We start from the raw sequence: 61563 nt of genomic DNA on the forward strand, positions 1-61563 counted from the left end.
TGTCCTTTAGATACTTGGAGCTCCATCATCCAGGCTTGTTACGATGGCTGCAAATTCTTGTAGTTTGATTCCCAACCCATCTGAAATTCACAAATGTAGGAAAAGTCATGTGCAGCTAAATCCCACCCATATACATATACATATACATATACGGTACAAATAAAATACGAACACCAGGAGAGTATAAATATAAAAATATACTTTACTAAAAGCTGCCAAGCTTTCGTTTGGAAACTCCAAACATCATCAGGGCTAAGGAGCCAGTAAACAATGATGACTTAAATGGGTTTTGCTGGCATCTGCACCCGGCTCATGGACCGTCACCGGTCCCGGCCGGTTAATTAGTGTTCCAGATGACGCGGTCCATGAGCCGGGTGCAGATGCCGGCAAAACCCATTTAAGTCATCATTGTTTACTGGCTCCTTAGCCCTGATGATGTTTGGAGTTTCCAAACGAAAGCTTGGCAGCTTTTAGTAAAGTATATTTTTATATTTATACTCTCCTGGTGTTCGTATTTTATTTGTATCATAGACATGCCCAGGAGTCGTATTTTTATGCAAATTTTCCAGCATATACATATGCATATATAGCTTCAAGCCTGAATCAGCTACTTGTACTAAAGCTAACAAACCAACAAATAAATAGCTACCGTTTGGAAGCGGTCCCTGTCCTAATTGGCTAGTGGGATTTCAGCAAAAAGCAAAGATTTTCTCTTTTTTCCCTTTCAAGTTATTCCTACCGCATGGGTGCCCCCCAGAGTCCCCCCACTGTGTGTGCAGAGGCAGGTTTTGCTGTGGATGACTGTGGATGAATAAGATTTGTCAGTTTATTTGCACAGCTGTTGTATAATTGACAATAAGCTGGTTGCATGACAAGGGACAAGTATGTGTTCCTTATCAGTCAGGGCACAGATTTCCAAGGAACGGACAGACTCATTTGCAGAATTGCTGATTTAATCCTCCTGAACCTTTGAGGAAGGAAAGAAATTTTTAAGCCTAAGAGATTTGACACTCAGGGTAGCTGTTGCAAATGGCTCAGTTCTTCCCCTTGTCCAAGCTGTGTGTCATGGATGGTCTCTTGCTCCTTCCTCCCATCACAGAGCACTTGTCCCCATAGGTCATCTCTCCATGGGGCAAGAATTGGGTCACGTTCCAAGAAGAAAATTCTCCCTTCTTTCTTTTCCTGTCCTGGTCTTCCTCTTCCTTCTGCAGATTGCCATTGGATTGGTTTGGCTTCCATCTTCTACTTTCCACCATCTTGCTTTTCAGACTTGAGTAAACAGTCTGCAAATCAACTATGGAAGGTGTGGAACTATGGATGACCACTGCCTTGCTGAAAAAGATCAGCTTTTCCTCCCTCCCTCCCTCCCTCCCTTCCTTCCTTCCTTCCTTCCTTCCTTCCTTCCTTCCTTCCTTCCTTCTATATGGCCGCCCTCTTGACATGAGACTCCAAGTGTCCATACAACTGTTGGGAAATCGTTATTCGACAACTGAGCTAATGCCATTTCAGAAAGGAAGTTAGTGTTTCACTCTTTAAAAGGAGCAAAAGGGACACGTAGACAGCTAAGGAAGGGAAGAGAAGAAATTGTTAAGCCTCTAACAACATAGATTAGATGTGGCAATTAGAAAGTGAGAAATCAGGCTGTTTCTTATTGGGAAGGTAAATCTTGGGTATTCCAGAATTAGGCCTGTGCCAACTGGTGGTTTATACCTGATTATAAAAGAGTGTTGCACCCCTTATGGGGGAGGGCTGGCTACATTCAGATACATTTTTTGAACTGCTGCACAATGAGCAAGGAATGACCCAGAGGAATTAATTTCTTCCAACAATATTAAAAGGAAAAAATACCAACCAGGATTGAAAAGAGTGTTCCAACAAGCTAGGTTTAAGCATTCAGTGATCGGCCCTTCCTGTTCCACTGTCCTTCCATCAGAGTAATCATCCCCTTGGAAAATGAACAGATTTCTTTGGTGTCCTCTTAAACAAGAGACCTGGACTTCTTTCCCGGGTCAAGATTTTTGCATTGTTGTCATCAAAGACACCTTCTTTCTCTCTGTTGGAGGTTAAAAATCCAGTCTTGGTCAAAGGCACCATTCTGCTGCTATGTGGCTTTAGATAAGCCTTCACCACTAACCAGAACTTCATCTACAATAGGGGAGCAATGTTGATGGTCCACCTTGTGATCCTGCCAGCGTGCTCGTGTTTGCTCTGTGAAGATCACTCAGGAAGACCATCCCATAAACACCTCGTGCAAATTGATCTGAAGAAAGAGCGCAAAGTAATAAACTTAAAATAGTGATGCTGTCAATACTTTCCATGACTGATATGAAATTTTTGGCCTTCCTTGTTGATGAACTGGACCAAACAGCATCTAATATGTTGATGTCCTCCTTTATTCACTCATTCATTCATTCCTTCATTCATTTTCAGCACCGCTGCTTCGGCCACTGGAAACAAGCTCAATTAATTGCTTTAACACCTCCGTGCAATGAGGGCCAGTATATTTCTGGGCCTAGGCTGGTTGCTAAGCAACCTGGAGGGCTTTCATGGACTCTGGGGCCTGCATGTTGAAGCTGCTGCCCATCATCCCTCGCCTATTCATTATTTAAGTTGTAGTAAAAAAGGGAAAAGAGAAAAATGGATTGGCCTTTTCCTTCCATCCCTCTCTTTTCTGCTTTCCTTTTGACTCTTTTTTCCACCTATTCTGGTACCTGGTACCACTTCCCCCAGGGACGGTTTTCTCTGTCACTGTCCAATGGCATCACCAAAGGAGCTTACTTAATGAAGCAGCCATGACAGCCGAGCCCAGTATTTAATGCAATAGCCCTGACCCCATTAGCACAATAGGACAGGACGTCTTCTGCTGGTCTTCACATAAACAAGCTGGCTTGTCTTCTCCAGCCAATTCCAAGAAGTTTCCCTGGCGAACGTTCTTACTAGTCTTCTCTAATTAGCAGGGAAGTCTCACTCAAGTCTCAAGACTTTTCCTTGAGGTTCCTCAGCCTAATTGAGGACCACTTCCTCTTGTAATGCTCATCTCAATATTCATCCCCTCAGCTTTAGAATCTGCTAAAGAAGTGAGAAAGGACTATTTAAAAAATAAAGCCATTGTATTCCAACCCGAACTTCCAGCACTGAAGCCTCCAACAAATGAACGACATGCCCAATTGATATCCACCCTAAATGTAGTTGTTACCGGGTCATCTGAAGTAGAACACATCGGCAAAACCTGCTATAGACATTATTGAACCCATTGAAGCAAGCACCTGACTCAGAGCTGGATTCACACAACATGCCTTCCCTAAGCCTGGATGATGATGATTTTGGGGGCTTCAAGTCAGGTCAAACTGCCTTGAGAAGAGCCTGCAGGAGTTTTGGGGGCAAAATGTCAGGTGGTTTGCCCTTACTTCCTTCTTAGGACAGAGAAAGAGTGACTGACCCTGGTAGAACTAGAATTCAGTTTCACCCAGTTTCCAGCCTGGTGCTTCGACTATTATACCAAACCAAGTTCCAATGAAGAAGACACAATTGTTGTGTTCTCAGAGCCTAAAACAACGGAGCACATTACAGCATCTCAAAGCTATGCTTCACATCTAGAGACCTCCAATCTTCTCAAGCGCTATTGTTCCATCCCACCCCAGGCTGGTTAGAGCGCTTCCTTCCTTCATTGTAACCCTGCAGAATCTGGACAGAATCCTAAAGTTTCATTCTCGGCTTTTACATGAGACATAAAGCATTTGCGTCTGTATGACGCATGCCTAATGCACCATTACCCAACTGCCACTTGATATAATTTAGTATGGCATTTATTCCACTGACATAAGTTATTTCTCCCATGCAATCCACAGAATGGAGCCGGGCAGACAGCCTTTGCACTCTGACAATTGGAGGATGGATGGTTATTACCCAAATGGTTATCAACCTAAATTGTATAACAAATATTACAACTGACTCTGTTTGGGCTGAGATGCCACAGATTTATTTTTTCCCAATTATTTCAAAAAGAGACTTTTGCAACCGGGAAGGGAAAAAACTGGGGCACCATTAGCAGAACATGTTGCAGTTCAGAAGGTTAAAAACAGAGACAATCTAATTTTAGGGCTTTACAGCCTTCAGATATTGGACGGAATTGAATTTGCCCAATGAACTGCAAAGATTCATAGCGCTTTGCTTCAAGTTACCTTTTTAAATCCACCCGACAACTGATTGCTTAATCAAATAACTTAATGCACTCATGGTTTTTCAGCAGGCTTTTCCAATGTGCACTGCCAGTTTGGTTGCACCGTAGCATTCCACATCACCCACTCCATTCCTTCTTTGCAAATTTTATGTTTTTCCCGACAATCAAGCATTATGTGGACCTTCATGAACCCAGGGCAGTAAATTCTCAAATTTGCTTCCAGGAAAATCCTGGATGGAGTTGCTTTTAGTCCAAAAAGGACATCAGTGGTTCCATCTTCCAGCGACATTGGAAGACCTTGTCTTTTATTGTTTTCTTTCTAAAGTGGGCATTTCCTTACATAAAACGGGATTTTGGAAACTTTGCTTGTAATCACCCTCAAAAGTGACATCCACACATAATGCATCTTTGTTGCCAGCCTAGGAAAAATATGTTTGAGGAAAGAAGGCAGAAGCAAAGGACGGCTTTCTTTCGAAGGACAGTTCCTGGTTTTCTGGTGGGCAGTGAATTCACAGCCTTCCAAAAACCGAGGGTCCCATGGAATCAGTAGCAAAGGTCTGAAAAGGCTAAGAGAGAGAGAGAGAGAGAGAGAGAGAGAGAGAGAGAGAGAGAGAGAGAGAGAGAGAGAGAGAGAGAGAGAGAGAAAACTGGAGAAGCTGCAATTTCTGAAGACTAACAGCCGAATGTGCAACCGTCAGAGCTAATCAGGTGATATCATAGGTGGCTTAGTCGCCCAAAAGCCCTGGGCTATTCTGATTATCCAGTGATTGACATGAACAAGCCGATTCCCGGAACACTGCAGTTGGAGATAGTATGGACTTATATGTTTAGACTTCTAATCTGCCACTGCCCCGCTGCCAGGCCATCAGCAACGATCAAAACACTGAGTACACCAGCAATAGAGCACACAGCATCACCCTTGAAAGAAGGCCTGGATAAAAACGGACCTTCCTGACGATGGCACCAATATTTGCCATAAAACCTGCACTCAGAAAACACAGTAAGGAGAGGAAAAAATAATGCCAAGAGCAGCCAACACTGATTTTAAGCACTGCAGGAGCCAAGATTTTTAACTCACCAGCCTTAATGATGTCTTATTTTATTACGAGCAGCTTCCTTTCCCCAATGAAATGACCGTGTTTTCCTTTGCCTTTGAGCTGAAGGGTTGCAAATGACGAGATGGTTTTGATCATAGACCAAGGCAGCTTAAATAAGCCCAGTAATGATTCTGGTTCCCTTCCTCTTACACTTCATCTTTGCAACTGCCCTGGATCCACATAAGAGAGCTATTCTGCATGACACCCCCCCATTCCCCCTCCCCCAGCAACTCTGAATAACCAATAAAAGAGAATATTTGTAGCTCAGGGATGAACTGTGGGGTCCTTGGTGCTCTCTGAGCTAAACAAAATGAAACAAAAGACCAAAAGATCTCCTCCTCAGCAATCAACACCTAGATACACAGAGATTAACACCAAGACTAATGCTGGATCAACAAACTAAGATCTAAACAAAACCCCAATCAAGGATCTACCAACTCAGACAAGCAATGAAACAGTAAACAGCAACCTAATCAAGGAACACCCCCTCCCAAAAAAAAAAAAAAAACCAGGCAACAGGCAACACTGACAGAACAAGCCACTAGTATATAAACAAACAATAAACTCCACTCCTTTCTAGCACGGAGGTTGTTGTTGCCTAGTTGGGTCATGGGACGTCTGTAAGACAATAACCAAGCTCAGAGAGCATCAAGGACCCCACCTCTGAATTAAGCAGGGTGACTGCATTGTTCTGAAGCTTCTCTACTCCTAGGCATAAAATGGCAGGCAAAACAGAATAAGCTGGACAGACTTGGACAAAGCACCAGAATCACCATGGACCTGGACTAGCAAGAGACATGGTGGGCCCTGAATAAACTAAAGAAGGCTCCTGAGTCATTTCTGTATCAAACAATGAGTTGTGGAGACATCTCTTGGGAGGGAGACAACAAAGTAAGATGATGGTCTTAACTTGCATGCAATCAAAGCCTTCTTTTGGTTTACCTTCATCACATGTAAAAAGAGAAAAACAAACCTGGGCCTTGAATAGTCACAGTGATTATCTTGGTTTTTTGGACTCTTCTGCAGCCCCCTTCAGACCAAAGCATTGAATCCTTATAAATCTTGAATTATCAGGGTCATAAATTACTTTAAATCAGTCAAAAGTCCCTGGCAATTATTTGAAGCTGCTGCAGATCACCTAGACACCAGGTGCACTGTCCTCAGGTAAAGACAATTTTGCAATGTTCTCATCATTTTCCAGAAAGGTTTTAATAAAATCTGACCCCATATTTTATCCTGATGATTAGAAATGCATGCAGCTTCCAGGGGTTTGAAGCATGGTTACTCAAGGTTGCAAATTATTATCAGTTTGATCAATTAACACAGCCAGAGCAAGGAGTAAAGCAATGTGGTGCTGCCACCTGGTGGCAGGTGTGAAGTGGCAGCAGAATGCACTTAAGGAGCAGAATGGTGTGAGAGGTATACAGTTTTAACCAAGAAGTCTTGAGTTTGAATCCTACCAGGAGCAAAACTGGCTCTGCAAACACACAAATACGAAAGACAAAGTAAAAGTTGGGGAAGTGAAACATTTCAATAAGTCTAATAAATATTTGCATGGCATTATATCAAAATAAGAACACAGTAAAAATTCAACCTCTGTAATCTGTGGTTAAGATATTATATCCGTAAGCAAGTAATGCATTTATAAGCAAATGTGATCAATATTAATGCAGAATTTAACTATTCTCTTGGTCCATTCCTAAGATAAACCTTTAAAACTTCAAGCTTCAAAGAAGAATATGATGTGTTTGTGTGTAATTAATTAATTTTAAATGAAATTAACCCAAATTGAATTTAACTTAATTCTAATTAGATTAGTGAGAACATGCTGAATGCAAATATGTGTAATTCAACAAATTATGCTTTAATTTTAATTTTAATTAACCATTTTAATTAAATCTAACCAATGCATCCCCTTAAATGAATGCAGTTCTAATTTGATTTGGTTTATGAATTAAAATTATTATGATTTATTAAGGTCATGCTAATAGGAAGCCCTGTCTGCACCAGGTAGTATAAGGCACAGTGACCACCTGGGAATCCAAAGAATATTAATTGGAATTGCAGCTCTCTGGGATTCTCTGGATTTCATTCCAGGAACTATGCATAACAGCAATATCCTATTTTCCTTGCACCTTTAAGAGCTATGATTTCATGGAAAAAAGAAAAATGAGATTAAAGTCTTTCTCAAACAAGTAAATGCAATGTGTATTAAATTACACTAGGGTTAGAAGGCTGCTATTTTGTCCCTTCTTCAGGCTAGGTATATCCAATACCACTATTCTTCATAGGATTAAGCCCCCAACATCTCACTCTGTTTGTCACAACAGAATAACAGTGTTGAAAGGGTCCTTGGAGGTCTTCTAGTCCAGTGATGGCGAACCTTTTAGAGACCAAGTGCCCCAAAACTGCCTCCACCCCATCCCGCCCGCTCTGCCCCACCCCCTCCCGCCCCCACCCCACCCACAGGGCCACTCACTGCCTCCACGGCCCACCGCAGATCACCATGGCAGCCACGCCCTCCACCCGCTCCACGCAGCATCAACTGCATACGGTGGGGCATGAGGGCGGAGTCTTGACCCCGCTGCCCAGCTGCCATGTCCTTGGCTGTACTGCTTTGCGCGGGCCGTGCTCGAGGGTGACTCTCCTCCAGGGGGGCTACTGATGAGGAGGGGGCCTCGGGGGGAGGTGGGGCTGGGGCAATGGCGTGCGTGCCTACAAAGAGGGCTCTGAGTGTGGTCTCTGGCACACGTGCCATAGGTTCGCCATCACTGTTCTAGTCCAACTCCTGCTCAAGCAGAAGACCCTGTGCCATTTCAGACAAGTGGTTGTCCAGTCTCTTCTTTAAAAACTCCAGTGATGGAGCACCCACGACTTCTGAAAGCAAGCCATTCCACTTATCAATTGTTCTGCCAGGAAATTTCTCCTTAGTTCCAGGTTGCTTCTCTCTTTGATTAGTTTCCATCCGTTGCTTCTTGTTCTGCCTTCAAGGGCTTTGGAGAACAGGTTGGCCCTCTCACTCTTCTCTGTGGCAATCCCTTAGATATTGGAACACCGCTATTCTTCTCAACACTCTTCCCTGCCCTTGGTATACTTCTTGTATTGTGGTAATCGGAACTGGACACCCTATTCTGGGTGTGGTCTGACCTAGACAGCAATATTTTTAAGAGAATGTTCATAACTCAGGGTAGAGCAAAGCTTTTGTAGCCATAGAGGCTCTTTTCAAGCCAATGAGGTGAGTTCACATCTCACCCAAAAGACTTTGGGGTAACTCATCAGGGCATGAGCAAAACACCAATAAAGGAGAATATTTATAGCTCAGAGTTGAGATGAGGGATCCTTGGTGCTCTCTGAGCTTGGTGGTTTTCTTGCAGACGTTTCATTACCCAAACTAGGTAACATCCTGACTGTGTGGCTGATGATGTTACTAGTTTGGTTAATGAAACGTCTGTAAGAAAACCACCAAGCTCAGAGAGCACCAAGGACCCCTCATGAGCAAAACACAACTTGCTTAGCTTCACTCAACCACAATGATCTCCTGATGTTCTACAGCCTCTCACAAACATCCGATTAAAGTTAATAAGACCCTCCAAACCACACTAAAACCATTAAACCTTACCTGTAAAATCCATCTCTCCTAGCTCCTGTTGGTAGTCATCCAGACTGGCCGTTCCCATCAGATAGCTATTCAATCTGTTCTTAACATTTAACAGTGATTTCCTCCATTCAGAAAACCCTGTGGGCCTTTCTATTTAGACAGATTCTTCAGCTCTTTGGCCTCATTAAATGAAGGTTCCTGAGTTCTCCGGAGGGAAGCCATGAGAGTTAAACTCTTAATGGGCAAACACTAAACAATAATTATATGCCGGCTTCTCCTGCCCCAGAAGAGACTTCACAAAATCTCAGAAAAGTTATCCAACAAGCCATCTTGAAGAAAAGCTCCAGACTTCACCTGCTTTCTCCCAACTCTCTCTGCAGCCCTTGTGATTTGTGAGCTGGCTCCCTTCCCAGCACTAATTGTTTTTATAAATTTTCTTGTTCTGCTTCTGCTTGATGGTGAGCCCTTCTGCAGCCACCAAAATCTTTCTCCCACCACCGATGTTTTCTCTCTTGTCTGTGTACACTGTGACTTTAGGTCCTTCCTTGCTGCTGCTTTGATGTTGTGTGTTTCCTGTGGCATCGCTCAGATAACACCTTTTTACTTTTAAGCACCAATTTTGTCTCATTTTCTCATTTTATATATTTTTATGTCCACAGATACAACAGCTTCATCTCAAGAGACCTTGTGGTCCCATAAGTGCAGGCCTATCTTGAAGGCAGCTGGGATTCAGAATAACACAGTTGGAAGGAACTGGAAGTCTTCTAGTCCAACTCGCTGCTTTCATAAACTCTGTCTCCCTCTTGTTGAGTCATACCTGCTTCTTAGAAGTTCAGCCAAAGGTAGGCAGGGATTCACCTGCCTACCCCAGGCTTCTCTAACATAAGGCCAGCTCAGCCAACTGTAATAGCAGGTTATCTATCATCTTAGCAAATGGCTGCTTTGACAATTGGTTTATCTCAGTATAAAAAGGTGATAGTTCTGTGTCATCACGGAGTTCCAATGTTGCTTCTATGGCCCATGTTCTTCTCTTGCAAAGATGGCCTTGAAGACACCCACCAGTCGGCATCTGACACTTTGCAACTGCCATGGGTTTCCTTCAGCTTGTCATCAGAAATTTTCAGAGGAAATTAAAGGGGGTTGGTGGTAAACACGCTTCTGTCTGCAAATTCCTGGAGATGAATTGTGTGCCAAAGGAGAGATTTGACAGGATATGAAACCATCTCCAGGCTGAGCAGCAATCAACAAATTAAAAGGCAGTCAACGGTTGTGGCTTGGCAAAATGTCTCTGGCATCAGTTGCCATTTGCTCGAGAGACAGGGCTGGTCGGTGTCATACGAAGGAGGGCAAACAAACCAATTTAGGACCTTCATTAGGAGATCCCATCCTGCCACGTTTTCAGAAAAATATGCACGTCTGCTTTGCAGATTACAAAAGAGAACAAAAAGATCTTATATTAGCAGCAGAGTGGCTGTTTCTCCCGCATCCAAACAGAATAACAGAGCTGAAAGAGACCTTGGAGGTCTTCTAGTCCAACCCCCTGCTCAAGCAGGAGGCCCTGTAACACTCTGAACAAATGGCTGTCCAGTTTCTTTCTAAAGACCTTAAAGATTTCTTAAAGGCCAGTTTCTTCTTAAAGACCTCCTTAAAGTGATGAAGCACCCACAACTTCTGGAGACGTGTCGTTCCATTGTTTAATTGTTCTAACTATCACAAAATTTCTCAGTCACAAGGAGCAGTTATTAAATATCAGCTGCCAGAAAACATCCATGGAAGGAAACGGCCAAAAAACTGTCGACGACTGGATGTTTCCATGCACCAGACTGACCTTGCATGAGACCAAAAGCCAGACCAGATGACCCTCTAGATCTGTCCCAAGACTCTTTTACTCTTCTCTTGTCAGAATCCAATTATATTTCATCTCTAGTTATCAACTATAGAAAACCCCATTTTTGCCTTCTCTGGATTCTGTCATACGATGAAGGGAAGGGGGTGAACAAAGGGGCTTTCTGGCCCTCACTTCCTTCAGTATACTTCAAAGGGACTGGATATGGATATCACCAAAAGGACTAACCATAACAATGGGGCTATTACCTTTCATGTACTCCTCTCTGAAGTCTCCCTCTCGCCGGCAGTAAGGAAAATGGGGTGGGAGTATAATGCCTGAGACTGTCGCTGGAAGAAGGGGGTGATTGGGTGGGGCTATTGGGGAACCCCTTAAAACCTTGAATGGGAGAGCTTGGACCCCAAGTCCTGTCTAGAACGCCTGCAACCATTTTCTCTTAATAAAGGATTCCTGTTGGAAGAATTATTCCAAGAGTTCTGTCTTCTTAAGATGCAAAGTGGGGTGGGTCCTTATATTAGACAGGACTTGCAAAATTAATCCACCTGGAAGGAAGACCCTTGCCGGGGGATTTTACAAAAAATTACCATGTCAGACAATGGAGCAAGAAAGGGGGAAAACTCCCCGGAAAGAGAGCCGCTGCCCCGACTGGAACCTTGCCGGATGTCGGGATCCGAGAGGTCAGATTCCTCAGGAGAAGAAGTGGTGGAGACACGGGACCACAAGCCTCGCTGGTCAATGGGCGTTGGAAAGAAAAGCGAGTGGGGAAAGGAATCAAGAAAGGTGACCCTGAGACAGGGGGCCAAGCAACCAGAATGGAAGCAGGAGATGGAGAAATCCCTGTACGCAAAGAGGGAGAAAGCTGGGCACTGTACTCAGACTGGATCCTAGAGAAAGCTATTGACCTGATGAAGAGAACTCTCAACTCCCTAAGAGAGGAGAATCCTGAGCCCTACAGCGGCCCCAGCTCCTGGAGCCGCAAAGGGAGAGACACCAAGGGGGAAGTGGAACCTGCAGCCCTGGGGACATCTGCTGATCCAGTAGTCCCCACCCCCTGCCGAACGACAGATGGCGATCTGGACAGAAGACACTACCACCAACAACGGAGGCACCGATCCATTCCAAGACATCCGCCGTTGGAGGTGAAATTCAAAGGGGAGCCAACACGCTTGGGGTTTTTCCTAACCCAAGTCCTCAGCTACATGGAAGAATATGGGCGGGACATCCCCAGCGACAAAGCCCGCATCCAGATCGTGCAATCTGCCCTGGATGGACCGGCTGCAGATTGGGTGGTGAACTTGCACAACTCCAATGCCCCAGAGCTCAACGACTTCAACCATTTCATGTCCTCTCTGAGAAGGTGATTTGAAGACCCCCCTGGCTGATCGCAAAGCCCGCGAAAGGATAAAAACGATGAGGCAAGGCAAACGCCCGGTGGCTGAATATACACAAGAATTCCGGGCCATTGCCAGCAAACTGAACTGGCCAGAAGACATCCTCCTTAGCCATTTCAAAGACAGACTAAATTATGACCTATATGACGCTTGCCTGCCCGAGGGGACCCACACCAACTTGAGGAATGGTACATCTTGGCAGAGAAAGCAGAGATTGACATATTGAAGAGACACCGCCGAGGAAAACAATGGAGCCACTCCCCGCCTGAGTTGACACACGAACCAGTGAAACCATTGGCTACAGCCAAGAAGCAAATGGGGTGTTTCAAGTGCGGAAGAGAAGGGCATCGGGCTGTAGAATGCCACCCCAAAGCCCCCCAGCACAACCCAGACAGATCCCCGATCAGCAAATCCGGAAAGTCTTCAGCTAAGCCAAAAGAAACTGCCATGAGAATGATGGAAATTGTGGAACCCCCCACTTCTGCTCACCAGGGGGAAAGAACTCCAGCCTACACCGCAAGGCCGGTGGACGCCTCAGATGACAGCTCGGAGGGCGAACCCCTGGTAAGTGGACGCATCACACCCATCCTCAAGACAGTGACTATATTAATTCCCCCCATGCCCGAAGCCGTGAAAGCCTTAATAGACTCTGGCTGCACCCACTGCCTCATTAGCCCGACACTAGTGGGGAATCTGGGCATTCCGTCGAGGAGACTGGAACAACCAATCTCATTTGGCCAGTTAGATGGATCCATAGCAGGGGGGGTGCCAGCTACCCTAGCCACTTTACCAATACACCTCTCCCTGGGCAAACATAAGGACATAACGTTTGTGGTGACCCCAGGCATGGAATGCCCAATGATCCTAGGGATGGAATGGTTAAAAAATGGAACCCCTGGGTGAATTGGAGGACGACAGAAATCAAATTCCCGAAGGGGGACCCTATGGACTTAAAATCCCAAGGGGGGCTACCAGAATCAAGAATAGAAAAAGCATCCATGGGAGAGGAAAAGAGACTAACAGAAATACCAGAGGAATACAGAGACCTTGCTGAAGTTTTCAGTGAGGAGAGGGTGGATGAGCTCCCCCCCCCACCGACCCACAGACTGTACCATTGAATTCAAGCCTGGGGCAAAACTCCCGAAGCCCAGATTATACTCCATGAGCCCAAAGGAGAAGGAGGAAATGGAAAGATTTATAAAAAAAAACCTAGAGAGAGGTTTCATTGAGCCAGCCAAGCCTAAAGTGGCTGCCCCGGTCCTCTTTAGAGAGAAGGACGGCTCTTTACGCTTATGCGTGGATTATAGGGCCCTGAATACAATCAGTGAAAGCAACCTATACCCGCTGCCCCTCATGAAAGACATGTTGTCACACCTCTCGAAAGGGAATTTTTTTTTCTAAACTAGACCTAAGAGAAGCTTACTATCGTGTGAGAATTAAGGAAGGGGATGAATGAAAGACCGCATTTAACTGCCCCATGGGGTGCTACCAGTTCAAAGTCTTGCCATTTGGATTACAAGGGGGCCCTGCAGTCTTTATGCAATTAATCAATGACATTCTAAGGGAGCACCTATTTAAGGGGGTCCTTGTTTACTTAGACGACATTCTTATCTTCACCGAATCAAAAGAGGAACATGTCAACCTAGTCAGAGCGGTTTTAAAGAAACTGCGAGCCGCCCACCTATATGCCAAACTCTCAAAATGCGAATTCCACCAGGAAAGGATAGACTACCTAGGTTATCGCCTATCCCCCCAGGGCATTGAAATGGACCCAGAGAAGGTCAGAGAAGTACTAGATTGGGCACCACCCCGCACAAGAAAGCAACTACAAAGTTTCCTGGGCTTTGCAAACTTTTACTGCCAATTCATCCCCTCATTTGCCCAGATAGCCTCGCCCCTCACTAACTTACTAAAAATGAAAGGAGCATCCTCAGTAAAACCTAGCCAGCCACTAATATGGACAATGGAGTGCCAAGCAGCATTTGAGAGATTAAAGAGACTTTTTTCTGCTGAACCAGTACTGAGGCACTCAGACATGGATAAGCCCTTCGTAATACAGGCGGGTACAAGTGATGTGGCAGTGGGGGCTATTCTATTACAAGAAAACAATGAAGGGGTATTGCAACCCTATGCATGTACATCCAAGAAACTCATGGAAACAGAACAGCACTGGCCCGTATGGGAGAAGGAGGCATACGGGATACGTTGGGCATTACTCACGTGGCGCCAGTTCCTGGAAGGCAACAAAATCCCCTTCCAGGTGTGGACTGATCACAAAAATTTGGAAGCCCTGAAAGCGCCCAGGAAGCTCAACCCCAAACAAGCCCACTGGTCCCAGCATTTTCACCAGTTCCAATTTAAGCTCAACCATTTACCAGGGAGAAAGAACTTCCTGGCAGATGCACTATCTCCCATGCCCCAATATAACAGCACGCGAGCCACAGACTCTAAACCAATGATGGCAGAGTCACAACTGGCAGCACCAATAACCACTAGAACCCAAGCTAAATTAAAACCACAACTGGACAGCCAAACTGGAATTGAATTCTGGAAAAGTTTGGAAACAGATGAATGGTTCCAGAAAAACAAAAATGTGTGCACAATGAGAGATGGGTTGCCTTGGATAGGGGAAAAGTTATATATACCAACAACCCCAAGAGTCACATTCCTGCAGCTTTGCCATGACACAAAATCAGCAGGGCATTTTGGATTTGTAAAAACTTTACACTTAATTAAACGGCAATTTTGGTGGCCATCCATAAAAAAGGACATAGAAAGCTACGTGGCCAGCTGCCAGAAGCCTTTGATCACCACTCTGTCACTCCCTCACCTGGAGGTGAGATGGGTGGTCTATAAATTCTATAAATAAATAAATAAACACAAATGTGTCACACAGGTTGCTCCAGACCCCCCACCCACCTGCCCACCCACTTTTTCCCCACCAGGCCTGGCTGTCTGCAGAGGTTTGGACAACTTAGTGTCAGAAGAAGTAACGCCATGGAAGAGTTCAGCTGGCACAACGCTCATTTTGAACCACAGGTAGGAAGGAATTAATGTTTTGGAACATAATATTATTGGATTGATTTTAAATAGATGTTTCCCTGCGCTTTGCTAATGAAATGAAAGCTACTTAGGAGAGTCAGAAGAAAAAGATATAAACCCAGACTGATTATTGCTTTTGGAAGCATCTTCCTCAATCCACCCCATCCTTCATTGATACTGGAACATGAGTAGCAAATGACAAGCTGCAGTGAGCAGTTGAATATCTATTTATGCAGAAATATAGAATGTGTGAATAGTTATTTGCAGGACAAATGTATTTTGGCAGGTATCTAATTTCATTCTGTTGATAAAACCCGTTTTATCAAGTGTTCAGGCCCATTCTGTGGTTGACAGTTCTTTCTCCCTTCGTTCTTTGACATGGAGGCTGTCTGAATTTTTGCGGGGGGAAAAATCCCATCAGCTCAAGTTCATTTATCAAACATTACAAAGTAATTTAATGTAATGTTTTTCCAGATGTATATGTGTGTGTGTGTTTAACAGGTCGCTATTGAAATTATTTAGCTATCTTAAAGAATGGCATGAAAAACAGAAATCTAATGAAAGGCAGAGACAATCATTATTAGCCACTGGAGTGTCCACAAGACGTGGTCAACCAATTCAAGATGCAAAATTCAGAAAATAATCGCTGTTCTTCTGAACTGACTTTGATTCTCCTAAGTGGCTTTGCCCCATTGTCAAATTTCGAACACGTTGACATCAACTCTTCAGTGTCTGGATGGGATTTTTCTCACCCCATAACCCAATCTGTCCTGTATTAAGATTATTTCAGGGTATATACTACAGTTTTTGCTGTTTCCAGCCTCGAGATAGAACATAGACTAATAAAGAAGGAACCTCAGAGGTCTTCTAGTCCAACCCCCTGCTTGAGCAGGAGACCCTATACCAGTGGTGGCGAACCTATGGCACGGGTGCCAGACGCGGCACTCGGAGCCCTCTCTGTGGGCACACGCGCCATCACCCCAGTCCTTGGCCTTCAGCTGGGTTTTATAAAACCTTTTCGCTTTAGGCCTCCGCCGCCATGTGCAAAAAAAAAAGGTTCACTCAATCAGTCAATTTCAACCTCTTGCGGGGGAAAAAAAAGATCTTGTGAAGTTGGAATTGATTGATTGAACTTTTTCATCCCACCCAGTCTGGCATTACCACCGCAGCCACGCCCACCCAATTGGCCACACCCACCCAATGGGTCACACTCACCCGGCACTCGACGATGCATAAGTGGGTTTTGGGTTGCAGTTTGGGCACTCGGTCTCTAAAAGATTCGCCATCACTGCCATATACCATTCCAGACAAGTGGCTGTCCAATCTCTTTTTGAAAGTGATGGAGCACCCACAACTTCTGAATGCAAGCCCTTCCCTCTGTTGATTGCTCTCACAGTTAGGAAATTTCTTAAATCAAGCCCATTCTGTGACGGTACTTTTCATCTTTTTGGGAGAGAGTGTGTGGGTTTTAGAAAAAAAAAATCAGTTCAAGTGCGTTTATCAAACATTATGAAGTAATTTAATATAATGTTCTTCCAAATGTAAAGGTATCCCACGTAGTGATGTCAGGCTGATTGGGTTTTTTTCCCCTTCCTTTCTTGAAGGTGGGGACCACATTCGCTCTTTTCCGGATCTCTGGTAATTCCCTGGGGCTCCAGGATCTTTGAAAGATACGGTATGATGGTTCCGAGATGACATCTGCCAGCTCCTTCAGAACTCTGGGATGGAGTCTGTCAGGTCCCGGTGAAATCAAAATGCGGAAACTCTTTATTTCCCCTAGTAGAAGTCCTTCCCTCCAATATTCAAGAAGCGGGACGCTGAAATTTGGCAGCCTAATCAGAGAAAAAGAAGACCACGCTTCTTCAAGAAGCCACAATTATAGCCACGGCTGTCGAAAAACACGACAGAATTTCTAGGCTTTTTGGGTTTTTTTCCAAGAGTGTGGCACTGTCATACCAATCAGAAATATCAGTGATGCTCTAAGTATAATCTGTCTTGCAATGGTAAGCGTGAACAGGGAACAGAAGATCAATAGCGCATTTATATTAAGCAATTTTCTATATAAATCAATAACACATTTATATTTAATAATCTTTTATATTGGGCAATTTTCTATCTATAATGGAACAATAAAATAGCATTGTATCAGACTTGGTGTTGGTCTAATATTTGGCTTACTTAATATCCTTCTTTATCGATCCAGAAAGCAGGCTGGACACCCTATTTGGAGACTAGACCAGCCAACTAGAGGTTGGTGCTCTCTGTGGGCGCACGGCAGCTAGTCCACCTCTTACAACAGTGACAGTGGTCATTTAGTGACCGTTCAAAGTTGCAACACTGAAAAAAGTGATTTATGACCTTTTTTCCACACTTACGACCATGGCAGCATCCCCAGGGTCACATAATCAAAATTCAGATGTTGGCAACTGACTCACATTTATGACGGTCGCCATATCCCGGGGTCACATGATTTTCTGACAAGCGAAGTCCATGGGGAAGCCAGTTTCACCTAACAACTGTGTTACTCACTTAACAACTGTGGCAAGCAAGGTTGTAAAATGGGGCACAACCCACTTGGCAATTGTCTTACTTAGCAACAGAAATTTTGGGCTCAGCCGTGGTCATAAATTGAGGACTACCTGCAATAGAATGGTAGTCTTAAATTACAAGAAGAGAGAGAGTCTAGCTGACATGTTAGGGAAAGCTTCCTAAGGATAGTCTGATAGAGAAATGAGCTTCTGAAGGAGAGGGGGAGGTGCCTCGGATGGATGCCTTGAGGCAGATGTGATGCTTGATCGCATCAAAGACTCCTCCTATATCTGGGTTTCGCAAATTCCTTCTCTCCTCTTGGGTGAGGTTCTCATGTTGAAACCATCTTCATAGCCTTCAGCCTTCTCCTTCTTGGGAGAAGGCCTTGACGCAAGCAAATGATAGCCAACATCAGAATGAGCATGAATGTAACATTTGTAGCTCCTCTCTAATCATAGTTGGTCATTTGTGTTGTGCTGTCCAGGGTCATCTTGGATGAGCTACATAAATTTGCGTTAATGAATAAAGTAATGAATCAATAATCTCATAGAAGAATTTTATTGGCAGGTAGATCTGTGGAGCGCTGATCGCTGCCTTTTGTCTGACCAGGACTTAATGCATTTTAGTTGTCCTTGGCCATTCCAGTTGTGTTCCCCCCCCCCCAATTTCTCAGAATAGACTGGGATGCTAGTTTCATTCCCATCCAGAAGGATATCTTCAGCACAGCCTCGTCACCTTCACGGCTGTTTTGTGTGGTCTCAGCATCTTTCCATCCTCTTGGCTTAATTTCCACCTTGTTAGCAAGTTTCTATTTGAGCCTTCATTGACACATTAAAATGGCAACCCATTAATGCAAACCATAATGAGAATCCATTAAGCTGACTATAAGCATTCCATATCCCGCACTTTGGGATGACCATAAAAAGATCTTGGCCTTCTTCTTTATGACTCTTTGAAAAATGTTGCCCTCTCCACTCCGTTGTCTTTTATCAAGGCTAGACAACCCCAGTTCCTCCAGTCCTACCTCATAAGGGTTTAGTTTTCAGGATCCTAATCTTCCTCGCTGTCCTTCTTTACATCCAGTTCAGGCTTCAGAAAGCCTTACATGGCCTCATCTTCTCCTAGGGCAGAGCTCACTGGGCGTTCTAGAGCACTCTACTGTAGAAACAGCCAACCCTGAACCTTAGTGAGAATGAAAGGAATGGAGATTGCATCATAACATCAGTTCCTTGACATGAGAGGTCCTTGGCGCTCTCTGAGCCTGTTTGTTTTCTTGTAGATGTTTCATTACCCCAACTAGGTAACAAGAAAACAACCAGGCTCAGAGAGCACCAAAGACCCTACAGTCCTCCTCCTCCTCTCCTCCTCCTCCTCCTCCTCCTCCTCCTCCTCCTCCAACCCCACTTCCTTCTAGCACTTATGATGTTACCTAGTTGGGTAATGAAATATACAACCAAGTTCAGAGAGCAACAAGGACCCCTCTTTTCAACCCTGAGCTATAAACATTTCCCTTTATTAGTTGCTTGGCAATCTGAACATCTGTGCACCAGGTTAATCAACATCCCTCAAAAAGCCATGAATCAGATTTGATCACATTAGGTCCTAAAAAAGCAAAGGGAGATGTATCTGAGTTATTTTCTTTCACTCCTTCTTGTTCATGAAGCACTGACTTTCTTTTTCCTCTCCCAAAGTATTTAAACCATGAAGTTCTTCAGTCCCAAAGCACCCCTCTTGGTCACTTTATTCCAGCCACAAATCATAATTTTCTTTATGGGGGCATAGTGAGGAGGACAACTTAACTTTCCCCATAGGTTTGTGCAGCAACAGATCCTCCTAGGGCAAAAAGGACGGAGATCACAAAGGTCTCCAGAACATAAACAGCCCCACAAAGCTGTTTTTCTCCATATTGGAGAAAAATGGCACTTAGCCAGATAAACACAAACAACTTTTCACTCACCTCCCTTCTAAAATAAAATAACAAGTGAGTAGTGTGACTCTTGGAAAAAACTCAAGTTGTCATGGAATTGAATGCTTGCAGTACTTTTAAAAATTGTCTTTCATTGTTGAAAGTTTCCAACCGTGCTCAATTACTCAGCAGCGGATAAGCCCATTTGCCAGAGTTAAGGGTCATTCAGCTCAGCAAACCTTAGCTCTAATTGTTTCAGGTAGCTAATATCAAAGGTATTGTCTGGTTTTATTCCAAAAATTGCATTTCAGATGGCCCTCGACTTACGACCACAATGGGAACCAGAATTTCCTTTTCTAAGGAAGGCAGTTGTTAAGTGAGTTGTGCCCGAGTTTTTACAGTGAATCGTATGGTCAATAAGCCTTATTTCATCTCCATTGTGGTTCCAAAATTTGTCTGGAATGGTATAGGATCTCCTACTTGAGCAGAGGGTTGAACTAGAAGACCACCAAGGTCCCTTCCAGCTCTGTTATTCTGAAGACCATTTTCCTGCTATTTAACAGAATAACAGAGCTGTAAGGGACCTTGATGATTTTCTAGTCCAACCCCTGCTCAAGTAGGAGATCCTATACCATTCCAGACAAATGGCTGTCCAATCTCTTCTTAAAAACCTCTAGTGATGGAGAAGGAAGCAAGGAAGGAAGGAAGGAAGGAAGGAAGGAAGGAAGGAAGGAAGGAAGGAAGGAAGGAAGGAAGGAAGGAAGGAAGGAAGGAAAACATGAGACGCTGCCCTAAGCTTGTCTCACTTTTGTAAACCTTGAGACACCAGAAACACAGAGAGTCAGTGAGACAGAATAACAGCTGGAAGCGACCTTGGAGGTCTTCTAGTCCAACCCCCTGCTCCAATTTCTTCTTAAAAGCCTCCAGTGTTGGAGCACATTCTGATGCTGAGAAAGGAAGAAGGGAAGAGAGAAAGAGGAGGACCATCAGCAAGGGAAACGGACTCAATTAAAGTGTTGATGGCGTCACCATTGGAAGACCTGAAGGATCAGGTTGCAGACAGATAACCGTGGAGAACATCTACTTTGTGGTCACTAGGAATCAATGACTTGATGGCACACATCTATCAATCAACCAATCTGCCTGTCTGTAAGCATTGTGTGGAATATTTCTGTCCCTTTGTCTACTCCAGACTCTGCAACTATGGTTACAGTGGTTGGGAAAAAGGCCCTAATTGCAAAAATGCTGATATGATGGTCTCATTTTGCCATCCCAGTTTGCACAAGCCTCCTTCGGTAAACCTAAGAGCAGCATATCTTTGCAAGCTGTTTGCCTTCCTAGCAACTGCTCAGGTAACCAGAGTCACAGAGAGATTTGCAAATATCCAATCAAATGCATCCAACCTGAACTGAAAACTTGGAGTTTGTATTTCTTTTCTTTGGGTGAAGTGGGTTTTTGTTCCTCTGGGATGAGGATTAGCTCAGGAACAGGACACAGATGGGATTATTATTATTCTTTGCATTCTGCTCTTAGTACGTGGAGAGACAGAGCATTGGGGGACAAGAAGCAACGGATGGAAACTAACCAAGAAGAGAAGCAACCTAGAACTAAGAGAAATTTCCTGACAGCAAGAACAATTAACTGGTGGAACTCCTTCCCTCCAGAAATTGTGGATGCTCCAACATTGGAGGTTTTTAAGAAGAGTCTGGACAACCGTTTGTCTGAAATGGTACAGTATAGGGTTTGCTGCTTGAGGGCGACTAGAAGACCTTCAAGATCCCTTCCAACTCTGTTATTCTGTCTCACTGACTCTCTGTGTTTCTGGTGTCTCAAGGTCTACAGAAGTGAGACAAGCTTAGGGCAGCGTCCCATGTTTTATGAAGGATGGGGAATGAGAATGGTGAGTTTTAGAGATGTTAGAGGGACATTTTTAATGGCCCAATCCAGAGATTTGATTTTATATCTTCTGGCTAAAATATTACACTCCTGGCGTAGATAAATGAAACAGATGTTGATTTGTTGTGGAATTGTTGAGACAGATATTGTAAGGACATGTTCACCAAAGGGCCCGATTCTTGCCAGAGATGGGTCATCAGTTTGTTTTCTTATCACCTCTTGGGAAAAATGTTTTCTACACAGGCTCTCGGATGGCCAAGTGATAGATAACTTGTGTGCTTTACGATGCTCTATAACAAACAATTCATTACCACAAAATGGACTTCCTGTCATTAGCCCAATCTCTCTGAGTTTAATGTTGCATCCTGCAGACCAGCAAATCCTTGCTTGATGACGGATGTTACAGATCACTTTTTATATTGATGGCGCATCCTGAAACGGAAGAGAAAATGAATATACTGTATAACGTCTTTAGGCATTTCCACTGACATACAATATTTACTCTTAGCAAATAAACCTATTGGAAGAAGAAGAAGGTTAATGCCTCCTTTTTAGTGATGGGAAGATCATGGTCCATGATGAACTTTGTCCTTTGAGAAGCCTCTTGTTTTTTTCTTCCTTTCTACCATTTATCCAATTGAGAATCCTGGGGCTGGATGGGACCCATATGGCTCCTGTTTCTGACTTCCTTACTCAAAGCAGGATCTCAATAGAACATCCCCGATAGGTAGCTGTCCATGGTAGCCAATGATCACCTACTTAAAAGGACTTTCCTCCCTCAGCTGCAAGACTTGAGAGACGAGTCCATCAAGAAGATGCTCAGATGGACAACTGGAAAGGAACTCATTTGGAAAAAAAGAACTTGGGATGTGAATCGCCTCTCTCTAGCAACCCTCCAGAGCCTGTGGTCATTCAGGGAACTCACTGACCATTTCTTAGCCCCCACCTGGATGAATCTGACTACCTCAGAAGTAGAATGGGACAACTCTCCACAGCCAACTCACCATGGTCAACCTGCTCTGGGACAATTCATCATGGCCAACTCACCACAGGACAATTTAACAATTCAATTTAATTATTTAAAATAAATAAAAAGTATTTTATGTTTTCTTATTCACATGTCATTCTGTCCCTCCTTTTGCACCCGTCCTTTAAGTATTCTATTCCACCATTTCTTTGATATTAATGTAACTCTTGTTCCATGGCGAGTTGTCCTCAACCCCTCGGAAGGCCATTGCTAGGAGAACCAATGGTCGGGCTAGATGGGCAGAGGGTCTGACCAGCCAGGCACGGCTTCCATTCTCACAGGTGCTTACAATGGTGGCAGCATCCCCATTGTGATCATCTTTCGCAACCTTCCCAGCTGGCTTCCGACAAGTAAAGGGTCATGTGATCATCTTTCGCAACCTTCCCAGCTGGCTTCCGACAAGTAAAGTCAATGGAGGAAGCTGGATTTGCTTAACGACCACACGATTCACTTAACAACTGCAGCGATTTGCTTAACAACTGTGGCAAAAAGGTCATAAAGTTTCGCATGACTCACTTCACAACTGCTTTGCTTAACAACAGAAATTCTCACCCGAGTTGTGGTTGTGAGCTGAGGACCACCTGGCCTGTTGGCCTTCAGGAGGTACCCCTGGGTCTAGCTGAGTAGGAGATACTTTGCTGCCCAGGAAATCTCCCACATCAGTGCTTAGAGTTACATTCCTGAACAGCCAGGAAGTGGCAAAGGAGCTTTTGCACCATCTGGGGTGCAAATTTATGCACTGTGACAGCAACTGCAACTTAATAGTAACATGGAATGCCACAGACGCTTTCTCGGTGTGCATTTAATTGGCAAATTAGGGGAAGCTGACACTACCCAATACCAAGCCCTTTTTAATGCACCTCAAGCCATTTGTTTAGAAGTTAATGTTTAGGGGAAGAAGTGGGTCAAGGAAGTCCAGATGTCAGCCACCACTGCATGATCTAAGCCTTGACTCTTGAGCAGGTGAGCTCATTTGCAATAGGCAGAAAAAAAGGGTGGGTCCTTGATCAAGCAGCTGTGGCTGCCATCTTGACTTATTTGACAGCCCTTCGTGGTGGACACTCATTGCCATTTAGGGCAACCATCTCTTCTTTTAATGTCCCCTTTCCCTGCAGATGCTCCATAGATCTAATGCAACCTTCGCCACTTCGAGATGTGTGGAATTCCCCAGCCAGGATGGTCCTTTGAAGGATTCCAGCTTGAGCTGCAGCTAGAAGAGATGAATGGCCCCCTTGCAGAAGACCCCAGCACAGAGACACTTCAGGAAGGGCCACCAAGAACAGAGGCCTTACTCATCTTCCAGAGTCACGTCTGACCATCTCAGTCTACGATGAAGGATCTTCCCAAATTCATTCATTGCAGTTCTAGCCTTTCCGTCGCTTCTACAAGGTGGTCTTTTTTTGACCCTCAAAACAGCCCTGTGAGGTAGATTATGCTGAGAAAGAGAGAAGCTTAGGCTGAGAGAGAGAGCATAAGTTCACCTTGTTGACTGAGAAGTAATTTGACGTCAAGGTGAAGAGATCATGTTGGATTTTTGACAATTGGCTTCAAATGTTTCACAATGGCTGAGCTCACTAGGTCAGCTCTAATCAATCTCACAGTCCCAGCACCAATCAACCTCCCAGGTCTGTCCTTAGGATAAAACAAAAGGGGTTTCAATGCAGGGACTGAGTTTTCCACAAGCTTTCAAGACAAGTCTTCTTGTCTATGGTGCTACCTTCATTCAGCTGTTTTATCTTTTTCCCTTTTCTCCAGAGAGCAAGACAAACAAAAGTGAGGAAATATTGGGTATTTGACAGCGAAGGTGCGTATAATCAAAGCTCCCACTGGGGCATTTGAATTGCAGCTTCTGCATCACAGCAGCCCATAAACAGGTGTGAAAATATTGGTGACAGCGGAGAAAATGTTTTTTTCCCAAGATACAAAATGCCTCTCATAGGCTTCCGTTTTTTTGAGAACTGAAAATGGCCCTGAGGTTTCACTCTGATTGAACTAAGACAGGCAAGGTGAGGTGAATGACTGACAGCTCACTTGATTTCCAAAAACCGGATCTGGTGGAAACTAGATCTCCCTTCCTTCCCATTTTGCCTGCAAATGATTTTGATCGGAGAGCTCAGGGTGGGGAAAAGGCGCCACAGAGCATTTGCTGAATCGACATCCCCAGATTTGTTCAAAAGGTGCCAAAAAAAACAGAGGAAGGATAAGAAGAAGGAAGGCACGTGCCTTCACTACTTGCTAAGTGGGTGATTTAGCACTTTCACATCAACTAAGAGATGGAGAAGGAAAAAAGAAAACACCATCTGATTTCTCCCACAGAAGATGGGGAAAAAGAAATGTAACTCTGTGTGTGTGTGTGTGTGTGTTTGTGTTTATGGGGGAAATGGGTTTCCCCCCCCCATTCAAGATGTTGTTTTCCAAGAAGCAAGTGTGGCTTTATTTAAATCAGAATGATACAACTGTAGACTGGAAAGGGGTCCTTGGCATCATCTAGTCTGACCCTCTGCAATGTGCAGGAACACTAGCTAAGCCATCAGTGAGAAGTGGCTTCATTAAATAATATGGTCAATGATAGGAGTTGGGTTGGCCTTTCTTCACTTCAAACTTCTCATACAGTCCAAGGAGGAACCAACAAACAGGCTCACATCCCACTATGGTGGACATCAAAAAGTCCACTCATCAAAGCCTTTTTTTTTTTTACATCGACTATAAAGCACATGAAAAGGGATGGTCTTTGATCATCTTGATGTATTCCCCAATAACATTTGGGTGCCATTTCAGTTGCAGGAAAGAAGACTGAAGCACAGAGGGGAAATGTCTTGGACAGAATGTTTTTGAGCAAAGATTGGGAAGGATGTTGGGCACCTGGGAGCTGCAGGAAGAAATGAGACGAGACTCACATTCTCAGCCTGGCTGAGATGTCAGTTCACAAATTCTCCAAAAACTGTAACAGTTTACCTTCCCAAATTCTGTTTTCCCCTGTCTTAACCCCTTTTCCTTCTGCAATTATGGACCCCCACCCCACCCTAGGCTTTTATTAAATGTTAGCAACTTTGGAAGACCTTTGGGATTGAAGAATGGAATAATAATGCTTCAATTTTATCTAGCTAGCTAGCTCTATCTATCTATCTATCTATCTATCTATCTATCTATCTATCATGTATTTATCATCTCAATATTATACAAATTTCAGTGTCCAGAAGCAACAAATCACTGGATCCCAGTTGCTGTCCTGAAGATGGAAGATCAAGGACTGGGGGCCTTCAAACCATGCTTGGTACTGCTCAGAGCCAGAGAGGGCCTCTTGGTTTTATGAGCTTTTCTGGCTCTGATGCACCAGTTCCAGAAGGAGGGATTTTTCACTTTTGCCTAAAGGAACATGAGTTATTTATAACAGATAAATATCTCAGGTAGCCTCAGTGTCTGCACAAGTTGGAATGCAACATTCAGACTAAGACTCGGAGTTCCTCTTCCCCTTTGTGCTTTTGGCACCCTGGAACCGGCCCTCATGCCACTAGCAAATGGTTACCAGGTTTACACCTTCCCCCTCCCTCCCTGCCCCCACTCCCAGCAGTAGTAGCTGCTCTGCAACAGAGTAGTAGCCATGCTGGGGAGACGGGAGCTCCTGAAACCAGGTTTGAGAAGGGATGAATGAAGACACACTGTGTCTAATTCATCAAGACCCATTACACTGAGTATTGAATTTCCTGCAATGCCCGATGGAGGGAGAGAGCTTAATTATTTTCAGGATGGCCCAATCATTTCAGCCTGTATCTCCTAAAGGATCCCATGGCACATGCTGCCTAATTCAATTGGAATGGATTTTACCTGTCATTTCTAATGCTCTTTTTGTCCTTGGTCCTGGAATTTATCTTCCTCCGTTCTTTCCTTTCTTACTCTTTGGTCTCCCTGCATAGAAAGAAAATATCTTATAATAAAGTAGTCTGGGTGGTCTCTCCTCTCCCACAAGGTAGCCCCGCCATGAGTTGTCACATTAAAAAGGATGGATCAAGTTGGCAAGAGCCAAGAAAATTAAAGTTCCTGAGGCCTTTGTTAGAAATAAATTCTTCCCAAAGTTTCTTCTGTAACCAGAAGTGTTCTACAAGTCAGTCCAATCATTGTCATCTTGTTTTAATATCACAAAACACCTCTTTTTGCAGCTCCAGCAGCAATAGAGTTCTGAGTTCCATCTTGAAATCCTGGTTGTAGTTATGATTCTCTGGAGGAAAGGATAAATTCTGTGGCCTGTCCTTATCTGGGGAGGATAACATAGGATGAACTCATCTTGGCTGTAATGTATTGAGGTGAATTACTTGGAATTGTTGAAAAAAAACGGGGTCATAATACTCTGTCAGTTAAGAGCCAGACTTGCTGTCTACATGCTAATTATCTTGTGTTAAAGTGGGAACTAATACTTGAATCCTATTGGCTGCCACCTAGTTGCTGAGTGTATAAATAGGGGCGGAGCTGCAGCTATCCAGGCTTCTGTTTAAACCTTTAATAAAGAGTTGTTTGTTCACCTGCTGCCTCGTCGATGCCTCACAGAACACCAAACATAACATTGGCCATCCTGAGTTCCTCGGAGGAAGTAGGTAGACACTATGGAAGAGAAACATTTCCCTTCAGTGATCCTACCTCTGCTACTTCATGTAATTGCTGGGTGAGCAGAAAACCGCTGCCTAGTCCCCCTCTTTGGTTAAGGATTTTGATGGGTTGCCTTTCAGAATACAAGACAAGCTGCCTGCCGGAGGGAGCCCGATCAATCAGTCCTTCATGCTTTGTGATTTCTGCATCTTTCCAAAGCTTGGTGAGATGAGGGAGGTAGAGAGAGAGCATTAGGGCTGGAGAGACTGCTAGATTGTGTGGCCTCCCACAGTGGCTTTGTCTTCCCTGGAGCAAGCTCCTCCTGATTCATGAGTTATCAAAGAAAATCGTTCAGCCTTTCTCATTCAGTTGTGTTTAAGGAAGATATAATTTGGAGTGGACAGACTGAGAGAGAAGCAGCCAAGAAGAGATAGAAGCGGAAAGGGCTTAAAGCAGAATATATGACCCAGGAGGTCAACTGAGAAAGGAGAAAGTCAGGTGAGGAACCTAAAGAAATGAAATAACTGATATTTTGCTCCCTCAGTGGCACTTTGTCCACAGGATTCTTTACTAGGTAAGTTTTTGCTTGCAGCAGCAACAAAGCTTTGAGGTTCCTAGAAGCTCAGAAGGAAGAAACATAGGACCAGATTGGACATTAGAATAGTCATCGTCATTTAGCAGAAATCAGCCCTCCTTGAAGATGCAAAATTAATTTCCAATGGAAGCATCTGTTTTCTTCCTGTGTGAAAAGGCCGTGGCTGCACCTCAGTGGTAGTACTCCTACTTTACAAGCCATAGGGTGGCAGTCAATCTTTATGTAAGGTTGGGGAGAACACAGGTGAAAATCTGAAAACCTGGACTGTCCATGAAGACAAGTGTGATCTTAACTTAATGCATCAAGGCCTCCAGGAAGCTTCTGGTGATCCCCAGTTTACCTCTTGAAGACATTTGCTTCTGCTATATTTTTGGTTGGACTTCCTGTCAGTTGTTGCTGACCATAGCCAACAGAACTACTGATTGAACCCTCATGACCACCATCTTGATTTTGTTGACTTCTCCCTATAAAAGGTCTTCTCCTACATCTTCTGTTTTCCTCTTAAGCCAGTGGCAGTATTTACAATCTCTTGCAATTTAGCAATGGAAAACAACAATATAAATCTAACGATATAAGCAGAACTTGAATGAAACTGAAAGAGCTTTGGGCTATTCTGTGTTTAGCAAGCAGAACTGAAATGTTTCAGCACTACCCTGAACTCTTCTTCTCCATTTGCAAAGCTTCCTTCTTGCCCTTTCAAGCCATCCCATGATGATAGAGTTACCTAAAACATTTTCTGGACTATCTCTTGAAAATGGGCCCCTGATGAGGAAAAGAAGGGTACAAATTTGTGATTCGGTGTCTCCACATGTTAGTTAAAGAGAATTGAACATAGGGTTAGGATTGCTCTGAAAGAAATGTCTAACCAAAAGGGGTGGCTAAGCCTCCCTAGGTATCCTTGTGGTGTGAGCATCTTTATTTTGCCTATGAAAAGAGGCTCTCCAATGTCTTTTCTTTGTTATTTGCTTGGCTGAGAAGAGGCCCAATCTCCAGGGAAGCTTGGGCCATCAATGGAAACACGTTGATGCCATTGTGATCCTCAACTCTCCTAGGGACAAATTGAGACATTCTCTGTTAGTCTCCCAGCAATGTTCATCTTGGAAAAAGGTTGCCTTGGAAACCAACTTATCAAAGAGTTGTGATGCTCTTACAAAGCAGAGGAAAATTGTTTTTGACAAGGGAGGTGCAGCACACAACGAAACACCAGGTACCGTCGAAAAGGTACCGCCGAAAAGACTGAGGGCCTTGTGATTTTCCAAGAGAAAAAAAGACAAAAATATAGTTCTTCAGCCCTCCCCAATCTGTGCTTCCTGGACTTCGGAATTTTCAGGGTTCTTAGCCATGCATGAACATATTGCAGCTGGTATCCCTGTTGGAGCTAGACTACAATCCTTTCTCCTTCAGATCAAAAGCTACATGACAGCTGGACAAGAATGAAGTCTTCTCTGTTCCCCGGAGTAACTTCAAAGAACTGCAGAATTTCTTTCTTTTTATTTGTTGCATCATTTATTGCATCTCTCCTGGATCTGACCACAATTGCACAGATGTGTGCAAAACCCACTTGCTGGGAACAATGGAAGATGCATTCTGTCATCTCAGTAATTTTGGGAAACTAATGGAAGTTCCCAAGGAGACTCAAACCACTGAACAGCCAGGCAATTGGTGGGGCCTGAGAAGAAGACATCCCAGGAGCGTTGGGATGATATAGCACAGGTTCCTAGCTTCAGTGATGAGGATTTGGTTTTCCACTCCCAAGTGGAATCCTTACAAACTCCTGACTAGATGCTGGGTAGACAACATTGAAACCCACAGCCCATTGGCCTGAGTCAGGCCATGCTTGGGATACTCCTGGATCACTGAAGTGGTGACCCACTGAGCTACTGGTAGCAGGTCGTCCAAGAAAGCTTTCTGATTCTCAATGGACACAACCCTCAGTCTCCTCAAAGGAGAAGCCAACTCTGGCTCAAAAGAATTTCAACCTCTCCCTTCCCCATTAGGTGATGAATCAACGGCAGAGACTCCGAACATGTGCACAGGGTCCACCCTGCTCACTGAACTGCCACCTGGTCGGGAGGCATGTTCTCCTGATTCTGAGCATCAAAGGGCTGCAACGTCCTTGGTGGCTTTTGGTGTTCAGAGTAAAAGCGGCATATGGGGAGGGGATTTAAACCGTGGGGGTAGGAGGGGGCAAAAAGCAAGGAAGGAGATCAACGTTGTCTCTTCCCTCCAACTAAAAGCCTATCCTGCAGCCAACGGTCTGCTGCAAGGCACTTGGACAGTAGCCGGATGCCTTTCCTGCATAATTTATGTTTCCTCTGCAGCATTTCCCTGCCTGGGCGGGCTCTGAGAAGTTAATAAGAGAAATGGATCTTCAGTTCACTGCCAACTGTTGGGCTGGGGAGGGGGGGGGCTTAAAAGGATTCAAGTGGGATCCTCTGGGCAAACTCTCTCCTTTCCCTCCGCCTTCCTTGCAGCTTAAGAGGGCTTCCTACTGCATGGCTGCCCTTTGGTTGGTGGGGGCCTTTGTCCAACTCCGGGGTTAGAAGCAAGGAGAGGAGCCATCCCCGAGTCCTTTCCACAGCTAGGCAAGGAAGGAAGCAGGCACCAGGAGGGGAGGGGAGTTAACATTTAACACCCAATGTTTCGATGTTTTTAATATTGTATATTCTCATTTTTATGATGTTGTAAGCCAGTCAGAGTTGCTTGATAGTGAGATTGGTGGCCTATAAATAAAAAGAGAGGAGAGGGGAGGGGAGGGGAGGAGGAGGAGGAGGAGGGGAGGAGGAGGGAAGCAGGAGGGGAAGGGAGGAACAGAAGAGGGGAAAGGGGAGGTGAGGGAGGGAGGGAAGAAGAGAAGAGAAGAGAAGAGAAGAGAAGAGAAGAGAAGAGAAGAGAAGAGAAGAATTTTTCCAGCGAGAAGCTCTACTTCAATGTTTCCTGGCCTTTCTTAGGTTTCCATGGAAGCTATCATGCTATATCTCTCTAGTTTGCAAGGCCAACCCAACTGCCACAGGAACTGGAATGGAAGTGAGCAGTATTTTTTATCAGTGTCTTCCTAATTAATCCAATCCCTTGGGGGGGGGGGGAGGGAAGTGTTCTTGCAAAATATTGCACTTCATAATCAAATGCCAAAACCACCTTGATGCTTTTGAGGTTGGTACACAGATAGGAGACCAACCCCAGGGCTGTTGAAACAAAAACCCAGAAGGCCATAAGAAAACAATTCTCTGTTGCTGCACATTATGACATTGATTCAAAGATTTAGGACAGGCAAAAGAATTTATTCACGTCATACATAATTAACCGGTGGAATTCATTACCATAAAATAGGATGTGGCTGCTAACTTGGAAGCCTTTTAAAGAGGATTACATACAGTCCTGGAAGACAGGTCTAGCAAGGCAGTCATGAAGACTGAATATGATCTCCGGATTAGGAACAACTCACCTCCAAACACTATTTCCAGAGGAACAACATCAGGATAAAGAGAGAGAGAATTTCATTTTATTTTATTTTAAAACAGCCCATCTTTCTCTCATGTCCTGCTTGTGAATCTGATTGGCTTCATCCAATTGGAATATTGAACTAAGATGTCCCAAAGATGCTTAATGTGTGTTATATATGTGTACACTTTAAGAGCAAGCAACTCAGTTTCATTTCTAATGTGCGCCATTGTGCCCGCAGTGAAAAAAAATGACAATAAATGTTATCTATCTATCTATCTATCTATCTATCTATCTATCTATCTATCTATCTATCTATCTATCTATCTATCTATCTATCAAAGATGCTTTTTCAAAAGGCACCTGGAATTTTTTTTTTTTTCTTGAAGATATTTCATGTCTCATTCAAAAAACGTCTTCACTTCTGGATGAGAAGCAAAGTGTTTTCAAAGAAAAAAAAAACAAGAAAGTCCAGTTGCCTTTTTAAAAGCACCTTTGGGACAACCATGACCTGGATGATGGAGAATCTCCACAAACATTGGACTAAGATATTCTTGACCTGAGCTGGAGAGGCAATACTTAATTTTTTATCTTTCAATGCAACATTAAAGTTGGCCTAATCTAGAATGCAGTAGCTCAATCAAAAATGGATGATGTTCCTGTTGGGCGGGGGGGGGGGTGTTGTATTGAGGATGTAACAATTTCCAAATGGGGCAGCTTTATTCTGTTCATGCTTCCCAACAAGATCCTTCTTAATGACCCAGAGGTAGAATGGTTCAGAATAAGAGAGGTGGCTAGCTGTTCCAAACAAGGAGCTAAATTAGTACTTTGCTAAGTGAACTTTCCGGTTTGTTTGCATTCATTTAGAACACCACTAGTGTTTATTTCCCATGGATTGCGTTTCCCAAAACAGAACCTGGCCTTGCACTTAAAAATCCAAGTAGAACATTGCATGAGTGTATGCACACATGCGTGGGAAAAGAGGATAACTTTACGGGAGCCCAGGATGATTTATATGTTTGGCATTCCTTTCATTTGCTTGGTTTAATCAGGCAATCATCCTGCCTAATGTTTTAAGTTAATTGCACTAGGTTTTGGTGCTCTTCAATAACTGAAGCGCAGTTTCTGTTATGGCTGTTTCCATGGGGATCTTCCTACCCAAAAGAATGTGGATATTTGCGGTTCATTTCAAAACATTAGTTTCTCACCTAGACTCATGAAATTAATTTGAGGGGTTGCGAGGAGAAATGGATGTAACATTTTCAATGTGGCGGAGGTGCCTTTATTAGATGTTCTGAAGCATTTTAATTCACCAGAAAGAAACTCACCAAGGAGGCTGATTAAATAAATATTAAAATGCATAGCAGGAACAGTGTTTTTATGAGGCAATTCCTGCCAGAAGGCAATTCTCTTTTGTAGCGATCACATGTTTCTCAAGAAACAAACTGTGTGGTATTGTCCAGCTATGGGGTTAAAGAACATGATGCAAATACCCTGTTAAAACTCAGCAGATGTTGAGATGATGCTTCATTCATAGTTAAAGATTTTCTGAAGGTATCAGTGGAAAAACAGCATCTGGGGGATATAAGAATGGTCACCAATTGCCCTAGATCAGTGTTTCTTAACCTGAGTCATTTGAAGATGTCTGGACTTCAACTCCCAGAATTCCCCAGCCAGCCATACTGACTGGAAAATTCTAGGTGTTGGTCCACACATTTACAAGTGGTCAAGGTTGAGGGAATACTGCCCTAAACATTCCTACTAGAGCAGCGGTTCTCAACCTGTGGGTCGCGACCCCTTTGGGGGTCGAACGACCCTTTCACAGGGGTCGCCTAACCTCCTGCGGCTCCAGAGCCTCCTCCGCCATTTGCAGAGCAAGAGAGAGAGACAGAGACAGAGAGGCACTTGCGCTTCCCTTCTCTCTCTCTTTCTCTCTCTCTCATGCAGACTTTCCCCTCGCAGAGCTCCTGATTGGCCCTGCGGCCGGGCGCCCTGCCCCCTGGGAGAAGGGTGGCCAGGAAGGCCCTTTCCCTGGCTGGCCCCGTCCAAGGTGCACGTGGCCGGGGAACCACACAGGGGAGCCCTGGGATCCCCACTGGGAGTGGCCCGGCAGAGCCTCCGCTGAGCGGGCCAGCCCTCCCGCAAGCCGCGGCCCCGGTTGGCCAAGCAGCAACAGAGCCGGAGACAGAGGGTGAGTGGCAGGGGTAGGGAGGGGGCTTTGAGTCTGTGGAGCACTCCTGTAAAGCGGCCTCGGGGCAGGTAGTGCGCCCCCCCCGGCTTACCTGCACCAGGCAGAGGGGCAGCCGAGCTGGCCACGCGTCTCCCCGAGCCAGGCGGCAGTCCCAGCTGGGGCGGTTCCTGGGCTGTCCCTGGGCCACTGAGCCGGCCATGTGTTTCCCAGGCCGGCAGGGGCAATGGCCAGCAGGGGCTTCCTGTGCAGTTCCCGGACCACTGAACCAGCCATGCGTCTCCCCAGGCTGGGCGGCAGTCCCGGCTGGGGTGGCGGCCGGCAGGGGCATTGGTTCCTGGGCTGTTCCCAGACTGCTGAGCCAGCCACATATCTCCCCAGGCTGGGCAGCAGTCCTGGCTGGGGTGGCAGCATCGCTTCGGTCCTGGTGGGGGCAGCGGTGTCCCGGTCCGGTCTGTGGTGCCCCGGGCACCTTTCAGTGTCTTTTGCTGTCTCCTGCCCCCCCATGCTTGGCCTTCCTGGAACCTCCACCCATTTTCCCACACCTGGAGCAGGAGAGGAAATGCTGCTTTCGGGGCATGGAAAGGGGCTTCCCCCTCCCAGCCCCCCATCCACCGGGGTGGGGGCATTCCTCTGGACCGGGATTGGGGTTGTGCAAATTGCAGTGGACCTCCTTTCCCGCTGCCCAGCCTGACCCAGCTCACCCTCCTGCAGCAGGCAGAGCTGGCAGGATTTGGCCCTGGAAAGCCCGGCCAGTTGGCCGGCCGGGAAGGCTGAGCAGCCCCAGTGAGGAAGCCAGTCCCACCCCATGGCCGGCTGGCCAGGAATCTCGTCCGGCTCAGCTGCCTGACCACCGTGGGGATGTCCATGTCAGCCGCCTCCTGGCGGGCCCGCTAATTGTGGGCTCCCAGCCGGCTTCCTCTGTGAGTCAGGCGCCCGGGACTCCGTGGAGCCGCCCCTAATTGCATCCGGGAGGGCCTGACCGAACCCTGGGCTGACTTGCGCGGCTCCGAAATGCCGCTTGCCTGAATTCTTTCTCCCTCCTGGGGGAAGTTGCGCCTCATGGCCCAATTATTATGGGCGTTATTCCAGCGTGGTCACTTAATTTGGATGGTCCTGTTGTTTTTATTGGTTTTGCTGTCATTACTCTTTTAAAAAGTTTTTAGTATTTTTAATTGTAATACATCTTTGAACTCTAACCTGCCCACTGAAAGGGGAAACCTGAGATATTGAGGGGAGAGGAGAGAGAGAGAGAGAGAGAAAGAACGAGAGGGAGAGGAAAGAGAAAGAAAGAGAGAGAGAGAGGAAGAGAAAGAGAGAGAGGAAAGAAAGAGAGGGAAGAGAGGGAGAAGAAAGAGAAAGGGAGAGAGGGAGTGGAAAGATAGAAAGAGAAAGAGAAGAGAGAAAGAGGGAGAGGAAAGGGAGAGAGGGAGAGGAAAGAGAAAGAGAGAGAGGAAAGATAGAAAAAGAGAAAGAGGAAAGAGAAAGAGGGAGAGGAAAGAGAGAAAGAGAAAGAGAGGAAAGAGAGAAAGAGGGAAGAGAGGGAGAGGGAAGAGAGAAAGAGAAAGAGAGGAAAGAGAAATAGGGAAGAGAGAAGGAGAGGAAAGAGGGAGAGAGGGAGAGGAAAGAAAGAGAGAAAGGAAAGAGAAAGGGAAGAGAGAAAGAGGGAGAGGAAAGAGAAAGAGAGAGGAAGAGAAAGAGAGAGAGGAAAGATAGAAAAAGAGAAAGAGGGAGAGGAAAGAGAGAAAGAGAAAGAGAGGAAAGAGAGGAAAGAGAGAAAGAGGGAAGAGAGGGAGAGGGAAGAGAGAAAGAGAAAGAGAGGAAAGAGAAATAGGGAAGAGAGAAGGAGAGGAAAGAGGGAGAGAGGGAGAGGAAAGAAAGAGAGAGGAAAGAGAAAGGGAAGAGAGAAAGGAAAGAGAAAGGGAAGAGAGAAAGAGAGGGAGAGGAAAGGGAAAGAGAGAGGAAGAGGAAAGAGAGGAAAGAGAGAAAGAGAGAGAGAGGGAAGAGAGAAAGAGGGAGAGGAAAGAGAAAGAGAGAGGAAGAGAAAGAGAGAGAGGAAAGATAGAAAAAGAGAAAGAGGGAGAGGAAAGAGAGAAAGAGAAAGAGAGGAAAGAGAGGAAAGAGAGAAAGAGGGAAGAGAGGGAGAGGGAAGAGAGAAAGAGAAAGAGAGGAAAGAGAAATAGGGAAGAGAGAAGGAGAGGAAAGAGGGAGAGAGGGAGAGGAAAGAGAAAGAGAGAGAGGAAAGAGAAAGGGAAGAGAGAAAGAGAGGGAGAGGAAAGGGAAAGAGAGAGGAAGAGAAAGAGAGGAAGAGGAAAGAGGGAAGAGAGGAAGAGGAAAGAGAAAGGGAAGAGAGAAAGGAAAGAGAAAGGGAAGAGAGAAAGAGGGAGAGGAAAGAGAAAGAGAGAGAGAGGATAGAAAGAGAGGGAAGAGAAAGGGAGGGAGAGGAAAGAGAGGGAGAGGAGACAGAGAAAGAGAGAGAGAGAGGAAAACATAATCACTATGCTTTAATTATGTTCAATTCGTAACAATAAAAATACACCCTGCATATCAGATATTTCCATTACGATTCATAACAGTAGCAAAATTACAGTTATGAAGTAGCAACGAAAATAATTTTATGGTTGGGGGTCACCACAACATGAGGAACTTATTAAAGAGTCGCGGCATTAGGAAGGTTGAGAACCACTGGACTAGAGGCTTATTGTAGTAAGGGACTGCAATGACATCTACTTAGAGTTTGTTTTGAAGGCAAAGAAGTTCCTAAGATCATTGTACCATTGGGTATAAACCCATCATCCACAACTGAGAGGCTTTCACATTCAGCGCCATATGTGTTTTGAAGAAAGTTGTGGGGAGGAAAAAATGTTGGGGAGGGGGAGAAAAAGCATAATCGTCCCCCCTTCAAAAAAGAAAAAAGGAAAATAGCCCACCTTCACCCACTGTTCAGAAATCGGAGGAAGAGAACATGAAGTCATTTCAGGATTGTAGATATCCCATTGCAAGGCTCTTTTGCCCAGACTCGAAGAATACGCCAATTCCAGTTTGAGAAAGGTTTACGTCATCTGCCTCTCCTGCAATCGAGCTGGCAGGAGGAAACCAGGAGAAAGAAAGAGAATGGAGGCAGTCAAAGCTCAAGCTGTGTTATTTGCAAGGTAGATGACCATTCTGGTCTCCCTGCCCTCAGCCCATCCCGGGGTCCTTTTCAAGAGCCTTTAGGCAAATTTAGCAGCTACGGCATCACCACATGGATTCTTTATAGACAGAAGCAGCCCAGCCTTGTAGGACTTGCTTTGATGCTTGTGTGGGCTTCCTTCATTGCAATAATAATAAAAAAATCAGGTCCAGACTTGGGAAACTGAATTTGGAAGCTTCTTTATAAGTCAGTCAGTTGGTTTGGCTTTTAAGTGGATCTCTGATTCAAAGCTTTACGCCTTGTAACAGGATATTCAGGATATTCACAATCCTGAAAAGACTTCATGTTCTAGGAGCCCCTAGAAGGTGGGAGGAGTGGATTGGGTAAGCCAAAGAGAGAGTAGAACATAGGATCATATGGAGACTCTCAGTCATGGTCGTCCCAAAGGTGCTTTGGGACGCTTCTTGGATGAGAAGCGAAATGTCTTCAAGGAAACACGAAGTCCAGCTGCCTCTTGAAAAAGCCCTTTTGGGATAGAATCATAGGGCTGGAAGAAACTTCAGAGGTCTTCTAGTCCAACCTTGGACTAAAAGGTTGGCTGAGGAATTCTGGCAGTTGAAGCTTATTTATGTTATTTAGAGGGAAAGGGGAAATCTTTAGAGGTGTTTGCCATATTATTTATCTGAAATGGTCTAGGGCCCTGCATTTCAACCAGTGGTACGGGTACCACCTGTGGTACATTGGCACCTGGCAGGGGGTACGCGATCATCCTAGAAAAGGGGTAGCAGGGGAGGGGAATGAGCTGAACCAGTGACAGCACCGCACAAGCCTGAGCGAGAGACGGTTGGAGCTGCAGGGCTGTCAGGGCTCAGTGGAAGCACCAGGATCAGCGCCAGGATCAGCGCCAGGCTCCAGCTGGAGCTCGGTGCTGATCCTGGCGCTTCTGAGCCCAGAAGAAGCGCCGATCATCTGGAATGTTGCAGCATCTTGTGATTTACATTCAGATGCTTGGCAACTGATTCATATTTATGACGGTCACAGTGTCCCAGGGTCATGTGAAGTGACCAAAACCTGCTGCAACCACCCAGAAGACGGGGGGAATAAAAACCAAACACCCCCCCACCCCACCCCCACTGCCAATCCTCAGCAGAAATGCTCAGAACAATGAAAACCTCAGATAGGAGGAAGAGCGCCGCCAGGCGGCCAGGAAGGTGTCTTGCTTGGCTGTGGTTTGGGGGGCACTTTTTTCAGTGCCATTGTAACTTCGAACAGTCACTAAGCGAACTGTTGTAAGTTGAGGACTACTTGTACTTTATCAATTTTCTTTTGGGGGGGGTCACCAAGTTTTTGACACCTTGCTAGGAAACTGGTGGTACTCGGATGTTGCCATATCCTAAAAGTGGTACAATGAGTGAAAAGGTTGAAAAGCCCTGGTCTAGGGTTCCCTGCCTGGTCTAGGGTCCCAGGGGGTTGAACTAGAAGACCTCCAAGGTTCCTTCCAACTCTTTTTTCTATCTATCTCTCTAAGTCCACAAGTCTTAAAAGTTGCCAGGTTTGGAGAGCCCTGTTCTAAGACCACGTCCTTTCTGCAGCCACCTGAAATTGTAATCTGGCCATGGAGAGGCCCTCCCTCCTACTCAGCAGGTGCAGGATGGATGGGGAGACGATAACAAGATGAAGCCAAGTCTGGCACTATCCTTTCCTGAGGGTCCTCCATGTCCAGAGGGAACCAAAACCACACTTGCCTTCCCATAGTGAGCAGGAAGTTGACGCCCATGTTATCTCTCTCATGACATTGTCCAAAGAAGTTTGGTGTGGAACCTCATGTCCAAACCAAGCTCCCTGCCCCATATTCCCAGCAACCACCTTTCCCCAGCCAGGGTCTGCTTGATGGGCAAAGGGAAGGTCCATCAAGCTGGACAGTCAAGGGCTAACTAAGGAGCTCCAGATCATCGCCCTCTCCTCAAAGATTCAAGAATGCTGGAAAGGGGGAGAGAGAAGCATCTGAAATGCAAAAAAAAAAAAGACCTGGGTCTCAGTCTGCCAGCAGCAAGGAGGGGAGGGGAAGGGGGCACCCTGGGAAGTTAGAAATAGAAACCAAGGCTGCATCCTTCTGCAGTTCCAGCAAATATCTGCAAGGTGAGGTCCTCAAATGACAATAGCAGGCCAGATTGGAGGTTGAAATTTGAGAGGAAGAAACAAGGCTGATGCTCACCGCATATTTATTTGGTTTGCAAAGGACAATGCAGAGCTGAGGGTTTGTGATACAGAAAGCTAAGTGTTGGGGGGGGGGTTTTCAAAGAAATCAGGAAGGTAACCTGGGGGAGGCGGGGCAGAATTGCTTCCTTTTCTTTCTTTTTTTACTCTGCCTCCTGCCAATAAGCATCTGTAGCAGCAGGTGGAAATAATAAAAAAGGAAGTACAGTTATTCCTTGGGGCATCAGCTTCAGGAAGTGGTCCTTCTTCATGTAAATTGCCCTCGTATTTTATTTTTCCCCTCCTGCTGAAATACTACAGGATTCAGGTCAGCCTCTGCTTTTATGAACCTTGCAGATTGATTTTCCAGCGATATCTTCCCGACTCCACGATCAGAGTTCATCGATATAAATTATAGAGTGATTTATTTAATGGGTTGCTTTGAGCAATATAAATTCCACAACTTCTCGTGCAATTTATGGTAAAACTTCCTATAAATCCTGGGGGAGGGGGGGAGGGAAGTGGGATTGCACAGAGGATGCAAAAGACAGAGAAGCTGGCAGAGTCCCGGGTGCAAGGGGAAAAAGGCAAGATACAGGGAGAGAAACCCAAGGAAGGAGGATGGGAAGTAAACAATTTTCATCTCTGTAAAAGAAAATGGGCTCCGCTTTCCTTTGAAGCAACAAATGCAGGTAACATTTTATAACTGCAAAGGAATCAAAACAGACATAAATGACTACAGAAGCAAATGGCAAAGATTATTCAGCCAAAATTATTCTTTTACTCCTCTGTGGATATAGTCTTCTAGGAATGGATGGAAACCACTCAAGGAGAGAAGCAACCTAGAGCTAAGGAGGAATTTCCTAACAGTAAGAACAATTAACCAGTGGAACTTAGCTTGCCTTTAAAAGTTGTGGGTGCTCCATCACTGGAGGTTTTCAAGAAGAGACTGGACAGTCACTTGTCTAAAATGATAAAGGGTTTCCTGCTTCAGCAGAGGGTTGGACTAGAAGACCTCCAAGCTCCCTTCCAGCTCTATTCTGCGTTAGGCTCAGAAGGCAGGTGTGTGCAAAAAAAAAAAGGGTTATCCCCTGTTGTTTCCGCCCCAGTTATGCCTGCAGACGCAACCCCATCATTGCTATTGGGTGAAAAATATTTAAGCAAGTAAAACATTTTGGCAAAATTAAGTTAAGTGCATCCTGTCTATGCCAGGCACATAAAAAGTGCTGGGGGGGGGGGCTTAGCTTGTGATCCTGGACACCATCTTGCCTTTGTTCATCCCATCCAGTTAATGCGGAAAGACAGAGAAAGGGACACACAAATCAGCTCTGGATAATAGCATTAAGTTTTTCTTCTGTTGCAAACAGAAGAAGACGATGAATAAGAAAACAGCCCAGAGAAGGAACCCCTTGTTGTAAAGAGCTTGGCAGAAGGGATTTTATTTATTTATTTATTTGTTTGTTTGTTTGTTTGCTTGCTTGCTTGCTTGCTTTATTTATTTATTTATTTATTTTAATTGTGTACGCTGCTCATCTCACTAACAAGTAACTCTGGGCAGCTTATAGTATCATAAATAATATATACAATTAAAAAGTTAGAAATATTAAAACATTAAGCATTAAAATGAGAATATTAACAACAGAGTAGATAAAGTGATCAGTACGTGCACAGGTGGAGGTGGGATTTTATTTGATCTACTAGCCATCTCCAGAATGGGACCCAGACAAGATCTAGGAATTGGGAGACAAGACTTTTAACCTTGCCAGATTTTAATGTTGCGAGATACAGGCAGATTGGGGGGAGAAGAAGAAGAAACCTTACGGTGGAAAACAAACCCCACAGGAGACAAGCTATGGGGCCCGGGCTATGATGGCGGGGACAAGGGGCGCCAAGAGAATCTGAACTTTGAAAGACTTGCGTTCGTAACTCCTCATGGATGCTGGTCTGGGAAAACGTTTCATTACCTTCTCACTAGGCTACTGATCAAAACTGACAATGACACGGTACAGCAAAATGTAGAAACATCACTTTGGAAACATTGAGGGGAGCAGGAGTTGCATTTCCCTGCCATAAAAAACATGTCATCATTTTTTCACGTTGGGTCTTCTGGAGCTCATGTTTAGTTGTACTAGAATTCTAAACCAAAGAGCATCCTTGTGTTCTCTGAATGTGCAAATTGGAGTAGTGAATTGTGGCAAGATCGGATTCAATTGATCCAATTTGGACAGATAACTTGATACAGGAACTGGCCTTGTTTGGCTTGGAAGCCTGGATCAATCCAAATTCAATCACTGGTTTCACTAAAACCCCACTGGATTTGGTAAACCAATTCAGTTCATGAAATCCATCAAATTGCCATTTGATTTCCAAATTAAAAGTTGGCCCTCCTCTAATTCCTGTTACTTAGGCTATTACTAGCCTTAAAACAATTGCAGCAGCTTATCTATAAAACCTGAAGAGATAGAGAGAAGGAAATATTGAAACTGTACCCTATAAATTTAGTCATTCCTTTTCTTGCTTTTTTCCCTTTCTTGCTTTTTTTTTCCTTCCTTCCTTCCTTCCTTCCTTCCTTCCTTCCTTCCTTCCTTCCTTCCGAAGCAATGTCATCCATAAGAATGAATAATAAGCTGGCAGTTTGCTATGAATAACCTCCCTCTCGTTATTTTAATATGAATTTGATGTGTAATTAATCCTGGATCTTCACACGCATAAGACTAATTAATTGCACACAGGTGTCGTGACATGCATTGGAAGTGCAGTTGCGTTCATTTACTCAGCAGTTCCATCTTAGTCTGGGAGAGGTCAGCAAGTAGGATAAGAAATAGCTAAAACCACATTCCTCCTGAGTGATCCTTGAGTGATGGAACAGCCAATCAAGGAAGGCAAACATCTCCTCCTAGATTGTACTCCATCAGTAGAAGAGAACAGGAAGAAGGATTTGAGGATACTGGTGGTCAAGGGCTGTTCTGAGGGATCTCAGAATCAAAGTCTTGGAGAAGCTCCCCATCAGGAACAATTTAAGGCCAACTTTAGATATAAATAATTCTTGCAGTCATTAAAAAGCCCATTTCTTCCCCTTTTTCCCATGTTAATCAATGTCTGTGGAGAGTTTTAATCATCCGGAACCTAGTTCTCCCAAAGGTGTTTTTCCAAAAAGCAACTGGACTTTCTTAGGGTTTTTTTTTTTCTCTTTGAAAATGTTTCTCTTTTCATTCAGGAAGCTTCTTCAGAAGAATGTTAACCAACATCCTGTGCATCCTTGTATCTTCCCACGTTCCACCCAATCCGTTGCTTTTACAGAACTAAAGAGTATCTAACCCTCCCCCCCCCAAAAAAAAGAGATTTGCTGATTCCAGCAGGAGAGATGAGTAAGAAAAGACTAGGAATGGTCTGCGTCAACCTCTTAGCTGCACCCAAAGACAGCACTATAAAACTGAGGTGGCTGACAATGGAGTGAGGAGAGGAAGCTGAGTGGCCCCAGAGATTACTTGACTCATGGAGGGGAATTCTATGCTGACTCTGATCCCAGCTGTGAACTTTTTTTTTTTTTAATTTGATTTCCACCATGGTAGTTCAGCAGACATGCAAACTTCAAATGCCTTCAAGGAAGAATAAATTTGAATCCCGAAGTTCAACTATTTGCATAACTCCCGTACTGGGAGAAAGCAGGGCCTGGTGATAAAGCTTCTCATCACCCTCTTGGTTATGATCAACTTCTTCTGGGCTGCAAGGCAGAAATATTCCTAGGGTTTGCCTGGATGAAACAGCCACTCCTACCTGCAATAAACAGATTAAGTGGAAAGAATGAAGTCAGTTGCAATAGCATTTCCAGAGCTGTGGTTTTCTTTTCAGGGTTTTCTTTGTGGGCCTCCCTCCCTCCCTCCCTCCCTCTCTCTCTCTCTCTCTCTCTCTCTCTCTCTCTCTCTCTCCCTCTGCAGGCTCTGTGATGCTTTCGCAGCTGCATCAGAGAACCGGTTGCCAAGGCAATGGAGCAGCATCCCTGCAGCCTATTTGGCATCCACTACCCATCCTAGCGCATCAGAGAATCAGGCAGGTTGCTGCATCTGTTGGCGCTTGCGAAGGGACCATTATCAAGCAATCTGTGACAACAGACAGGTACCAACCTCTCCAATTTGGAACTATTGGTGATTCATCACCAGGTTTTTGAATCAAGATATCAAGGATCAGTCTCTCCAATTATACAGTCTGCTGCCTGTTTCTACCCCACCTTTGAATTTGATCATCAGATTTTTCCTTCATCGAACTGCTGTTGCTATGGCTGCAAACCTTCATTGACAACAGGGCTGAACTGGTCAAAAGAAAAAAAAATGTTCTACAGATGAACCCCATAAGTTGGTTTCCTTCTCTTTTTTTAAGTATAGTGCTCAAACAAAGAAACTGATTTCCTGGTGATCACTTGGGCACCGCCATGTCTTTCCTTGGCAACACTACGGATGGCATCCCTTCTTCGGGGTTGTTTTTCAAGTAGCCAGATTTGGTTGCTTCCAGGAAAGCTAAGCAGGGGCCAATCGAGTTAGACAAGGAAGAGATCCCAGAGAAATGGGCTGAACCGGAAAGTTAAAGAAGAAAGTTAAATAAGTCAAGGACGAAGCACTTCCATATTGTTCCAAGAAAATTGTGTGGAGTTGTTCCTTTTTATTCTAAGATAATAACCACCTTATGTTGAAAGTTAGGGAATTAGGACTCTCGGGTGTCCTCAAAAGCCAAACCCAGCTGGGCCTGGTTTCTACTTAGGTGAGAAACTACAAGAAAATCCCACACAAGTTTCAGTTACAGAGACTCTCCCAGAAGTAACAGTTCAACTGATTTCTAGTTATTTCAATGGCATTTTAATTTACATTGTTTTATTTTTTTGTTGTTGTTGTTCTTATATTCCGTTTAATCTGCCTGTTTGGTAAAAACCCATTTTGATCAGAAAGTATAAAATCAATTAGATAATTTTTAAATCTCTCTGCCATTATTGAAGCAAAGATTTTATAATCAGAATTCAATAATGATATAGGTCTATAATTTTGTATCCGTGTTTTTTTCTGCTTCTTCTTTTGGTATCAATATTATATTTGCCTCTGTCCAAGACTTAGGTATTCTAGCTTCAGTTTTACTCTTTTTTTGAAGGATGGCCTTGCAGTTGTCTATCGTTTGTATGGTATGTTTTTTTTTATTTTGCATTTTATGGGTAGATTTTTCTTTCACACGCTTTTTAGTATGTTAGATTGTGAACAGCCCAGACAGCTTCAACTATCAAGCAGTTTTGGAATTTTAATCAATAGAGACATAAATCAGTAATAAATAAAGGAGGCTAGGCTGGGAAGTCAAGATCACCCCCAGAAGAAAACCAAGGGAAACTCTTTCACTTTGTCAGCAAGGAGATGGCTGGCCATCAAACTCTGCAGGAATTAAAGTTGACTTGAAGGAGCATCTGTTCAGATTCTTGAACAATTTCTCTTCCAAACTCCATGCCATTATTAGTACAAACATTCCACTATCAAGTGTCATTGTTGACACAACAGTCTTATCAACCAAATTATAGTTCAGGTCAGTATTTCTGATAGTATCTTGTAAGAAGCTCCATATTTTAGCAACAAGGATCCCTTCTGGGGTTGGTTCATTGTCTTGCTGAAGCTCTTCAAGGTTTGTTCCTAGAATCAACCAGAAATAAAGTAAGCTGGAGGGAGGAAGAAAACCAAATACACCTTCAAATGTACAGCATTTTTAAAACTGTATTCTATCACTACCTCTTTCAGCATTCTGCTGGAATACCTGTGGCATTTTCACTGATGGAAGTAGAAATTTCAGATTTGAAAAACTGTTGCACTGCAAAGTTTAACACACGGGATTTGTGTTGTGATTGGCATTATGCTTCCCCAAACCAATGCCTGCATTATCTCTCCCCCTAAATTGGTGTTTTTCAAACCTGACAACTTTAAGATTTCAACTCCCAGAAATCTGGAAGTTGAGATCCACACATCTTAAAATTGTTAAGTTTGAAAAACTCTGTCCTAAATAATTAAAACTGCTTTGCAGTAAATGAAACGTCCAGCAGATGGCAAAGAAAACAGCAAAAGGAAATGAAGTTGGTCCAAATGTTTCCCAAAATTTTGAGCAGATTTTCCTAATTAAGTGCCCTCTCAAATTGCTTCAGACACACCCAGATATAAAATCTATTTTCCCCCTTCGTCATGCCTCTTCTTCCAGCTCATGAATCTGTGTATCAACCAGTTGATCTTCTGTTCTTCTGTTGTTCTTCTTTGGCTGACTTTGACTTCTGGAATGAAATTTGACAATGGAATGGAAGTTAGTCCATCGACACAGACCCTACATGGAGGACTCTAGAAGAACAGATAACATCTCAGGTTGAAGCATGGTACTTTCTTGTCCTGACCCATTTTAGAAAACATAAGTGGGCTCTGAGTCATACTGCTCTGTTGTAGGTAACTGGGACTACCTTCTCAGCATATCCATCTTGAGGGGTCTTGAGTTTAGTTTGTTTTCTTGTAGATGTTTCATTACCCAACTAGGTAACATCATCAATGCTGATGTTGTTAGTAGTTTGGGAATGAAACATGTGCAAGAAAACAAGCTCAGAGACCACCAAGGACCCCACAGTTTAACCCTGAATTACAAATATTCTCTTCTGTCGGTACAACCATCTTTTTTATGGCATAGCCCGTGAAGTTTCAAACTTCGAAAAGTGTTCAACTGCGCAAAATTAAAAACCTGTGCGCTCTGCCATTGGAAGAAGTTTAAAAACTCTCCATTCCGGTTCATCTTTGCTAAAGGCAAGCATTGCTATAATTCACAGAGAGCTATTGCTAGGGGAGGACAACAGATAAAACCTAGCAACAATAAATCAATAATAGGACTAGGTTGTGGAATAAATGTCTTACAATTAAATACATTAGGGAATTTGACAAATGCATACAGCCTTGGGATTTCCTGATGCATTCATCTTTCTTCCTTTGCCCCCCTCCCTCAAAATTACCCAGTTCTAATTTAGTGGAGCAGATGAATCTTCAGATTCAAACTTTCCAGGTCAGAAGGAATAGAAGAAAAAACAAAAGAATCCTAATTCAGATGCAGATGTGAGGGTTGGAAGTGTTTTGAACCTGAATTGTTCAGCCCAAAAATACTGTTGGAAATAAAAGGGAATTGATGAGGGAATAGGACCGCTTCTCTTCACCAGACATTCTTCTGGGGAATTCTTCCATTGCTCTTATTCTAATTGTTAATTAAGATGATTATTGCCAGTGGATTGGGCACCTCGCTGACAGGATCTACAAAGCAGGTTCTAAATATGCTCATCAATTAGAAGCAAAGCCATCATCGCAAAAGGATAATGAGTGAATTTATTTCTCATTCGGAATAATGTTGCTGTTATCTTTCCTTTAAAGGCTTCATTTGACCCACGGGATCCTTCCTCTTCCTCCTCCTCCCTCCCCCACCCACTCCAGGCTGAGCTTCAGCATGGCATCAGCTGGCACAAGGCTGGCATCGAGTCCTTAACTTGGAGAGTAAAGAAGGGTGCTTTAAAGTTCAGAGGAATCTAACTGCCAGATGTTCATCTGAACCTTGATATGGATCTTCTCTGGCACACTAAGCCAATGTATTTTTTTTTCACGCTTTTGTCGACTTATTATTTAGTGTATGATGAGTATGTGACAAAAGGAAACATATAAACGCAATCCACACAATTATATACAAAACTTCTGAACAACTTGCCTCCAGAAATTGTGAATGCTCCAACACTGGAAGTTTTTAAGAAGAGGCTGGACAACCATTTGTCTGAAATGGTATAGGGTTTCCTGCCTGAGCAGAGGATTGGACTAGAAGACCTCCAAGGTCCCCTCCTACTCTATTATTATTGTTACTATTATTATTATTATTAGGCAGTGGCCTCATAACTGGATGTCCAATTCAACTATCCAGGTGATCACCTCGGACGTTGCTTCATGCAGATCTTCTAGGGAACCAAAAAACGCATATTGTCGTGGGGCAATCTTGCACAATATGTTTAATAGTTTGCAAATCAGCACCACAATCGCAACAAGGGGAATCTTTCCATCCTCACTGATAGAGGGCAGAAACACGCCTTCCAATATCACACCTAATTGTGTTCAGTTTCGACCAAAGTGAGGCAGATCAAAACCAGGTGGTTTGGTAGAGGATCACTAACAGTCAGGCCACAAAAAGATCTATTGAATGTGAGGGATTGAGAGTGTTTTTTTTGGGGGGGGGGAGTGTTAGAAAAAAATCAAGATCTCAGCTGAGACTGCCTGATTAAAGTCCTTCCTCTATTACATGTGATGCACATGTGATGTATGGATAAAAGAGACAGGGCTCCAACTGCAAGGTTACAGGCACCATAGACACACAAACACACAGACACAGCAAGAACCCAAAATGCCTGGGGAAAACAAACTTCCTGCAATAAAGCTTGGGCTTTTCTCAGTTTCCAGCTTAGTTTCCTGCCTTCCTGAACATTATGGGTTCCTCTCCTTAGTTTGTCAAACTTTGAGTGTCCAAAGCCTCATGTGGGCAACCAACCATCAGCCCCATTTTCCAAAAGTCCGAATCTCGACACCTCTAAACCAGATCTTCCCTTTCAATTTCCCTCCCCTCCCCTCCCCTCCTGCCTGCCCCACCCTTCCCTCTTGCTCCAGGCGCTTTCCAATTCCATCGGGGTGAGGCTGCAACGTCAGGACGCAAGGAAACTGCCCTGAGAATTGGATCCGAATCGCAGCTGCCTCCTTCCTGTGGCGCCAAAGGATCCTCATGGCAACTGCCCTCTTTTGCCACCCTGTTCCACCTCCTCCAAGTGAGTCTCACGGCAATTAAGCGAGGGAGGCATGGGCAAGCGAGAGCATCCAGCAGACCAGGTTTGCACTTCCCTATCATTTGAGGATCACACCCAGCCCTCAATCAGTCAATCAATAATTAGTTTAATGCAACGTTTCTCAACCTGGGCAATTTTAAGCTGTGTAGATTTTGACTCCCAGAATTCCCTGGTTGTTGATCAGCTAATGGGAACTATGAAGGAGGAGGACAACATTTCTGAGCAAATGAATTTGGCATGAAGGGTGGCTGTCAAGTCAATTGAGATCAAGTGTTACGAATGGGCAATTCCCTTCTCTGCCAAAACGGGGGTCCCTTGCTTTCATTGGCAATAGGAGATAGGATATTCCCAGAAGGCTCGTTTCTGTTCAGGCCATATATATTCCCAATATATCTAATATATATTGGGTATGTCTAGTTTAATGAAGAGAAGGACTAGGGGTGACATGATAGCAGCATTCCAATCTCTCAAGGGTTGTCACAGAGACGGGGGGGGGAGCTATTCTCCAAAGCACCTGAAGGCAGGAAAACTCATCAAGGAGGGAAGCAAGAGAAATTTCCTAACAGAACAATTAATCAGTGGAATGACTTGCCTCCAGAAATTGTGGACGCACCGTCATTGGAGGTTTTAAAGAAGAAACTGTACGGTCATTTGTCTGAAACGGTACAGGGTCTCCTGCTTGAGCAGAGGGCTGACTAGAAGACCTCCAAGGTCCCTTCCAACGCTGTTATTCTGTTCTGTTATGTGCAAATAGCTGGGAAGTTATCCTGTAGTAAGATGGAAAACCAGTATAGTTTACAAATAAATAAATGTAGTTATTTTCTGGACTCACTAGCCAAGACATGGTCCAACAGAAGTCCCAAAGAAATGAAGGAAAGCAAACTTTCCTAGTTCTACCACTTCTTCTGTGACCTACAGCTTAGCCCAGGTTTCTTCTACCAGCCTGGTGCATTTGCTCCAAAAGGGGAACAAGCAGATTATTGAAAACAGGGGAGTTGATGCTTTGTTTTTTCCTGGAGCAGGCGGGACTCTCAGTTTACCTCCCTTGAACCTCAAGGCCTTCCCTCCACGAAGATCCTGGGCTACCTGTTATCTGGGCCTCCATGATCCCCTTCAGTAGATCAAAACAAACTCATGCCCACATAGTCGTCAGAGCTGATGCACCGGAAGCCAGAAAATCAAATCTCTGCCTACTCAAGAGCAGGAATGTTGAAGCAACAGGATTTCAACCAGGAGTAGGTGAGGAGTCTTCTCCTATTCTTGCCTCACCTGAGATGCTGCAACCCACCTCCCAGTCTGGTTGTCATGGCACAAAGCAGAGACTCAACTGTGTGTCATGAACTGGCCCTTGGCAGATTGCCGAAATGGGCTGGAGAGAGCAAATACTAATGACCCCTCTCAAGGAACAGCTGGAAGGGGGTTAAATTTACATCTGGAGGAAGTCACAGCTGGCTACTCTATGGTGTTTGGGAGGTGCTGTCTATCAAGCCACCGGCCCACAGATTGAAAAGTCTGGCATAAAATTTGGGCTTTATCTTTGTATACTTCAAGGCCAAGCCTGGTTTTAAAAAGGACAGGTTCCAACACGCAGATGATGGATTGCACGGCTGACATCCGACATTCGTCCAGCCCACGCGTGAACTGCCATGACATCATGGAAATTTCAAGCCAGTTCCAGTTTTCCTGCTGGAAACTATGGAATATTCATAAGCTGTGCAATATTTTTTTTACACAAGAGCAGTGCAGAGGGGAAAAAAAGGAGAAAGGGGGGGGGGAGAGATGAGCTAATGTGGAAACTGCATTTCTTTGGCAGAGAATGTATTTTATCATCCCTGAGGATGGGAGGAATGTTACAATCCTAAAACAAGCACACAAAAATTCCACACTTGATTGTTCTAAAAAAATAACTTCTGGTTACTCCAATATCTGCTGTCATTATTTTGGGGGGAGGGGGATTCATTATAAATTTCAGTTCATTCATGTACCACCCCATTTGGGGAAATAGATTTTGGATTTCATGATTTTCATGAATTATGATATGCCTTTGTTTTTATTGCATTTTATTGTGTAATTAATTTCTGCAGGCCACCTAGACACTGTTAGATGTCAGGCAGCAGACAAATCTCATCCAGAAAATGAATTCCATGAGCCTGCAGGGAAGGACAAGGGATCAGGGGGTCTCTCAGGGTCAAGAAAGACCCTCCCTCTTGATGCAGTCTTAAAAGGAGTCTTGTGCTTGCAAATTTTATGAGATTTGGGGCAGGAAAAAGGAACTGAATGTTTGTATGAACACAGAGATGCTGTTTTAATTTTGGAAAATGCCCCGAGGCTTTACACGCTCCTGAAAGCCTCTGGCAATATCTCTTTACATTTAAGCTTGGATTGAAGTAAGATTTCTTTTTTCAAAAAGACAGTCCTTTACCTCTAGGCAACTGCTTGCAAATGCCACAGATAGATTCACTCCCAGACAATGTACCAAAGTATCAATGATGGACTAAGATTGTTTCCTTTAAAAAAATTGTTAAAGAAGTTTTTTACAGATTAGAAACAAAATGAAAATGAAAAAAATGAGAAAGAAAAGACAGACAGACAGGAGGGAGGGAGAGAGGGAGGTTCAATTTTCTTTACGACAGTTATAAATGCATATCTCTCTCTCTCTCTCTCATCCCTTCTTCTGCTATCCTAACCATCAGACCATAAATCCCAGGCTATTTATTTCTCTTTTCAACAAAACTCCATGCAGCATTTCCAATCACTGGCTAAAATTAGTTCCAAAAGGCACCCCAATATTTGAAAATCAGCCTGGTCCAACCAACTTGGCTGTGTTACAGCATCTTGGACCGGTCCAATCTTCTGCATTGTGATACCTAGACTTTTTGGACAACACCCATGTTGGACTTGATGGAGAGCAACTGGCCCAGAAAGCAGATGAATCCCCCATGCATGAAAGGAGACATGAATCGTCCCTGTCCCGAAGGCCGAATGCTGCAAACCGAATTTGCTGTGCAAATAACTTCTTGCACAATGACACATTTGCCCATTGTCTAGTTGGCTTTTAACCCAGAAGGAGATTATTTTATTGGAATTGCCTGATTCAAGGAATTTGAGGCTTTAGGGTTCCTTATCATGCATGAGTCTATTTTCTTTCTTCCCCTAATAATGATGGGTATTTGTGTGTTTAGCATGCCCAAAGGGAACCCTTCTGAATGATAGAATCTCTACCTTAAGAAATGCTGCTTGCATTTCGCTTAAGGGAGGGGCGAGACTAGAAGCCCCCAAGGCAGTGAACTTTGCCTGTACCTGGCAAGGGGAGGGAGGGTTGCCTTTCCATAAAATGTGTACATTGGGGGGGGGGGAAGTTGCTTCTACGGAATTCCTCCAGATTTTTGGCTGCCAGGATCTCCTCTCTGAACACTCTCTGGCTATGTTCCTTGGCGAATATCCACCACTTTCCTGGAGAGAGGCAACAAAGGGCTGGAATCCTGATCCATCTATAGATCTTTCCACTCTGAAGATGGAGACCCTGATACAGAAACCAAAACAGAAACTCTTGGAGAAAGCCAGCCGAGTTGCTTGGAGGATAAGAGAGATAGCTGCTCTTCTCCTCTCCAAAGAAAGACCACGCCTGGAAGGCTATCTCAGTCGTCATCACCTGCCTCCCCCCCCCCCCGGGTCCCACACTCTCAGAGGTCATGTGAGTTTCGTTCAGCGGCAGCCCAGCAGGAAGAGCACCCCAATGTGTCACCATCTGAAACCTCCCACCGGGGAGGGTGTGAATGGAAAGGAATGTGCAACCTCCAGAGCATATAAGAGCTTGGCTGGTGACCCGCCTGCCAAAAAACTCCAGGGCAGACCAGGGGAATCCCAGAGGAGCAGAGAAGGCCAGAGGAAAAGGAAGGAGAAGACCTGGAAGATGACTTGGCTCAAGCTCACCATGCCACTCTTCTTCCTGGGGGCCCTGCTGGTTTCGCCAGCTTACTTCCAACAGCCCCCTTGTGAGGTGGTCAGGAAGACGGTGCCACGAGGCTCCTTCCGGCTGGACGTGGAGCCTGGCGCTTATTCCCCTAATGACATCTATACAGGTATGTGTGTATTCACGACTCACCTGGAGGCTGCTCTACCTGTCTTGCTTTGTTCTCTGGTGCGCCACATTTCAGCTCTCTGTGTTAATATTTACCTTCTGATTCCAGCAACTGCCCAGAGAATGAATAGAAGAATCGTTCTGATTTTTTTAAAAAAGAATCTTTCCAGAATTTAGGGTGCCCCAAGTGGAGTTTGAGGCATACAGTGACTTGACAACAGAGGGGAAGGAAATCGCAAGGTGTCTTCCCGGAGGCATTGCCATTAATAGAATAATAGAGTTGGAGGGGACCTTGGAGGTCTTCTAGCCCAACCCCCTGCTCAAGCAGGAGACCCTCTATACCATTCCAGACAAACGGCTGTCCAATCTTTTCTTAAAAGCTGCCAGTGATGGAGCACCCACAATTTCTGGAGGCCAGCTGCTCCCCTGGTTAGTTGTTCCAACTGTCAGGAACATTAAATGGGGAATAGGAGAGGATCACTCTTAGCAATGGCTCTCCAGCAATGCTATTTGAAAATGGAGAAATTACAGGTGACCGACATTGCAGGTTTCTGGAGGTAAAGAAGAACAGCAGCTGGCCTAGCAAAGTCTCTAGGTTTTCCTTGGCAAATTTTTTTTAATCATTGGAGAGGCCAATTCTGTGTTATATCAACTCCAAAGCGTCTTTCTCCTTCAGAAGAGAGCGGTAAGATTGGGATAATAACAGGAGGAAGGTTTCCAAATCATCGAGGCAGGTTGGCTGGCTTATACCCCTATTGCAGAACTGAACACTGAGGCCGGCTACAAAACATGCCGCCTGTTCTGGGTTCACATGGGTGTTTTCCCCATTTCGCAACTCGCTCTTTAATGCCAGCCGCATTCAGTCGAAACGCAACTGCGATGGGCCCCACCTGGTGAGTCAGCCCGCAGACAGGAATGCTGGAAATCCAAGCCCAAGTTGGATTTTTTAGAGGCCTGGAATTTTCCTCCAGCATCTCAGCCTCCTCTCCCCCCCCCCCAAGGTGCCTTTGCTTCTCCTCCCAAATAAAAATTCCTTCTGTTTCCCCTTTCCTTGGCAGTGTCCATTACTGGGGCAGAGAAAGCCTCTTCGGTGATCTTACAAATTGTGGCTCCAGAGAACAGCGATGGGGGGCTGTGGGAAGAGGAAAACTTACTGGTCCGCTGCAGTGCCTCCCAGAGCGTCCTGCAGAAAAACGTCTCGGGGTCCGGCGTCCGGGTACGCTGGATTTCCTCAAGCAATCCCAACGTCGGGTCAGCAGAAATAAGGTGAGATCCCCCAGATGGATGGCGAGGAAAGGAATCCCTCCAGGGAGCTGGCAACGTAGGCTTCAACTGTTCAGCAGCTCTGCCTTTAAAAGAGTCGGGATTCACACAAATACAGGCACACACACACACACACACACAGAGAGAGAGAGAAAGAGAGAGAGAGAGAGAATTATTATTATTTTTATCTGTGCCATAATCCTGTGAGGAAACTTAAGACTGAAAGATGGCAGGCCCAAGGGTCAACGTTAAACATGAAGACCGATTTTTCATCCCCAATTGCTAAGTAATAAAACTTCCATATAGCAGGGAAGTATATCTTACAAGAGCAGAAACTGAAGACAGACACTTCAGACTCTTCAGAGTTTTCTTCAAAGCTTCACAGGGCTGGCCATTCTGGTCATTCAGCATCTCAAATAATCTACTTGGCGTTTTCCATCCAGATCCCTAGTAGGGATGGTGAACCCTTCCTTCCTTCCTTCCTTCCTTCCTTCCTTCCTTCCTTCCTTCCTTCCTTCCTTCCTTCCTTCCTTCCTTCCTATATCTCTCCTTCCTTCCATCCACCCACCCACTCATCCATCCAAGACCAGCTTATACCACCTGCCAGCTATGGAATTATTTCATTTTTCTCATGATCTATCAGCATCTCTATGCAGTGGCTCTGATCACCAGGAAACGTCTTGTATGAATCCTACAAATAACCAAACATTGATTAGGATCAAACTTGCTCTCCTAAACCATTTTGCCACATTCTGGCACCATTATTGGAAGCACAGATTTGAAATTGAAATTAAACAGGGCTTCTTGCTTGCTTAAATTCTCTGCAAAAAGGAATAAGGATTGACTTTCTATGGATCCAGCTTCTCTCCTTTCCTTAATCATGTCCTTTTCTGCTTGTCTCTTTCCAAACAGAGCCTTTGTCACCTTTGCCAATGGAACCACCCTGATGCAGAGCAGGACCCTGGCAAAAGGTAATTTTAGCAGGTTCCTGGGAAAAACGGGGATATTTGCAATGATGGTTTGGTTTTGGGGCAATTCAAAGCACTGAGCCAATCTAGAATGAAATTCAATGGAAGCAAGCCAACCAGGACACCAGCTGTGAGTCGCATTCTGCCTCAAACTCTAGAGAGATCAGGAGAGTACACAAAATTTGTGCTGTGTGGCTGTCCTTCCCCAAGAAAGCTTGGTGAGACAGGTGCATTTTTAGGGGACCATCAAAACAGTCAAGGTGGCAGGAGTAATTGTGCAATTGAAGCTCCAGAGCACTTAAAAACCAGGTAGAGCTTCCATCCCACCTCAACCTGCCATTCCTTGTGAGGTTTCTAAAGATGTTTGGGTTGGCATCACAGGAACTACCATAGGCCTCCCCATTTCTCCATCGGCAAAAGGACTCAGCTAATCATGCTTCCATTTCTCCTTCCAGAGGTGGTCAGCTCAATGTCCTCCTCCGTCTCCCGGCCAACCAGCAGCACCCGCAAGCCAACTCTCCTGAGCAACCCTTCCGATGGTCACCGCCACCTCAACGCCACTGCATTCCACCATAATCTGGCATCTCCCCACCAATCCACCAAAGGTCCACACAGTTCAGTCTCTGGGACCCAAGCCAGCTCGCTCCTTCTCGCCATCCTGCAGCTTCTTTCCGTCTCTCTGGGATACAAGCTCCTAGCCTAAGCTCTGCCCCAGGTATTAGGAGCACTCTTCCGTTTTTGCCTACAACCAGAATTTGAGAACTAATGGACTGGTTTTCTTGGGAACCAAATGTCTCTCCTGCAAAATCCCCTTCCTTCCCTGTCCTCCTCCCAATCTCTCTTTTCTGCATCCTTCTTGAACTCAGCAGCTGATTCCAGAACCGTTTCAGCATCTGTCTTGCCTCAATCCAAAGAGAAATTGTCCTACAGTATAGTAATCAGGGGAGCAATCCGGCCTCAGTTGGGTTTGTCCTCTCTATGACTTCAAGACATAGCAATAAACTAAAAGGTCAACCAATTGCTGCCCCAATTCAGCTGCCTGAGGCAGATTGTCAATTTACCTAACAGTAAGACTGTTATTTCAAATGGATATTACTACCATCTAGGCAAAAATACTCCTTAAAAAGTAGACCCCCCCCCAGAGCTTCCTCTTGCAAAGAGTGTTTCCATTTTCCACAGCAAGAAGAATTCCAAGGTTTGATGTGGGGGCCACACGAGGGCACCGAAGCCCGGGTAATCAGATTAAATGGGTGAAATCACTGTCACAAACTGGAACTGACATTGTTCTCCCAAAGTGCTGCAAAGCTGCTGACCAAAGCATTTCATAACAGGCCAATCTGACCACACAACCACCCAAAAGCTTCTCCAGAATGGCTGTGCATGACTGCCAACCGAAATACAGATTTGAAAACTTCTCAAGCTAAATTGCCTCTTTTCATCTTTGGTCCGAGCAACCGTCTGGACTGCAGAGCGTTCACAATTGCGAGACTGGAAAGATTTCCCCCCCCCCCTTTTTTTTTTTTTACACTTTCTGCTATTTAAATCCCCTGCTGGTAAGGCATTCTCCTGTGTTAAAAAGAAAAAAAAGTCTTTCCGTTTCTCCAAAAATAACTTGGGAGCTGCTGCTGCTACTATTACTACTATGTGTCTGAAGAACTAACTGTCTTGAGAAAAATTAAATTTGGAGGCAGTAAGAAGAAACAGCAGAGAAGAAGGATTTTGGAAGCTCAGAGTCCCAATTTTTAGTAGGGAGATGTTGGACTTCTAAAAGTTCTCTGTGTGTTACTGATTTTTTTTTTCTGTACATACTGTATCTTTGGGAAACGTATTTTGAAACTCCATTGTGCTTTCAATAGCCAATAAAATATATTCATAGGATCCGGTGCAACTGTGGTGTCTGGGGGGTGGTGGTGGAAGTGATGGTATGACCACCTTCAGTCTCAAAGCCAGTGTTTCTCAGCTGTGCCAACTTGAAGATGGGTGGACTTCAATTCCCAGAATTCCCCAGCCAGAAAAGGAGACAGATGGTTAGCCAGAACTTGGGGCCTTCTCTAGCTGAGCATTGGGTCCTTCTAAGTTTAAGTTCTCATCTCATCCACAATGCAGGGCAGTGTTTCTCAACCTTGCAACTCTAAGATGTGTGGATTTTAATTCCCAGAATTCGCCAGCCAGCATGGCTGGTTGGGGAATTCTGGGAATTGAAATCCACACAGTTTACAATGGCCAAGGTTGGAAAACACTGGCCTAGGCCTTGTTCCAACCTGAAGATCTCCAACTGTGTTGGCCTACAGTTCTAATGAGCCATTCTCTGATTTAGGAAAATTGTAACCCAAACATGCACACCTGGAGAACCCTGGTTCCAAAAGTCCGACCAAACCAGTTGGTTAGAAAAGTCTGGTTTCACCCACGTTGTAAATTTCTCAAGGTCATGGGGAAAAAAAATCAGAATTAACAGATTTTCCCTTCCCCCCCCCCACCACCCCCTTTGAGTCATGCCTCCATTCAAATGCACAAAAATGACTTTCAATGGCTTCTCTCCCCCTGAGGCTGCTCCCTGCTTTTTTGCTAATGACTCTGCAAGCCAGTTTCAGCCAGAATACCCAGCCTGGCCCACCCACTCAATGTTGACATGCATCTAATCTTGCTGAATAACAACTGCATTTTATTGCCTGGCAGAACACAGGATCCATTTTAATGAAGGCTTCCATGCAGCAAGGACTTGTTGGATGCAAATTAACCCCAAATGCCCTTGCTTTCATTTCAGCAGCCCATCAATGAACAGGAAGCCCCTGGTTCTGCTCCAGAACACAAAGGGGCTTTTCTGCTTCTGTAAGTGAACCCCAGTATAGTTCATTTTAATTCTCCCACTCTATGTCCCTACAATACACAGTGTAATGACTGCAACAGCCACTACGTAGAACAACAGGCAGAAAACTAGTAGAACGCATCCATGAACATCAACTAGCAGTCAGGAGACATGATGATGAAAACACTTTAATTTCACAACCTATGGACAGACTTAATCATAGTTTCAACTATGAGAAACTGGGACCATCCTAGACAAAGCCAAGTCAAAAAATGCTGGGGAATTTCTAGAAGCCTAGCCATCCATAGACATGTAAACATAAACAATATCTATATACTATGCAAAAGAGACACTCAACAAGCCAAAAAGTGAACAAAAAGACCGAGGCATCTGTTCACCAGCAATCAACACCCAGATGAACAAAGATTAACTCCAAGATTAATATCAGACCAACAATCAAGTAACCAATTCCCCAATCAAGAAACTGCCAAACAAGTCAACAGTAAACAGCCAGACCAAATAACCTCTAAGACCACCCAGCCATGAGTGACAGGACAAACCACTAGAACAGGGGAAGGCAACCTTGGCTCTTTTATGACTCGTGGACTTCAACTCCCAGAATTCCTGAGTCAGCATAGCTGGGACTTGAAGTCCACGAGTCATAAAAGAGCCAATGTTGCCTACCCCTGCACTAGAATATAAACTTAGTGCAAATCCTCCCCCCTTCTAGGACTGATGATGTTACCTAGTTGGATAGTGAAACATCTGCAACAAAACCACCAAGCTCAGACAGCACCGAGGACCCCTAATTCTCCCATCCTGTGCATTGTTTTCTTTGAAGCAATTGCCTTGATTTGGACAGCACCAGCATTCAAACCCGCATGCTTTAGATTAGGGCTTCTCAAAGTTGGCCACTGTTAGAAGTCCCCAGCTTTTGCAAACGACAAGCCACTTCTTTGTGGCACCTGATGTCCTTGATTGCACACTGAAGTTACTCTTTAAGTGATTCCAAAGCCTCTTTCCAAACTAAGGGACTCTAATGTCCCATTTTTGACCATCTCCTGCCACAAAGCCTAACAATAGCCCCTTCCCACAAACAGTCAATCACCTCACCCACACATTTGTCCAATCAAATTTTTAAAACTTTTAATAAAACTTTAAGTAAACAAAGACTCCAAGACTCTAAGAGTCTTTGAATGAAATGAGAAGCGTTTTCTTTTTTTTTTTGCTCCTAGTCTAATTTTGAAATTGTTCACTGGCTGAGATTTGTCTTTGTTCTTTTCTGACAATTGTCGAAGGTCCACTCTGCAAAACATTGATAAGGTTTGTAAATAGGCTGAAAAATACATTTGGAAACAGCAAAGGTAGAGTTTAGAGGAGATGGTTGATGGCTGGCTTCTAATTTTCATATATAACATTTTTCAATGGATGCCAGAGGGGCTGTAGGATTTCACCCCAGAAGCTGCCACTAAGTTTCTCAATCTTGGCCATTTTAAGACATGGACCTCAACTCTCAGAGTTCCCCAGCCAATATGGCTGGCTGGGGAATTCTGGGAGTTGAAATCCACATAACTTTAGAGTGGCCAAGTCTGAAAAACACTGTGCTAGAGCTTATTTCCCATTATCCTTCAACTCCCTTTGGCCGTGCTGGCTGGGGAATTCTGGGAAATGCCTTTCAACATGCCAGAAAGACTCCTGATTGGGCCAGGCTGTTTTGTTCTAAATTGCCTGTCTCTGGGTGAAAAGCAAGTCAGACGCATCTCACTGAGGGAGCCAAATTTACCCCTTCCACTGAAAGATCCCTGCCCAAAACAGCAGCAGCCTGACTTGCCCATAATATCATTTCATTTTGTCTGAAGCACCCGTGTTTAATTTGGGAGGCCTTCGTTGTAGTCAGCTGGCTCCAATTAGTCACCCGCCAGCGAACTGAACATCAACAATGGTGGCTTTTTCAAGCACCCAGGCATGAAGAACCCAAATGTGCAGCTGCCAAGATAACAAAACAGGAGCATGCCTGTTTTTCTTGCCATGTTTTGTCGTTGGCACTTTGCTGGATAAATATCTGCAGGCGCTAGAATTGAAGAACCCACTTTTCAAAGTCGCGATGAAACTGACACTAACCACAGAAGAAACGCGTGGTCCCAAAGCCCTGCAAAGGACATCCGTGGTGAGGTTTGCACCAGCTTGCCCTTTTTTTCATGATGCAGTTTTAGGATACTGCGTTAGCGTTAATGCTGCTCCTTTCCTTCGCAGTTCTTCTCTTTTTTCCCCGATTTATATTTCCCCGTGTGAGCTCTCATGAATGTGACTTTTTCCCAGAAAGCAAGACATAAATGTTTAAATCCTTCCTTTTCTATTTATAACATTCAGGCATGAATTATGGAAAGCCATAAGAGGGCTGAGTTCTCGGCTTGGGGCACACAACTAGAGGCACCGAATCCAGTTAGCCAGGGGGCTTGTGTATCTTAGACGACAAAGAGTGCCTAAAGGGTAGAGAGAACAAGAACCTGGAAGGGTTGCCAGATGACTCAGAGATGGCTTCTCCAGGTGGGTCCACGGTTGGTGAGTGGCGGGTGAATCAAGACTGGCCCTTCCAGACTCCTGTAGTGGGGTGAGCCTCTGCCCCCTCGTCCTTCAAAATATGCTGCCAATCCAGATCTTGCCAAACGCAAAGCGGAACACCCCCCCCCATTCTGGAAAGAAACATTACCAACCAGTCTTCATGAACCAAACCATCTGAGTCTGGGTGCATCAGCTCAAGCAATGATCCACCAAAGGGTGGGCAGACCCAGAGCTCTTGTAAAAGAAGGGGTGGCTGCTTGTTTGACGTCAAGGGGATGCAATTCCAGCAACTTCCTTTGGAGCACAATTTGGGGAGGGGAGATGATGAGGCCATCAGCATGGATGGAGATCTTCTCAATGTGGTGGAGTCTGTGGGAGAAGGCACATCCGTTTTTCTGCCTTAAGCATGGCTGCATTTGCACAACACGCTGGATCCTCCTCCAGAATTAACTCAAATTCTTAGTTGGCCCACAAATGAACTGCATGCTTAATGACAAAAAAAAAAATGACAACAAGCAAGGTTAACACCAACCAATTAGTTTTTGAACACACCGTCCCTTTAAGGGAATTGACTTATTGATTTGTTTTCTCTTAAGGAGAAGATGGAAAGTAAGCTCCCATTGGTTTACCCAAGTAAGAGAAGGTGCTGATGAACACAAACTGAGTTTAAGCTGCATCCACATTAGTTGTGGTTCTATTGTGTGTCCCCACCACTGGCTTTCTGCTCACAGACCAAAATCAGAGATGGTATGTTTGCAACTCAAAGTTCCAACAAAGTGAGCAATTACAGTTTTTGAGCAGAATAATTTCTAGAAGAGTTTCGGGATGAAGCAACGTGGGCAAGGAAGAAGTAAGTCATAAGTGCTAAGAAAGGGGAAAGAAAGTCAAAATAACCCCGCCTTGATTTCATTTAGTCGTAGGTGACGCAGAGAGAAACTTCAACAGACTACCGAGATTAGGCCATCCCTTCAAACCAGGGAAGGCCAAGGAACTGGCAGAGCAAGGATTCAGGAATCTATTCTATATTGGGGCAAGGAAGAATAACAGGGTTTTGAACACCTAGCCAAGTTTCTCTTGGCCTCATTTATATATAACCGAATCGAGGCGGGGTTATGAGGAGTTTCTTTCTCCCGCATCTCAAGTTTGTGAACTCTTGTCCCAATTTTGGTCACCTCAATATAAAAAAGATGTTGAGACTCTAGAAAAAGTGCAGAGAAGAGCAACAAAAATGATTAGGGGCTGGAGGCTAAAACATACAAAGAAGAGTTGCAAAAATTGGGTTTGTCTACTCTAGTCTAGTGAAAAGAAGGACTAAGGTTGACATGATAGCAGTGTTCCGATATCTCAGGGACTGCCAAAAAGAAGGTAGTAGAATCACCCTATTCTCCAAAGCACCAGAAGGCAGGACAAGAAGCAACGGATGGAGCCTAATCAAGGAGAGAAGCAACCTGGAACTAAGGAGAAATTTCCTGACAGTGAGAACAATGAATCAGTGGAACTGCTTGCCTTCAGAAATTGTGGGTGCTCCATCACTGGAGGTTTTTAAGAGATTGGACAAGCATTTGTCTGAAATGGTATAGGATTTCCTGCCTGAACAGGAGGTTGGACTAGATGATCTCCAAGGTCCCTTCCGACTCTGTTATTCTATGTTCTATATTCGAATTCTCCCTGTACTGATTCCCTCCATCCTTTCCTGTCTCCAAAGTCAGCTCAATATGGGACCTGTCAACATGTCAAGATACACAGGGATTCACCCAGCTTTTTTTTTTTTTTTCAACTACTCCTTGTAGTTCTGCAGAGATGCCTCCTTCAAAACCTTATGGAGGCAGGGGTTGTGCAGGCTCAGCAGCGATGCCCCCCCAATCTGCAGGGTGTGGATTGAAGCAAGGCTCATCTCCACCACTGCCGGTTTGTGCTAATATAAAATTCACTGCTGCCAGATGGAAATGGGGAGGGGGTTCATTGCTGCTTTCTAAACCACAGGAAACTGCTCGATTTCAGGCGTGGGTGGGTGAAGATCCCCACCCCCTTGAGCCAAAAGGAGTAAATGAATGAACGAATTTCCCTCCAGAGATTCAGCCTCTTTCTCACAACAGGGAGTGTGAACAGAAAGGTAAACAGCTAAGCCGTATTGCAAAATCTAGGTCAACACCAACACACACAGCGCCCCTAGACTGACTAGATCCTGGGGATTGCCAGCTGCCAATCCTCCTCCTTTACTGTTTCTCCTCCTTGCTCAATTCCCTCTCTTGCATTGCTCAATTGCTGCTTCAAAGGCATCCTCCCTCCACTGCTCACTCTCCCATCATGAAGATCTCTCTCTCTTTTTTTTTTCTTTCTTTCTCTCTCTCTCTCTCCCATCCACCCACCAGCAATCACTCCT

General features: G+C 44.6%; 1 protein-coding gene and 1 long non-coding RNA gene across 2 annotated transcripts; one reads left to right on the plus strand and one right to left on the minus strand.

The window, feature by feature from the left end:
• The first annotated feature begins 51221 nt into the window (after positions 1 to 51221).
• LOC120311253 (placenta-expressed transcript 1 protein-like) lies at positions 51222 to 55690 on the plus strand. The gene is made up of 4 exons (XM_039350538.1): positions 51222 to 51582; positions 52640 to 52847; positions 53757 to 53815; positions 54268 to 55690. The coding sequence occupies exons 1-4, from the start codon at positions 51237 to 51239 to the stop codon at positions 54513 to 54515; spliced, it is 861 nt and encodes a 286-aa protein (XP_039206472.1). The 5' UTR covers positions 51222 to 51236; the 3' UTR covers positions 54516 to 55690.
• LOC120311256 lies at positions 52735 to 60643 on the minus strand. Its single transcript, XR_005557566.1, has 2 exons — positions 58740 to 60643; positions 52735 to 52930 (listed from the first exon to the last, which is right to left on the minus strand). It is a non-coding gene; the product is annotated as an uncharacterized LOC120311256 (long non-coding RNA).
• Positions 60644 to 61563: the final 920 nt, after the last annotated feature.

Source organism: Crotalus tigris, unplaced genomic scaffold, assembly GCF_016545835.1.
Source record: "Crotalus tigris isolate CLP2741 ecotype Arizona unplaced genomic scaffold, ASM1654583v1 scf7180000018340.3345759, whole genome shotgun sequence".
NCBI lineage: Eukaryota > Metazoa > Chordata > Lepidosauria > Squamata > Viperidae > Crotalus > Crotalus tigris.

What these genes read in the sequence shown, in the direction of transcription:
- LOC120311253 (XM_039350538.1), top strand. Translation starts at nt 51,237, where the DNA reads ATGTGTCACCATCTGAAACCTCCCACCGGGGAGGGTGTGAATGGAAAG. An exon ending in CCCTAATGACATCTATACAG is followed by an intron (nt 51,583 to 52,639) that starts GTATGTGTGTAT and finishes TTTCCTTGGCAG; the next exon opens with TGTCCATTACTGGGGCAGAG. An exon ending in GAGCAGGACCCTGGCAAAAG is followed by an intron (nt 53,816 to 54,267) that starts GTAATTTTAGCA and finishes TTCTCCTTCCAG; the next exon opens with AGGTGGTCAGCTCAATGTCC.